General features: G+C 40.4%; 1 protein-coding gene and 1 pseudogene across 2 annotated transcripts; one reads left to right on the forward strand and one right to left on the reverse strand.

Annotated features, from left to right (window-relative positions):
- Positions 1–208: 208 nt before the first annotated feature.
- ZNF705A (zinc finger protein 705A) lies at positions 209–23,546 on the forward strand. 2 transcript variants are annotated; one of them, XM_063693799.1, is made up of 7 exons: positions 10,908–10,955; positions 11,982–12,026; positions 16,058–16,140; positions 17,831–17,957; positions 18,732–18,827; positions 19,364–19,446; positions 20,509–23,545. In XM_063693799.1, the coding sequence occupies exons 4-7, from the start codon at positions 17,885–17,887 to the stop codon at positions 21,091–21,093; spliced, it is 837 nt and encodes a 278-aa protein (XP_063549869.1). In that variant the 5' UTR covers positions 10,908–10,955; positions 11,982–12,026; positions 16,058–16,140; positions 17,831–17,884; the 3' UTR covers positions 21,094–23,545. The 2 variants fall into 2 exon arrangements, with proteins under 2 accessions (XP_063549870.1, XP_063549869.1); XM_063693800.1 differs by lacking the exons at positions 10,908–10,955; positions 11,982–12,026 and adding an exon at positions 209–286 and having other exon boundaries at positions 20,509–23,546.
- A 16,407-nt stretch (positions 23,547–39,953) lies between these two features.
- Positions 39,954–41,818, reverse strand: LOC101128615 (ubiquitin carboxyl-terminal hydrolase 17-like protein 11; annotated as a pseudogene).
- Positions 41,819–72,089: the final 30,271 nt, after the last annotated feature.

The following is a 72,089-nucleotide window of genomic DNA, read 5'->3' on the forward strand; positions in this document are numbered from 1 at the left end:
GGAGGATTGGAGAGAATTGACATTAAGTGAGTCAGAATCATGATGCCAGTTTTAATCTTAAAACACATGAGAGAGAATAAGGGTGACATAACGGTTAAGCTGCTCTGTGAGAGGGTTGTGTTCTGAAGGATTTTAAGAACATGAAACTCTTTAGCTTGACAGACATAATGTAGTCTAAGGGAACTAATCCACCTTCCTCTTTTCCAGTGACTCGTCAAAAATCTGCATAATGGAAAATTGCAAGGGGTTTTTCCTGATCTACTTTGAAATGCAATTCCGCTTAAAGGTATCACTTTGCCATGAGTAATCAGACTTCCTGTTCTAATGTCCAGATTCCTATTCAGCTTGTTCTCTGTTATGAATTCCATGTAAGTCCTGCTGCTTCAACTGGAGACCCTAAATAAGCATTTCAAACTTAGTAGGCTGAAATGACACTGTTGTCTGAATTCTAAGTAAATTATGAAATAGACAAAAGAATCAGGAAGCAATCTACACACTCACTTTATTACTGGTAAAGCTGTACTGAAACATGTGAATTGGATTTAAAGCCAAAAAGCATTTCCTACTATGCCCAAACCCAAGTCTAAAATAGAAACCCTTTTTGGGAGAATTGTATAGGCTGCCTGAGGGGGAAAAAAGAAGTCCTTCCTCTCACTTCCTTGAGAAAAGCACACTTGAATACTGGCCTTTGATTAATTAATTCTCTCCAGTGGAAATAATGAGAACATTTGACCCTATATAAAGTGTTTTGGATATTGTGAGAAATGAAGAAATAGGAAACATGTTGGACTTGTTAATGGAAGTTCCTTCTGGGTGAATTGAAGGAGTATAGGGAGAAGAGAAAATGGTTTCTATCATGCTCATTGCCTTCTTTTTGAATCAGTTGAAGTAAAATTTGTATACCACAAAATATATCCATTTAAGTAAACATTTCAATGAGTTTGACAAGTTTTTATACTTGTAAACTGTGAAATGTTGACCTAAAAGGAAGGGGCTGAGACACAAATTATAATTAGAGTTTTCTTGAGCCAAAGTGAGGGCAGAAGCCAGGAAGAACAGACCCAAATACTCTTGGCTGTTAGCTTCCTCTGGCCTTTGTTACAGGCAGGTTTTTATAGGAAAAAGAGGGAGACAGGGAGTGGGTTGGTACACAATTGTTTGTCAGGAATTCTCATTGGTTCACAGAAATAACACTGATTAGTGATTGGCTATAAATAATTAACTATAGATCATGGATTATAGTGTCCAGTGTGACATCATTAAGTTAATTTGTAATCACTCCTGGCAATAGCAAGCAGTTTTAAGACATGAATACATAGCTCAAAGAAAGGGAGTAGGATGTGATTGCTCTCATTTTAATGTTTCTCTAGGCCTGATAATTTAAAAGGACCCTCATTTCTCTGATAATTTTTCTTTCTTTTTTAAAATGCAATCAAGTTGAACATTTTTATTACCCGCAAAGTTCTCTAAACCCCTTCTTAGTCAATCCTGCTTCCACCCAACCCCAAACAACCATTGATCTGTTCTAAATGTGGATTATATTTTTCTTTTCTAGAGTTTCATCCAAACAAAACTATACAGTATGTTCTCCTTTGTGTCTGGCTTCTTTTGTTTAGCGTACTGTTTTTGAGATTTATCTATGTTATTTTTGCTGCCAGTAGTTAATTTCCTTCTACTAGTGAGTAGTATTTCATTGTATAAATGCAACATACATATAAATATCTATACATTTTCCTATTGATGGAAATTTGTTTTTTTCCTGGATTTGGCCTTTAAGAAAATCTGTTATAAATATTTATGTGGAAGTATTTTTGTAAATATTTTTTCCCTTCTCTTGAATACGTTTCTAGAAATAAAATTGATGCATCAAATGGTAATTGTAAGTGTATCTTTATAAATATGCCAAACATCTGATGAAATGTCTTGGGTTTTTCTTTACGTTTTTTTCTCTGGATATGATATATTTCCTTTCTCTGACTACTTTTAAGATTTTTCACTATTGATTTTTATTTTTTAAAATTTTCCATAGGTTACTGAGGTACAGGTAGTATTTGGGTACATAAGTAAGTTCTTTTGTGGTGATTTGCGAGATTTTGGTGCACCCATCTCCCGAGCAGTGTACACTGCAACCTATTTGTAGCCTTTTATCCTTTGTCCCCCCACCCTTTCCTCCAAGTCCCCAAAGTCCATTGTATCATTCTTATGCCTTGTGTCCTCCTGGCTTAGCTCCTGCATATCAGTGATATGATGTTTAGTTTTCCATTCCTGAGTTACTTCACTTAGAATAATAGTCTCCAGTCTCATCCACATCCCTGCAAATGCCATTACTTCATTTATTTTTATGGCTGAGTAGTATTCCATGGTATAAATATATACACCACATTTTCTTTATCCACTTGTTGATTGACAGGCATTTGGGCTGGTTCCATGACTTTGCAATTATGAATTGTGCTGCTATTAACATGCATGTGCAAGTATCTTTTTTGTATAATGACTTCTTTTTCTGTGGGTGGATACCCAGTAGTGAGATTGCTGGATCAAATTATAGTTCTACTTTTAGTTCTTTAAGGAATCTTCACACTTTTCTCCATAGTGACTGTGCATTCCCACCAGCAGTGTAGAAGTGTTCCCTGATTACCGCATCCATGTCAACATCTATTGTTTTTTGACTTTTTCTTTATGGCCATTCTTTCAGGAGTAAGGTCGTATCACATAGTGGTTTTGATTTGCATTTCCCTGATCATTAGTGATGCTGAGGATTTTTTTTCATATGTTTGTTGGCCATTTGTATATCTTCTTTTGAGAATTTTCTATTCATGTCTTTAGCCCACTTTTTGATGGGATTGTTTGTTCTTTTCTTACTGATTTGTTTGAGTTCGTTGTAGATTCTGGATATTAGTCCTTTGTTGGATGTATAGATTGTGAAGATTTTCTCCCAGTCTCCGGGCTGTTTACTCTACTGACTGTTCCTTTTGCCATGCAAAAGTTCTTTGGTTTAATTAAGTCCCAGCTCTTTATCTTTGTTTTTATTGCACTTGCTTTTGGGTTCTTGGTCATGAAATCCTTGCCTAAGCCAATGTCTAGAAGGGTTTTTTCAATGCTATTTTCTAGAATTTTTATGGTTTCAGGTCTTAGGTTTAAGTCTGTAATCCATCTTGAGTTGATTTTTGTATAAAGTGAAAGATGGGGATCTAGTTTCATTCTCCTACATGTGGCTAGCCAATTATCCCAGCACCATTTGTTGAAAAGGGTGTTCTTTCCCCACTTTATGTTTTTGTTTGCTTTGTTGAAGATCAGTTGACTGTAAGTATTTGGCTTTATTTCTGGGTTCTGTACTCTGTTCCATTGGTCTATGTGCCTGTTTTTACACCAGTACCCTGCTGTTTTGGTAACTATGACCTTATAATATATTTTGAAATCAGGTAGTGTGATGCCTCCAGATTTGTTCTTTTTGCTTAGTCTTGCTTTAACTATGCAGGCTCCTTTTTGGTTTCATATGAATTTTAGAATTGTTTTTCTAATTCTGTGGAGAATGATGATGGTATTTGATGGGTGTTGGGTTGAATTTGTAGATTGCTTTTGGCACTATGGTCATTTTGACAATATTGATTCTACCCATCCATGAGTATGGGATGTGTTTCCATTTGTTTGTATCATCTATAATTTCTTTCAGCAGTGTTTTATAGTTTTTCTTGCAGGGGCCTTTTGCCTCCTTGGTTAGGTATATTTCTAAATTTTTTTTTTTTTTTGCAGCTGTTGTAAAAGAGGTTAAGTTCTTGATTTGGTTCTCCACTTGGTTGCTGTTGGTGTATAGAAGAGCTACTGATTTTTGTACCTTAATCTTATATCTAGAAGCTTTGCCAAATTCTTCTATCAGTTCTAGGAGCTTTCTGGAGGAGTTGTCAGGGTTTTCGAGATAAATGACCATATTATCAGCAAACAGTGACAGCTGACTTCCTCTTTACTGATTTGGATGCCCTTTATTTCTTTCTCTTTTCTGATTGCTCTGGCTAGGACTTCCAGTACCATGTTGAAGAGGAGTACTGAGAGTGTGCGTCCTTGTCTTGTTCCAGTTCTCAGAGGGAATGCTTTCAAGTTTTCCTCATTCGGTATTTTGTTGGCTGTGGGTTTGTCATAGATGGCTTTTATTACATTGAGGTATGTCCCCTGTATGCGGATTTTGCTGAGAGTTTTAATCATAAATCGATGCTGGATTTTGTCAAATGCTTTTTCTGCATCTATTGAGATGATCATGTGATTTTTGTTTCTAATTCTGTTTATGTGGTGTATCACATTTATTGAATGGCATATGTTAAACCATCCCTGCATCTCTGGTATGAAACCCATTTGATCATGGTTGGATTCAGTTAGCTAGTATGTTGTTAAGGATTTTAGCATCTATGTTCTTCAGGGATACAGGTCTGTAGTTTTCTTTTTTGGTTAAGTTCTTTCTTGGTATTGGTATTAGGGTGGTGCTGGCTTCATAGAATAAACTAGGAAGGGTTCCCTCTTTCTTTATCCTGTGGAATAGTGTCAAAAGGATTGGTACCAGTTCTTTTTTGAATGTCTGGTAGAATTCTCCTGTGAATTCATCTGGACTCTTTTTTTGTTGGTAATTTTTTAAATTATCATTTCAATCTTGCTGCTTGTTACTGGTCTTTCAGGGTATCTAATTCTTCCTGATTTAAGCTAGGAGGGTTGTATTTTTCTAGGAGTTTATCCATCTCTTCTAGGTTTTCTAGTTTATGTGCATAAAGGTGTTCATAGTAGCCTTGAATGATCAGTGGTGTCAGTTGTAATATCTCCTGTTCCAATTACCAGAAATGCAACAGGTGGAAAGGTTAAAACATCTATTAGTAACTGCCCCTGTCCTAGCTTTACCCTCCTTAGGCAGCCATTCCATCTTTTCGTCAAAGTAAACAAGGAAGTAGCCTTAGGAGTACTTACCCAAAAGCACGGAGGCCGCCGGCAACCCACAGCCTTCCTATAAAAAATCCTTGACCCAGTAACCTGTGGATGGCCCAAATGCATTCATTCTGTAGCGGCAACTGCTTTGCTTACAGAAGAAAGTAGAAAAATAACTTTTGGAGGAAACTCCATTGTGAGCACACCTCACCAGGTCGGAACTATCCTAAGTCAGAAGGCAGAAAGGTAGATTACTGAATCAAGAATTTTAAAATACGAGGCTATCTTGTTAGAAAAAGTTGATTTAGCCCTAACCACTGATGATTCACTTAACCCTGCTGCCTTCTTAACAGGAAATTCAAACCCAGAAAAGAACCTATGCCCCCAGACCAGAAGAACTTGGGCATAAATGTTTAGATAAACTCCCTTTCAAACCAGAAAACACCTTTTTGTAGATGGTTGTTCTCAAGTAATAAAAGAGAAAAGGCATAACAGGTACTCAGTAGTAGATGGAGACACCCTACCTAATGACTGGTCTGGGCAAACATGTGAGTTGTTTGCACTAAATCAAGTCTTAAAATTTCTGCAAAACCAGAAAGGGACTATTTATACTGACTCCAAGTATGCCTTTGGAGTAGTCCACACCTTTCAGAAAATTTGGGCAGAGCGAGGCCTCATTAACAGTAAAGGCCGAAACTTAGTCTATAGAGACTTGATAATCCAAGTACTAGAGAACTTACAGCTGCCAGAAGAGATAGCAGTTGTTCATGTTCCAGGTCACTAGAAGAATCTTTCCTTCGAGAGCTGAGGGAATAATCTAGCTGACCAAGTAGCCAAACAAGCTGCCTCTTCTCAAGCAGCAACCATTTTCCACCTAACCCCTTATCTTCCCCCTCCAGCTGCAGTCCCTATCTTCTCCCACAGAGAGCAAGAAAAGTTAAAAGAAGTAGGAGTCAAAGAAAGCCACAAGGGAAAATGGGTGCTATCAGACAAGAGAGAAATGCTGTCTAAGCCCATCACGTGAGATACTGTCACAGTTGGTTTCATTAATGACCAGACATTTTGTTAGTGAACACTTCCCAGACTTTACTAGCACTGCTAAGAATTAATCACCCCACTTGCTCCTGGTCTGAAACTCCGAAGTGCTTTGTTTATGTTACAGTACTTACTGCCTTGTATGTTAGATTAGTGAATGTATATTTGCCTCATCCACTACTGTATGAGCTTCTTGCTTGCTAGGACAAGGCTATATTCCTTAGAACTGAGGAGGGAGTTGAATCATGTGGCTATTTATTCTCAAATCCTCTTCACCAAGTGGAACAAAACAACAGTGAAAGACCACCGCACATGGAGGCAGGAGGTCTGGATTTGGGTTCTAGATCTCTAGATCTGTTACTAATGGGAGGTATGGATATAGTCAGGAAAATTGTCTTCCTTAGAGGCTTCCTTGATAGCACCTATAAAGATCGAGATCTGTCGGACCTAGATGAGGGGATTCTCAATCATTACTATGCAGAAAATCAACTGGGAGAGTTACTTTGCAATGCAGATGCTTAGTTCCATCTCATGATATTTTTATTTTTTTTAAAAAATTGGTCAAGTATTTTTCATTAAATAATGTAAACTTTCTTAGTCTACATCTAACAAAACTCCCACCAGCATACAAATACATTGAATGATATTAGCAGCAGAATCTTTAAATGAAGTAACCATACACAACTATTAGGCCACCTTTTTTTCATTGCTTATTATTTCATGCTATTTGTCACCATTGTCATCATAATCAGCCTCATCCTACATTGTTGAACAGCCATCATGGACCATATGGCATAAACATTTTTCCTACTCATGAAGGAGCATATGTTCTCTATATGTATATAAAATTAATGTCTGAACAAAGTGGCTTAAACAAGGCAGAAGTTTGTTTCACCCTCACTTAAATCTATAGTTCTACCTACCATGGCTAGTACAGATACCTGCCAAATTCATTAGGGACACAGGCCCCTTCTAGCTCTCTGTTCTGCTGTACTGTAGAAGAGGCTCTAGTTTGGCTGCTAAATCCCCACTTATCATTCTTGAATTCCAGGCAGCAAGGAAGGAAAAAAGCCAAGAGAGAAAAACAAGGGAACATCTACCCCTCCTTTTAAGTTTTTTAACCAACCCCCTCTTGTTTTTTTTAACCGACTTTGTTGAGCTATGATGACATTTAAAAAGCTGTACATATTTAAGGTGTACATCTCAGGAGCTTGGGGATAAGTATACACCATGAACACATCACTACCATCAAGATTATAAACATAGCCTTCATCTCCCTAAGTCCCCCCCCTTTATTATAATTATTTTTTTTGGAAAGAAATATTGGTAAGAATACAAAACCTGCCCTTTTAGCAAATTTTACGTATGCAATACAGTATTCTTAGCTGTAAGCACTATGCTGTAAATGAGACCTCCAGAACTTACTTACGTGGTATATCTGAAACTTTGTGCTCTAACCACATCTACCCATTTCTCCAGCACCACGGCCCCTGGCAACCACCATTCTACTCTCTGCTTTTGTGAGTTTGTCTATTTTAGATTTCAAATACAAGTGAAATCATATAGTAATTGTCATTCTGTGGTTGGCCTATTTCATATAACGTAATGCCCTCCAAGTCCATCCGTGTTGTCACAAATGACAGGTTTCATTATTGTGTAACACTGAATAATATTCCATTGCATATATGTATTAGCCATTTATCCTGATACTCTCCCTCCACCTGCCTTCCAACAGGCCCCAGTGTGTGTTGTTCCCCTCCTAATATCCATGTGTTCTCACCGTTCTGCTCCCACTTGTAAGTTAGAACGTGCAGTGTTTGGTTTTCTGTTCGTGGGTTAGTTTGCTGAGGATAATGGCTTCCAGCTCCATTCACCTTCCTCCAAAGAACATGATCTCATTCCTTTTTATGGCTGCATAGTATTCCATGGTGTATACGTACCACATTTTCTTTATCCAGTCTGTCACTGATGGACATTTGGGTTGATTCCATGTCTTTGCTATTGTGAATAGTGCTGCAATGAACATATGTGTGCATGTATCTTTATAATAGAATGATTTATATTCCTTTGGGTACATACCCAGTAATGGGATTGCTGGGTCAAGTGGTATTTCTGGTTGTAGGTCTTTGAGGAATCACCATACTCTCTTCCACAATAGTTGAACTAATTTACATTCCCACCAACAGTGTAACAGTGTTCTTATATCTCAACAGCCTCATCAGCAGGTAGTTTTATTTAAAAAAATTTTGAGAAACCTTCATACTATTATCTGAAATGGACATAGTAATTTGTATATCCACCACAAGTATACAAGGGTTATCTTTTCTCCACATCCTCACTAATACTTGTTATACATCTTTTTGATAATAGCTATTCTAAGAGGTATCAGGTGATATTTCATGGTGGTTTTTATTTGCATCCCCCTGATGATTAGATATGGTAAGAATTTTTTCATATATTTGTTGGCCATTTGTATCTGTTCTTCTGGGAAATGTCTATTCAGATCTTTGCCCTTTTTTTTTTTGAGATGGAGTCTCGCTCTGTCACCCAGGCTGGAGTGCAGTGGCGGGATCTCGGCTCACTGCAAGCTCCACCTCCCAGGTTCACACCATTCTCCTGCCTCAGCCTCCCAAGTAGCTGGGACTACAGGCACCCGCCACCATGCCCAGCTACATTTTTTTTTTAGTGGAGACAGGGTTTCATCGTGTTAGCCAGATCTTTGCCCATTTAAAAAAAAATTCATCTTTTATTTTAGATTCAGGAGATGCATGTGCAGGTTTTTACATTGGCACATTGTGTGATGCTGAGGAGTATGAATGATCTTGTAACCCAGATAGAAAACATGATACCCAATAGATAGTTTTTCAGGCCTTTGTCCCCACCTTCCCTTCCCCCTCTAGTAGTCCCCAGTATCTGTTGTTCCGATCTTTACGTCCATGTGTAACCAATGCTTTGTTCTCACTTATAACTAAGAACATATGGTATTTGGTTTTCTCTTCCTGCATTATTTTAGAATAATGGCCTCCAGCTTCATCTATGTTGGTGCAAAGGACATAATTTTTTTACGGTTGCGTAGTATTCCATGGTGTACATATACTGTATTTTCTCTATCCACTCTAACATTGATGGGCATCTAGGTTGATTCCATGTCTTTGCTATTGCAAATAATGCTATAATAAATATATAAGTGCACACATCTTTATGGTAGAACAATTTATTTTCTTTTGGATACAAGGGTGAGTCCCCATGGCTGCTGACAAGGGCCAGTGTTGAGTGCCTGCAGCTTTTCCAGGCTCAGGGTGCAAGCTGTCAGTGGATCTACCATTCTCGGGTCTGGAGGATGGTGGCTGTCTTCTCAGAGCTCCACTAGGCAGTGCCCCAGTGTGGACTCTGTGGGGGCTCCAACCCCACATTTTCCATCTGCACTGCTGTAGTAGACATTCGCCATGAAGTCTCCACCCCAGCAGACTTCTACTGGACATACAGGCTTTTTCCATACATCTTTAGAGATCCAGGTGAAGGCTTCTGATATGGTTTGGCTCTGTGTCCCTGCCCAAATCTCACCTCAAATTGTACTCCCATAATTCCCACATGTTGTGGGGGGACCCAGTGGCGATAACTGAATCATGGGGGCAGTTTCTCCCATGCTGTTCTCGTGGTAGTGAATAAGTCTCACGAGTTCTGATGGTTTGATAAGGGGAAACCAGTTTTGCTTGGCTGTCATTCTCTCACTTGCCTGCTGTGATGTAAGACATGCCTTTTGCCTTCTGCCTCCCCCCAACCATGTGGAACTGTAAGTCCAATTAAACCTCTTTCTTTTGTAAATTGGCCAGTCTCAGGTATATCTTTATCAGCAGTGCACTCTTGTACTTTGTGCACCTGCAGGTTTAATACCCCATGGAAATTGCCAAGGCTTATGGCTTGCACCCTCTAAAGCGGTGGCCCAAACTGTGTCTGGGGCCCTTTTAGCCATGGCTGGAGCTGGAGTGGCTGAGACCTAGAATGCTGTGAGCACTGTCCTGCGCTTGCGCTGGGCCCAGCCCACAAAACCATTCTTCCCTCCTAGGCCTCCAGGCCTTTGAGGGGAGGGGCTGCCACCAGCCAAGGTCTCTGAAATGTCTTTGAGGCCCTTTCTTCATTGTCTTCTATTAGCATTTGCTTTCCTTTTAGTTACCCAAATTTCTGCAGCCTGCTTGAATTTCAGACAATACCAGTGGTCTTACAAGTGCTACATGACCCCTATAACACTTCCTGACTTCATTTCTGCAATATATTTTATTTTTTTACATCATCATGAACATTGAAACTTTTTATATCTATTCACCTTCCATTTGTTTTCAAGTCCGGTTTACCTCCAAAGAATTTTAGAATATAGAGTCTCCATAAGACTCTAGTTTGTCTGGTTTCTTGCTGTATCCCTTGACTGGGAATGCTTTCTAGGACATATAATACACTCAAAAGTACTTACGAATAAAAAAAAGGAATTAATCTTCACATTTTTCCTTCAAAATAGCCTTAACTCTTTGGTTTCCAACTTTATGTGAGGGTTTTTAGTAGTAGTCTCAAAAATCCAATCAAATTGAACAGGGAGTGTCTCCAGAATGAAGTTTTTGATTAGATTCAGTGTCTGTGCAATCAGGGCATGTCTCTTGGAATGTAGTGGTGATTAGGTTTATTAATTTTTTTTTCATATATAAGGGGAAGCCAATCAGAGGATGCATTTTCCCAGAGAAAGAGCATCTGAAGAGTTTAAGACCTTGGGGAAAGAGAGTCTTGCTGCTTGCTTGTGGGACTTGCCTTGGAAGGTAGATAAGTTCACTGCATCCTCCAATTTTTATTTCTGGTGAGTTCTCCAAGCACTGAGATGTGAACTGGCCTCATTCCCTTGCAATGATACTGTTACCAGTAGAAGAGATTCCAGTTACTGGCAGCATATCTGCGTGTAACTTCAGTCCTTGCCTCCTCAGAAGAAAGAACTCAACTGAAGGGCATACAGCGGAAAAAGAGACTGAGCGGTAAGTTTCAGAGCAGGAGTGGAAGTTTATTTAAAAAGGCTTTAGAACAGGAAGGAGAGGAAAATTCTCTTGGAAGAGACCCAAGCAGATGCCTGAAGGTCCAAGAAAGAAAAGAGAAGAGCCTTTAACCTTGATCCTGCGATGGGTTTGCCACTTTCCCATGATTCTTCCTTTAGGGAGAGTTTCCGGCATGCACAGTGGTTTCCTTACCCTTTGAAATTGAGCATGCACGGTGTGTTTAGGGAGTTATATGCATGTCCATCTGAAGCTTTCTTTCCTTTTCCGGTGGAGTGCGCCCCCGGAAGATTATGCTTTGCCATTTTTGTCTCTTAACATGCATGCCCAAGAAGTTGCTTCTTCCTGGGGTCTGCATTTAATTAACATTTTTGATGTTAACAGGTGTAGACCATCAGGAAATGGCCTCTCTCTGGTGCTGCCTAATTATCATTTTTAGAGAGGCAATGTGATAACTGACAGGCCATCACCTGACATTTCTAGTGGGTAGGGGAAGAGCCCTCTCCTGCCCTGCTCATGGTCTTCTACCTGTAACAAGACAAGCCTTGTATATCATTAGACATTTGTCCCATCAAGGCAGCATCTCATTATTACATTTTATTGTGTGAATTGTTACTTCACATTCTCATATTCTGTGTTCACTATTTGTGTGCCTTTTCCATTTTTGTTTTGACCATATCTCATTATTTGAACTGCCTCCTCCAAGATTCTAGATCTGCATTGGCCAATATAGTAACTACTAGTCAAATGTGACTATAAACTGTAAATTAATTATAATTAAATAACTAAATGGCATATCCTTAGTAGTAATAGCCAAATTCGTGGCCAAACTAGAAATTCTGTAACTACTTATGTGTGGTAGTTACTGCATTGGACAATGCAGATATAGAGAATTTCTTTCATCACAGAAAATCGTGTTGGGCATGTTGGCTACCACTTATTTTTAAATTCTATTTGTGTGGTTTATAGTTAAATTATATTCTGCTTCTCTATATTCATTTCCTTTCACAGATTTTCTCAAGCAATTTTTAAATTTCATTCATTTACCTTATTGAGGTAAGTACTTAGATTATTTTTTTAAAATAATGTACGGCAAATAATTTTTCCATGGATACTGTTTTAGCTTTATTGTATTGGTACTTTTACGTACTATATTCAGGTATTATTATTTTTCATAACTTACTTTAAAAATTGTGCCAAGTTTATTTAAAATAGATTTCTCCCTTGATTTTCAGATGTTAGATTCTGTCTTCTATTGCTGTATTTTAATTTAATTTAATTTTATTGTATGTAAATAAATTGCATATTCCTTTTTTTAAAATGTGAGATTTTTCCTCTCTCCTGTTACACAAACTTTGTATGCAGTGTTCATTATGCACTTTAAACATAAATATTTTGTTTCAGGGCACGGTGCTTTCACACATAAAACCTTAGAATAATTTTAAATTCCATTCCACTTTCACCATTCCTGAACTGCTTTGAATATATTGGATGTTGGAAGCCATGAGAGGCTTGCAATCCTGTCAAGATAATAGGATTTTCCATTTATAGTGTAATCTGACTTGCAATCCCGTCAAGATAACAGGATTTTCCATTTATAGTGTAATCTGATATATATTCGTTCTGGTTTCATAGTTTAAAAAAATCTATTCTCTTTTACTCTGTGGTGATCTTTGCTTTTCTATGTGTTCATTGCTAGAATGTCAGCTGCTGTTTCCCTAACACCTGAGATGTCTTTTTGGTTTTTTTTTGTTCGTTTGTTTTTTTGTTTTTTTTTTTTTTGAGACGGAGTCTCGCTTTGTCACCCAGGCTGGAGTGCAGTGGCGCAATCTCGGCTCACTGCAAGCTCCGCCTCCCAGGTTCACGCCATTCTCCTGCCTCAGCCTCCCGAGTAGCTGGGACTATAGGCGCCCGCCACCACGCCCGGCTAATTTTTTTTTTGTATTTTTAGTAGAGACGGGGTTTCACCGTGTTAGCCAGGATGGTCTCGATCTCTTGACCTCGTGATCCGCCCGCCTCGGCCTCCCAAAGTGCTGGGATTACAGGCGTGAGCCACCGCGCCCGGCCGAGATGTCATTCAACATTGTATAGCACTGGTGTTGAGAACTGAGAGAATCTACTAAATAATAGCACTTTTCGAGACTGCAGTTCTGAATTAAAGGAAAGGAAAGGACAGGCAAAATAATATAGACATCAGCTATTTTTACTGAAGATCTGTTGGAGAACATGGTTTTGTTGTCCAGGAACTTGAGACCTAACACTGCATTCCTAATACTTCACTAAGGTGTGTCTAAATAGCCATGAAAGGGCTAGGAAGTCACAAGTCGGCCTCTTAATTTTTACAGTTGCCGTTAAAATATTAAGGTAATATTGAGGATGCAGAATGGCTCCTTCCTCATGACTTTTTAACAGATCTGGGCCGGGCACGGTGGCTCACGCCTGTAATCCCAGCACTTTGAGAGGCGGAGGCTAGCGGATCACCTGAGGTCAGGAGTTCTAGACCAGCCCTACCAAAATGCAGAAACCCCGTCTCGACTAAAAATACAAAATTAGCCGAGCACGATGGCGCATGCCTGTCATCCCAGCTACTCAGGAGGCTGAGGCTGGAGGATTGCTTGAACCCGGGAGGTGGAGGTTGCGGTGAGCCGAGATCGCGCCACTGCACTCCAGCCTGGGCAACAAGAGCGAAATTCTCCCGAAAAAAAAAAAAAAAAAAAAAAAAAAGAGAGAGGGAGACATCTGGAGGGAGATACTAAGCTGTGCAGGCTCTCATCTTGAAGTCACCAAATACATAAGTGGTTATTCCTGCTCTGGTGAAAAGTTTGTCAATACATTTTTTTCCATGAATTAATGAAAATTTTAGAGCCATAACATAAGCTTTTAAAAGTTTCTCCTAAAGATTGCTTGTGTATGTGTGTGTTTAAAATATATTGAATCTCTACATCTTGAAATAGTTTTTATAGATTCCACACAAGAGTCCTTTATGAAATAAGTATACTTTAACTTTCTTATAATCTTTGTCCTTTTTTGTCCCTGGCACAGTCTGTATATGACCAGTTAAATTACTTTTCGTTCATGTTTGGGTTATAATTACACACAAATATTCTCTAAAGCCCAAATCTTATTTTGATATTCGAGGAAGAGCTTACATGGTAATAATATTAAGAGTTACAGCTGGTTTCACTGAAGCTTTGTAGGCATTCTCTAATATCTTGTTTTTTTGAAGGAATATCTGTTCTGCTTGAATTATAGACTACATAATACATGTACTGTCAGGTACACTCATGGAAGGGACAGGCAGATGGAGTCATATGTTACTGGAGTCCTGATGAACAGATGTAGAAAATAGTCCAAGGAATAAGAAAAAAGTTGATATTCAAAAGTGCTTGTTGAAGTCTGTAAATGTGCATTAAATGTGGCAGTAAAAATAGACACAATGATGTTTGGGAACTGGGGTCTGAATTCTGGAGTCCCCAGAATCATAGAGAACCTTGGTTAGGGGAGTAGTTTTGTCAAAAAGCAAGAAGAGGCAGCGACAGGCAGAATATAATTAAAAGTACTGCTGGGTCATTTTCTAATTTTGTAATTTTGTCATATTTTTCAAACTCTGTTGATCATTTATTAAATTGGTAAATAAATTATAATCAGCAGGGTTATTATGAGGGTTAAATAAGGAAATATATGTACATCTGTAAGCACAATGTCACAATTAATACAAAGTTACCCTTTTTATTTTTCCTGGACTTCATGTACAAATGGGTCAGTAAATTTTTTGTTTATGACACATAATTATCACTTGTACATAAAATGTATTTAATTATTTTTATATTTTTAGCAGGGAAGTAATACATGCATGTTTCCCCCTGTCTCAAACACATACATTCATATAAACATATGCACCTATATACCTACATATCTATGTACGAATATATACATGGACATCGGTATTTCTCAGCAAATATGTATCATGATAATCAGAGATATTGCAACTAACAAAGACTAATATAAACCATCATTGCAAGAATTTTAGATACCACGTTAGTAAAATATCAGATTGAGCTGCTAAATTTCTCCCACCCCTATGTCATTTTGTATTTTCTGAGCATCCTAGAGGATTGTGACTGTATACACAGGACAGAAACATCATGACTCAGGGTACTCCTGCTAATTTCTGATGCAGGAGATTTTAAGGGCTAGATTAGCAGGATGGGAGTGTTGACCCTCTAAGTGAAATAAATCCCTGGATTGATTACCCCCATCCTAAAACAGATTTTTTTTTTTTTGAGACAGAGTCTCGCTCTGTCACCCTTGCTGGAGTGCAGTGGTGGGATCTCGGCTCACTGTAATCTCTGCCTCCCGGGTTCAAGAGATTCTCCTTGCTTCAGCCTCCTGAGTAGCTGGGATTACAGGCAAGCACCACCATACCCAGTTAATTTTTGTATTTTCAGTATAGACGGGGTTTCACCATGTTGGCCAGGCTAGTCTCGAACCCTTGACCTCAGGTGATCCACCTGCCTTGGCCTCCCATAGTGCTGGGATTACAGGCGTGAGCCATCACACTCGACCCTAAAACAGATTCTTACTTGATTATTTCCACGTTCCAAGGGGAAATACAAAAGTCAGAGTTGAGTGAAAATAAAAGTGGAGTAAGGCTTCAGCAGGCTGTGGTGGGTGTTGGAGAAACATTGCTAGGGCATAAAGCTGGGATAATAAAATCTGAGAAATCCCAGTGTTTATCTATAGGTGGAAATCATATTCCACATGTGGATGGAGTCATGGATCCCTGTGTTTTAAAATCAGTGAGGGAACTGAATATCTGGACTTGTGCCAATTAACATACAAAACTCCGTGCTTTTGATGTTCTCATTCACAAGATATCTGTGTTCCTTCTTGGTTAGCAACCATAGTCATAGGCTTCCTAATTTTGACCACAGGAAAAGAGGAGAGGCCTCTGCGTGTTTGTGTCTGTTGGTTAGGCTGTGGTGCAGCTGGTGTCACACTTCAGTGAAAGTCTGGCTTTTCATCACAGGTTGATCTGAAAATTGTGCACAAGACTGGTGTCTCACATGTTCTTTCTCCAACCTCAGCTTTTCTTAGTGCCTAAAGTGTCTGCAAGTGGAAATCCAGAGGTAGACAGAGAGAAACTGAGTTCCGGACAGTGCATTCACTAGTGAGTAGGGGATGCCTCTTTCTACTGAAATTATACCCATATTGCTGGCAAATGGGCAGTTTTCTCCAATTTGCATGGGTGTTTCCGTTTTATTCTTTTTTTTTGTTTGTTTTTACGATGTAAAATCCACCCAGCCTGGGTGTTCCAAATGCAATCAGGAGGCTTTCAGGTATCTGGCCTCCAATTAAGTTTTCTCAGGACTCTAGGTTGGGTATCGTGTGTCAAAGACTCCTAAATTATCAATATAATTTCTAATATTACACTACTTTATTCCAGCCCCTATTAAGGCTATTTACAAAAAAAGACATGAGAGGTTTCATTTATATATTTCTTTTTCTTCTATCCATCCTATAATCTCATAGGGAAATAATTGACCCATTAACTGTACTGTTGGCTGAAATAGATTTAGGATTGTGATGAATGCAGGCGATAGAGATGAGTGAAGAGCAGAGCATCACAGCCCAACAATGAGTCTGATGTTCTAGCAGCTGAGTTCAATAAATCCAGTGTGATAGGACTTGGGCAAGAGCTGTGCAGTGTTGAGGGAAAAGAAGAGTTTGATAAAATATATTTGAGCTTTTAAAAACTTTGTGAAAGGACAACTAAAGAAGTCATTATTATTCTTATCCCCATTCATTTTACCTTTTGGTAATTAAACTTTTTGCCTTCTGGTAAGTGAAAGTAACATATAAGAAATATAATTATTTAATTATGGTTGCACACTCGGAAGAAGGAATATAGTAGATAGAGTACAATTTAGGGTTCTGTGGAAATGCTTTATAAGGGCTGGTTAGGAAAAAAACAATGAAGAGGCTTTTTTAATCTTTGAACAAGTGAAGTGAGAAGGTAAATTTAAAAGAGAAACAGTGATAACTGATGTTTGGATTGCCGAGAGAAAGTTGAGAACAGGAGGCTTCATATCACAGGAATCATCGGACTAAGATTTCCTCAGTATAGCAGCCTCAGCGGTCTTGTCTTGTGCTGCTAGACTGTCTTTAAGCCTTGTCATGAACACCTGAATTATATAACATTAGAGAGACTATATGTATGAATTGAATCCTATATTCTGCATAAAGCTTTTTCAGTTCTGAAGAATGCTGGAGTCTGGTTCATTACTTTCTAACTTTTTAATGAATAAGGGACCAATGACTTATATTTAATAAATATTTGCTAGATAGGAAACACGTTTTCTATTAGTTCATTAGATTATTCAAAACACATCATAGGTCTCTTAACCATTTGATTGGTGAGAAACCTGTGGTTCATCTAGAGAAAGAATTTATTTCATCACAGTCATGTTTAAAAAGTAGTAAATCATGGGCCTTGTGACAAATCTGTAATTTACTTGAAATTCATGGTAAATTTCATTTTATTTATGAACGTTCAAGTGAAAATTTTATAATCAGTTATGTAGAGGTGATTAACACATTACTGAAAAATATCTGGGTTATATTATGCCATACCTCATGCGATATTTCTTTATAGTAAAGTTTAACGGATTCAGAGTGGGTATATCTCTATGAGTGAATCTGAAAGGCAGATACCAGCTTAGTACTGAGGATGAACTGGCTGGAACCCAAAACACTGAGTATTCTGCATACCCAGCTTCTAGCTATGTCATCTCAGCCTTCCTCTTCCGGACATTGAAAGGGATTTCTCTGTCTAAACTAAAATGTCTGTGATGTTTTAGAAGAAAGTGACTTTTGAAGATGTAGCTATTGACTTCACCCAGGAAGAGTGGGCCATGATGGACACATCCAAGAGAAAGCTGTACAGAGATGTGATGCTGGAAAATATCAGTCACCTGGTGTCCCTCGGTGAGTCCCTCAACATTCACGTACATATGTAGACACACATTCGCTCATTCATTCAGTAAGTGTTAGAACAGCTTCCCCATATCTCACTCTAATCTCTTCTCTGCTTCTCTCACAGATCTCATCTGAAAAAAGTTTGAACTTTCTAAATCTATCTGAAATGAATATCTTTCTTTTTATTTTATTTTATTTAGTTTGTCACTCAATTAGAATGTAGTCTTGACAAGGATTTCATGGTTTCTTTGGTACTCAGTCTCTAATACTCATAACAGACCTGGGAACTTAACGAATATTTTCATTGTATTAAATTAAATATTTTCTAATTAACTCTTCTGCTTTAGTCTATGCTTAGGCTGAGACCAATTAGTGAAAACAATAGCAATATCTTTTCCATATAGAACACCAATTATTTTTGTAAATCAAATTTGTTTTGTTCTGTGTGAGAATAATAATAAACACACTGTGCAGAGATTTAATTACTCTCTTTCTGAAAAGATTGTGTATTATGCATTGTGTCTTGGAACTTAGGCATGGACTCAGCATTCATAGGTCCTGACTGTTTTGAATTTCCTTTTCCTGATGGCCCTTTTGTTTGGATTTATTTTCTAGTCTCATGTTGGGTCAGAAAAATCCTGGGGAGTTTTCTGTGTTGTAGGTCTTGTGGCCTGAGCTGACCTTCACTGTTTTTATTCTTCCTTGATAGCCTGCCTTACACTTGGTGATTATGCACATTTATTGACAGTGAACTCAAAACACATTTATTCTTTCCACTAACAGGGTACCAGATAAGCAAATCCTATGTAATTTTGCAGCTGGAGCAAGGAAAAGAGCTGTGGCGGGAAGGAAGAGAATTTCTTCAAGACCAGAATCCAGGTAAGCAACAGGGTCCTGTGCTCTAATAGGAGGAGGTGGTTTGTCAATGAATAATATCAGTTGAATATTAATTAGTGGTTTTATTAAATGAGTGATAATTTCTAAAATGTAGGTTAGGCTACTGGAGCAGAATTCCTTAGATGTTATTATCATTTTGTTCATGTGTCAGATGCTACTCTTGTGTCCTCTTTTTTTACTTTTCTTTTACTTTTGGGAAAAGGATAATTCATGTACTTGGCTGGGGTTAAACTTTCATATGCTGACTCTTTTCCTGATACCCCTGTGAAGACTATCCCTCTATTTACCTGCCTGATATCTCATCTCCATTTTAACTCTTTCCACATTTTAATTTTAAAAATCTTTTCTAATTGCCGACACTGTACAATCTATTTCTTCTATTCAAGTAGTTTCTTCATTTGACACACTTGCCACATCTAAGTGTCAATTTTTGAAAAAAAGTAAATGGGCCTTGGGGCTTTTCAAACAATTTTATTACCATAATACCAATGTAACAATTTATTTTTCAATTATTTCAGACAGGGAAAGTGCCCTTAAGAAAAAACACATGATATCCATGCATCCTATCACCAGAAAAGACGCATCCACCAGTATGACAATGGTAAGTTTTATAGCTATGTACACCAGTCATCTAAGTTAAAGACATGGTAATGGGTTAAGTTAGTAATGAAACACAATCACCTGAGTGTAATTAGGCTGGCATTAAGTGCTTTCTAAGCAAAAAAAAAAAAAAATGGAATACTTTGAATTTAGTGAATACATTGACCTGTGTTCTAAACCATAACATGAGATCTCTAAAATAGAACAAGTGCATATACATTGCTCATGCCCAGACATTGAAAGATATTGATATCATCACAATTATGCAATAACTCTGCAGTTGAGATGTTACAGAAGAGAACATATCTGTGTCTGCAGGAGATAATGTGTATGCAAATGTCAATCGAGAAAAATGACAAGACAAGTCTCAATCATTTTAGGAGATTTATTTGCCAAAGTTAAGGACATGCACCCAGGGGACAGGTATATGCCTTTCTCCAAAGACAATTTTGAAGGCTCCAAATTTAAAGGGGAAAGGGTGGGATATTGAGAAGTACACAATTTTCATGTAAAAGGTAGGTAGAAAAAATAGTCATTGATGCATTTTTCTGGCTCAGTGAATCTGGATTTTTTTACATAAGATGACATAAACAAATGAGGCAGAGGAATAATGCAGGAAAGCTGCATTTTACATAAGACAACATAGGCAAAATGGGGCAGGGAAACAATCAGATATGCATTTGTGTCTGGTGAACTGGGGATGACTGCACCTGTAAAGACAAGTTATCAGTTTGCATTGCCATGGTGTAATTTTAACAGCTCATGAGGAATTTCCTTGTGGGCAAAATATGGGGGAGGCGTGTAGCTTTTCATCTTGTAGCCATATTATTTAGGAACCAGAAGGGGGAGGCAGGTTTGTGTGACCCAGTTCCCAGCTTGATTTTTCCCTTTGGTTAAATGAGTTTGGGGTCCCAAAATTTAATTTCCTTTCACACAAGAAACATTGGAAAGATTTCAACTGGGGTCTACCACTCAATGATTGGTCTAGGATTCAAAGGTAGTGAAATGAATGTATAGATATATGTGGGTAAACCATTAAGAGCTTTTAATCTTTGTCCCAAAGGAGAACTCTCTCATTCTGGAGGATCCTTTTGAATGTAATGATTCGGGAGAAGATCCCACTCACAGTTCCACAATAACTCAGTGTTTGTTAACTCATAGTAGAAAGAAACCCTATGTCAGCAAACAGTGTAGAAAATCTCTTCGTAATCTTTTCTCCCCTAAACCACATAAACAAATTCATACTAAAGGTAAATCATATCAATGTAATCTATGTGAAAAGGCCTATACTAATTGCTTTCACCTTAGACGGCACAAGATGACTCACACTGGAGAGAGGCCAAATGCATGTCATCTATGTAGAAAAGTCTTCACTCAGTGTTCTCACCTTAGAAGACATGAGAAAACTCACATGGGAGAGAGACCATATAAGTGTCATCAATGTGGGAAAGCCTTTATTCTATCCTTTAACCTTCGAAGACATGAGAGAACTCACCTTGGAAAAAAGTGTTATGAATGTGATAAAAGTGGGAAAGCCTTTAGTCAAAGCTCTGGCTTTAGAGGAAACAAAATAATTCACACTGGAGAGAAACCACATGCTTGTCTTCTATGTGGGAAGGCCTTCAGTCTGTCTTCTGACCTTAGATGACATGAGAGAACACGCACTGGAGAAAAGCCATATGAATGCCATTTATGTGGGAAAGCCTTCAGTCAATACTAGTCTTAAATAGCATCAGAAAATTCACCCTGGAGAGAAAATTATAAACTTCTTCAGAACATATTCTGACTTTAGATGACACTGTGTTAGGAATGACGAAGGTAACGAATGTGGAAGAGACTTCAGCTGTAGTTGTAGCTCTAAACATGCCAAAGGACTCACATTTTGAAGAAATACTGGAATCAACATGGAAGATACTTCAGTTACCTTTATTCTTCAGTCCACATCAATAAATTCATATGGAAGAGAAATTGTATGACATGTATGTACCAAAGACTTGTTAGTGATCTGAGCATAAATGACATGAGAGAGCTGAAACTGTCAACATAATCAATTAAAAGTCTTCAGCAACAGCTTTAACTTAAAATATGTGGGACTTTCAGGTAGAGAATCTCTAACTCTGCATTCAGTGTGAAAATATTTTTATTTGCAATTTATTGTCAAATAACATGAGAAAACTTTACTTGGATGAACCCTTTATTTGTATTTTCTGTGAATAAACATTCAGCCAAGCACCAGGCTTGATGTCCACAAGAAAACACAGTGATAAAATGCTGCTAAAATGGAAAATAAGAGAGGAAAGCCTTCATAAGCTAAATAAGAAGGGAAAGTCTTTCCAAGGGCAATGAATTCTCTTGGAATACCAAATACTTCTTACTGGAGAAGTTATGCAGTGAAAAATCATGAGAAATCCTTTCTTCATAGAGCAACACTTGTGGCACATGTGAGATTTCACACTGGACAAAACATGGTTAGCATCTTGAAAGGAGAAAATTCTTTAGTGGTAATTCATTTCTTAGTTGACATTAAGTTTCTCACATTGAGGAGCTATCAAACTTGAAAATCACTGTGGAGAAACCTGATAGATTTCTCATCAGAAAAGTGAGTCAAGAAGGTGGACCTCCAGAAAAAACTCTTAACACATACTTTAGCAAAATAATTCAGAAATTTGAGAAAATATCTATTCATAAAAATGTGGCATGTAAATGCATAATAGCAAAGTGACCAGGGAATAAATTGAATGCAGAATTATATAAGAAATCTCATTAAACTTTTCCAAAAGATCAATACTTACAAATATTGAAAGAATACAATCTGTTGTTGAAAAAACTTAGTATGTTGGCAAAGCCCTTGTTTCATTTATGCAGCCCTAACGAATCGATTTGCATCTGCACTCCTTGGGTGAGATTCTTGGTCAAGATTCTACTCCAACTTCTGAGTCTCCCCAGTCTTTAACAGCTCTTTCCTCACAGCTCACCTCCCTTTATTTCAACGTCCACTAAAACCACTTGTTTCCATCCAACCCTCGAGTTGACACACCAGGGATCTTCAGCCCCACTTGCTAGATTTCTCAGTGTGTCATTGCATAGATTTAGCAGGGAAATGGAGGCTGTATCAAAGACCCCTAGTATATGCATTTGGGTGTCCCCAGCCCTTGCCTCTGTCTCTGAGCAGTTACCTGGGATCAGAGAATAAGGCAGCTCTTCTCTTCTATCCCTCAGAAGGCTCTTGAAATTTTGTCCCTGGAGCCTCTCTAACTGGAAGTAGCAGTTCATCTCATGACACCCCACATTTTATTCAGGTGAGTCCTGAGTTATTACACAGAGACAGACACAGCTGTGCTCCTTTTACTGCAGTCCAGAAGATAAAACACCAGCATGATAAAACAGCCGAACCCGTCAGCCACCTTGCAAGCCTTTCCTATATTTGGTTCAATGTACTTTTCCCGAAGCAAAATGAAAGTTCTCACAGAGGGGCCCTCCTCTGCCTTGTCCTCAGAATTGGAAAATGTATTGTCCGTGAAGGAGCCTCAGTACTGAACCTAAAACTCAAGAGAAAATGTTTCCTGAATATCAAGTGGGATGACTTGAAATTTTGCCAAACAGGCACAATCTTAATACGATCGGCCTTACTAAGGCTAAATGGCCTTATCCATGGTTGAAATTGACACATCAATATATTAAAAAATCTCCACAAGTGATTGATTTTACTCTGCAGCCAGGGTTTATGTCAAGTGTGAGGATAATGAGCAAGAAATTCAAGCTCTTGGCAAACTGGTTGGAGAGGCAAGGACTGTGTCCAGGCAGAGCTCATATCATTATTTATTGTTTAATCTATTTAAATATGTAATTTACCCACAAACTGTGGCTGACATATGTACTCCTGAGCCACATTGAGATGTACTATTTGTGCTGTGAAATTCTATGGGATTTGACCAATGCATGGTGGCAGATCTCCAGCCACTATTAAAGCGTAACACAGAATGCTTCTCTTATTCAAGCTCGTCTTCCCTCCACATAGAGGGAATCAATCGACTTTTGTATACTGATTTTTGAATTTGCTTCTTTATTTCCATCTTATTCAATTAAAGCACAAGATATCGTACTCAATTTCCATTTGATCTTCCAAAAGAAAAGTACTGAATAATCTACACCTGAATTTCAGTGATTCAGACTCAGGTCCACCGCTAAGGCCAAACGTCCTGTGCTGCCACCTCATGGCCGGCAGAGGGCAATGAAACCCATCTTTCCGGCCATGCAGGGCGCATGCGCGGTCTGCCTCCCGCGGCGGGCCGGGTCTCCAGGGAGGACCTGAGTTTTCTTCACCCATGGTCAGGGAGGTGCCATCGCCCTGGCTTTGGGGCTGGGGCCTCCGGGGAGGTTCCGGTAGGGGCGTTGGAGAGGCCGCTCTTTTCGCGAGGCCCGAGACGGCGGGCCCTGCGCAGGCCGCCCTATTCCGCGCCCTCAGGGCGTCAGTATCCGCCTGAGGCCGGATACCCCCTCTGGGCTCGGATGCCCCCGCTGGGCCCGGAGCATCCTCGGTGCTGCCCTCCCAGAGCCCCGCAGAGGCTGAGGTGGCGCGGGGGCGGCCCCGGCTCCGCGAGAAGCGGCGGCAGCGAGGGCTGGAGGACCCGGGCTACGGGGCTCCGTGGCGTCTGGCCTGGGTGGGACTGAGCCCATCCAGGGACTGGGACTCCGGGGTTGTGGTGTAGGTGGATCCGGGGCAGGCTCAGGACCAAGTCCTTCTCCTTCCACCAAGGAGCGCCCAGAGGCCGGCGGGAGCTCCAGGTTCACCTCCTCCTCCTCCAGGTGTTTACTTTTCCTTTATTTCTGTGAGGCCAGAAATTGTCGCCATCCTTCACATCGGTGAATCGGGACCCTAACACTCATTACCTCAGGTTTATTGTTATTGCCATTAACAGTGTTGGTGGCATTATCACTAAGATCATCATTGTTATTATTGTCGTTTATGATTATTAGCAGGTGTGTTCATTTTGTCTCACTATGCATTTTTTTGGGGGGGGGGGATTGGTTTTGTATGACGTTGAATTGAGCTTCTTTAATCTTGACCAGTGTTGTCAGATTTCTGAAGAGCATTCCGGAGGACAACTCCTGCCTTTCAGCACAGCCACAGAATTTCGTGGGCACAGGAGAGCACCTAGAATATTCCCCTTTCATTGCACAGCAGCTTTGGGAAATAGTGGCTGCCTGGCTCTGAGATGAGGCAGAAAAGACTGGATACTGGGGCAAGTGTTAGCACCTCCACTGGTGTTTTTATGAAGCTAAGTGCGCTGTCTCCCACGTAGACTTAGAATACAATCTGATGGCTCTAAAGGGCCATGGCTGCCCTTCCTGGGACTTCCTGGGAACCTTTAAACCTTCTGTGGTTCCTGGAGTAGGTAGGTTGCCAAGTCTGTGCCTCATATGGTAGCACCAGTCTTTTCTGGGCCAACAAGGACACTTAGAATGTTTCCAGAAGCTCAGGCATGCTGTCTCTGTTCCTCCCTTCTGTTCAGTGGCAATTCACTGGGTCCCTGGCTGACACAGAACATCCTGCAGAAGGTTGGGCTTGGGTGACTTCCTGGCCAGCCTTCCCAGGCAGTCATCTTTGAAAAACTTGAAGAGACTCACAGAGGCCATTCACTGGTATTTCATGACTGCAAGTGGGGTTTCTGGATTCTTGAGTTTACTTAGAATATTTGAATGGCTCTGGATGGCCAAGAAACCCTCCCTGGTCTTAGAAGCTGCCAAAAGCTATTACTGGGCCTCTGAAGAGACTTTTAAATTTTTCCAAGTACATTTGGGCATAGGAAACTTTTCCAGGTCTAGCTGAGCCAGCTCAGGTCGAGTCCTGAAAAACTGGTGGGTATTGGGGGATCTCATCTTATGAAAGAGCAATTGGTGGCAAAGCTGGATCTCCAGGACAGCTGTGTATGTATACGTCTGTAGAACATGCCTTGTAGTCATCTTTGGTAACTGAACACCATTTGTGAATGGATAAACTATATTCATTGCTGTACAATAATGAAAAATCCATATTAACAATGGCAGTAATAAAAATATTGATGGCTATTAACAGGAATAATGATCATCATGATACTAGTACTAATGGTTTTAATACTGATAATAATACTAACCCTATGGACTTGGGACATATAAGTTTTCCATAAGTGGATAATAGGCATAAATATTTGGCTGTGTAGGGTTATTTCAAGTCCCAAAAAGCAAGGATGAACATCTAGAACGAGAAGAAGAACAATCTGGAGGTGAGTATGTGCACACCTGGGGACTCCTGTGTTAACTTCTGGTGTTTCAGCCTAAGAGGGAATGTTAATATAACCCTGGTCCTGGAACACCATGCTGACCAACACCTACCAGCTTTCAGGAGATAAGACAGCTGGCTGATGCGGCAGGGATCCAGAGAAGGCACGGGTCCACACCTGCACATGTTGCCCAGTGGCAGAGTTCATGACAAGCAATAAGCCCCAGGACAATGTCATTCCCAGCCACCTGGCTGTCATCTGCTCTTTCATGGCCCCTCTCTACTGGTACCTCTAGGCACTGGCATGTCCTCCAGAGGCTGCAGGAGGGCATGATACTCAGTACTCTCCCACCTGCAGGAGGCAAGAAAGATGGAAACAGCTAAATACCATGGCTTCTGGATTTTTTTTGGTGGGCATGGCATATTTTGCATTTGCTTTAATAATGCTGGAACCCAGTCAGTGGCTTGCAATACAGATCTAGATGACTCTGGACACCTGTAGAGATTTTGACAATTTCCAGAAGGTCACAAGTTCTTGGAGGACTTTTTCATGAGTTCTTTGACTGAAAAGGTGGTTCAAAGAGCTTCTATACTGACTTAGAATGTTGCAGAGGCCAGGTGCGGTGGCTTATGCCTGTAATCCCAGCACTTTGGGAGGCCAAGTCAGGCGGATCATGAGGTCAGGAGTTTGAGACCAGTCTGACTAACATGGTGAAACCCCCTCTCTACTAAAAATACAAAAATTACCCAGGTGTGGTGACACACACCTGTAATCCCAGCTACTCAGGAGGCTGAGGCAGGAGAATCGCTTGAACCTGGGAGTCGGAGGTTGCAGTGAGCCAAGATCGCGACACTGGACTCCAGCCTGAGCGATGGAGCGAGACTCTATCTCAAAAAATAAATAAATAAATAAATAAATTAATTAATTAATAAATTAAATAAAAAGGAAGAAAAAAGAAAAGTTACAGACACTCTGGTGAACAGATAGGCCCTCTCCTGCCACTCCAGGTAAAAGTTTCTTGGCCACAAACCTGATTTAGCAATATCCCTTCATCTTAGGTGGGTAACAGAAAGCCATTCATGACCTATCCAAGCATGGAGAGGGGATTTGACTTAGAAAAGTTAGGTGGACTAGTTGGTGAAAGAAAGTGCATTCTAGGGCTCACAGGCCTACACATAGAGTCTATCACATAAAGCATATGTATGAATTCTTTCTGAGCCCATGGCAAGATGAAGGTGCACTTCATCAGTCTCCTATGCTGGTATGAATAGGTACTTGCCTGAAAAATAAAAGAATAATTCAGGAAGCCCATTCTTCTACAGGGCACCAGGCAGTACAGTAGGAGTCCTGGGGTTGCTGTGGTATTTATGTTTTAAGGTTGTCTTTTAATCATCTTCAGCAAATTCAACAGTCTTCAGGAGCATAAAAAATTATTCGACATTGCATAAAAACTACCACAAATATATCCATGATAAAGAACTGAACCAGTATAATAATAACATTAATAACAATCACAATGGTGATGATATAAATGTCAATTTAATGAAGAGAGTAATAAAAAAGCAGATATTTAAGAACATATTCCTGTAAGCCTATGGCAATATTCCCATACGAGCCCTCATGTTATTGATTAGATGGAGAAGCTTAGGGCTACATCTTGAAATATATTCTGTGATGGCAAAGAAGAGTGGCAGTAGGGAGAATAATTCTGAGACACATGAGAACATGGGCAAAAGTGGAGATACCTGTGCCATGTGGAAATACATTACAAATGGACTATGGCAAAGGGTCTGGCCAGAGTCTTGCCTGACACAGGTCGTACAAAAGCCTTCAGTAGTTCACCCCAAGAAATAGCTGGTCCAGTCTGTAGATGAGAGGCACTGGGCAGACAGATCCACACCCGCCTCCTGAGTCTCAGAAGTCTGGTGTGCATCGAACATTAAGCCCCTAGCCTACTGAGACTTCACCTCCCAGCTGGTCTTCTACCATCTGATTCTTGAGCCCCATCACGTTAGTGTCATCTCCATAGTGGAATTGCCAACAATGTCTGATGGAGGGTTTCACCCTGGGTACTTGGTACCAGCAATGTATGAAATACCAGAAGGGAGGCTCCAGGGCTTCCATAGAAGACACATTCTAAAGTTACTCAGGTGATCAAATGGTCATCTCAGAGATTTTCAGTAGAACTGCAGCATTTTGTCAATACCTGAGTGAATGCAGAAAATATCCAGAGGCACGGGCATTCTAGGAAGCTCCCTGTGTAAATCAAATACAAGGAATATCTACTTCTGGGCTCAAAAGCTAACTTACAGAGAAAAGAAAAGTGAGATGCTGGCAGAAGGCAAATAACTCCACTTCAGTTCCCAAGAGAAAAATGGTTCTGTAACCTCTGAGTTTATTTAGAAAAATTTTGGAGCCTCAGGAAGACCGAGTATATCATTCCTGATGTTTCCAGGACCGATTGGACTGCTTAGGCCTTTGGGAATATTCTAAGTCCTCTCAGGTTTCCGTGGGAGACTGTAACTCTACTCCTAGAGCTCACACCACCCCCGAGCAAGCTCATTGTTTTCTAAATATTCCAAGGAAGTTCATCCAGGGTATGCCTGTATTGGTAAGTTTCACTTTGGACTGGCAGGAGAAGACTGAGAATGATACATCCTGAGTTCACTTGGTAAAGGTAGGGGAGCCAAGAAGTCCAGATCTGGGGAGCACCTGCAACACCAAATGGCAGAAGGACAGTAAGGAGGTAAAGTCAGCTATGGAGTTGGAGCTTCATGTTTACTGCATGTAGGATTCTGAGTTCCAGGACTGATGGGCTGGTGGGGATCAGAGACGTGTCTTCCTTGCAGGGAGCCAGGCCAAACCAGCCATCTGGTTGCACTACTGAAAGCTTTTGTGTACCCAGTGGTGGGCAGGACACAAATCACGGTCCCTTCACCTCTGGCTGGTAGTTCTTGATGAGAGAGGTTTGCACACAAATGTTCATATTAGCCCATGGTCTCCTGTGGCTTGCTTTTCTTTCACCTCCTGTTTTTGATGTTTGCCATCATGGAACACATTTCATAGAGAAATTCTTTGACTCTGACTCCAAATTACACAAGGAGGACACAATTTGTGAAGTCTTCGTATATTTAGGGGAAGCTCCACATTAATTCTTGTATCCTTATGTTCATATTGTCACCAGTATTAAAATTCGTACTATTTAGGTCATTGCGTTCATTATCATGATTATTATTTTTCATTTATCATTTCTTTTTATTGGTTAATTTTTGTGGCAGCTGTTAGATAACAATCACTAGAGTTTCTCTATTCATGAAAGATGTCCAAGTTAATGGAGATAACTAGGAGTGTTACTTTACAGGTATGTAAATACAGATAATCTTGGCTGAACTGTGGCTATATTGTCTGGTGTCCCTTTGAGGGTGAAGCCTCTTGTATTATTCTAAGTGACCTCTGGAGAAAGCAACTGTCTCATAATTGCAGGGACGACTTGAGAAGGCATCCTGACCCTATGCAGAAATGCAGAAACACTTCCATGATCTAAACAACCTATGTGAAGGCCTGAAAGCCAAAGCAAGATCCTCTTATTACAAAGCTGTCCAACAAAAAGTTTTCCAAGTAACACTGGAGGTCCATCAGTCACTCTTCCTGGTCTGGAAATGCCAGAAATGTCCTCCTTGGTCCTTCTGAGAGTCAAGATCTTTTCAGAATCACCTCAGGAGCCACAGAACCACTCCATCCTACCTGAAATTGCAGGATGACTCTTCTTTTGACCAGAGTCTCAAAAATATATTCGTTGATAATTTTGATTGCTGGGAGCCGCCATTGCTTGCAAAAGATGTGCCAGAGACTAGACATTTTTTGTCTCCTCACTTGTCCGGGGAAGACTGAAGTTTTACTGAAACACAGAGATGGGAATCTGACCCTCTGAGCAGCCTCAGGATTTTCTAAGTCTTCCAAGCAGAGTGGAAATACTGGTGAGGACCCATTGCACCCCCTGATGGTCTGGAATCACATAGAATGATGCTTTCAAACAACTCTAGGTGGAGATACATTTTCTGAGATATTCCAAGGAGGAGGGACACAATTGGATCAGATGTTAGAAGGACAGCTGAGCATTAAGTGCCTATGTAGTGTTTGCAGCTTAGTGTCCCATGCAGAAGGGGAATCTGGGCCCTGGTGTTAGAATTCAGTGTAATTCTGGGTTCCTGCTTTCCTTCCAGGAATTCCCACTGCCAGCTGGATGTCTGGATGAACTACTGAGAGCTGCTGAGTGTCTTGCAGCAGGTGAGCTGTGGAGGGGTGAGAATCCATCTCCTGAGTAAAAACTTCACATGGGGTGAGGAGGGGAGAAGTGAACAGAGAGGAAGCAGGGAAGGCCAAGACAGCGACCAGCCTTACAGCAATTTTAACCAGAAATGGACACAGACCCTGGACCCCATCACAGGAGTGCAGGCCTAGGACTGTCTCCAGGTGATGCATAGCTCCCTTGTCAGGTTAGTGGGTGCAGGGATTGTGACGTCTGCAGGGGTGTGGAAGGCTGGGCAAGGGGAGCAGCTTACTGGGCTGGACCAGAAATACTGAACATCTTTTCCATCAGTGAAATCCGCTTCTGGGTCAGAAAAAACTGCGAGTTCTAGAGGGGCAGGGCCTAGGAGGAGGTCAGGTCCTGAGCCTTCCTGGTTTGACCCCCTCCCACCCCCTGTGTTTCTGGGTCTGTCCTCACTTCCACCCAGCAGATCCTGAGTCTCTTCCTTTGAGTCCCTGTGAGTGTGTTGTGTGCAGTGGGGCCGGGCTGCTTCATCCACTGCACGTTAAATGTTTCCAATACTTTCCGGCCAAAGCTTAGAGTTGTCAGACCACTGACTTTGAATGTTGACCTGGTTCCTTGTGGAACAGAGTAATAGCTATTGAAGTTTAAAGTCACTTTCCTGCGCGGATGGTGAAGAGGCAGGCTGTTCAGGCATAACTGCCCTCAGGCCTGGAGGGCCGTGGAGGTCACCGTGGGCGGTGGGTGGATCCAGAACCTCTGTGGCTCTAGACTTTCAACTATTTCATTTTTTCTTTTGTAGTTTTTGTTTGTTGCTTGCTTTTTTACAATGGGAACTAGAATGTAAGATGCCAAACTCAGCCTGTGGGGAACATGGATTTTCACAACAGCAACCACAGAGCGTGGTTTCCATTTCTATTCCCTGTTCATGTGGGAGGCAGAGAAGGAAATCAGGTGCTCAGTTCCAGGGACATCACAGGACTAGGACATGTGCAGTGAGGGTGGAAGGCAGAGGCATTGCTTTAGGAGAATAAAATTACTGCATGCACACACATATGTATGTATATGGATGTATGTACACAAACATGCATATTTATAGATTCTGTTCTCCCTCTCTCTATATAATTTTCTTTATTTCACACTTGATATGATTTCTAAATTTAAATACCTTTGAGACAAACGTGAATTGTGAAGGGATTTAAAAATGTCAGTGAAAAATGGAATTAACAATAAAAATATAAATATAAACTTTATTTCTCAATATAAGCTCTACTGAGGTCCAGACACTCCATTAAGGGATGATCCCAGCCATTCAGTCCATTGCTAAAGAACTGAGGGTAATGGGAATTTAACCGTGTCAATGCAGTCTTCTATTAGTAACTAAAGAAAAATGGGTGCCCTTTACAGTTATTTTAAGATTAGGGAAAAAAAGGTCGGAAGAAACCAAATCAGGACTGTAATGTTGATGCCTAATAATTTCCCATGAAAACTCTTGCAAAATTACCCATGTTTGATGAGAGGAAGGAACAGAAGTGTTGTTGTGGTGCAGAGGGACTCTCTAGTGAAGCTTTACAGGGTGCTTTTCTGCAAAAGTATTTGCTAATTTTCTCTAAGAACTCTCCTAGTAAGCAGATGTTATGGTGCTTTGATCTTACAGAAAGTCAACCAGCAAAATGCCTTGAGCATCCCCAAAACCTCCATGGCTTTTGCTTTTGAGAAGTTTGCTTTTGCTTTGACTGGACCACTTCTACCTCTTGGTAGCCACTGCTTGAATTGTGCTTTGTCTTCAGGATCTTATTGATAAAGCCAGTTTCACTCCCTGTTATAATTCTTCAAAATAATGCTTCAGGATCTTGATTCTGCTTGCTCAAAATAGTCACTAATAGCTCTGCTTTTGTCCACTGCTGATCTAGGCACAAGGGTATTTGGGACTCATCAAATGTAACGTTTCTCAACTTTCACGTTATAGTCAGTATTGTGTAAGCTGAACCAATTGAGATGTCTGTGGTGTTGGCTATAATATATCTTGTTAATTGTCAATCCTCCTCAATTACGGCATAGAAACAATTTTTTTTTTCTCAAAAATTGGTATGGATGTCTCTCCTCTGTTGACTTCATCTTCAACATTGTATTATCTCTTCTTAGAATAAGGTATCCATTTGTAAATGACTGATTCTTCAGGCCATTTTTCCCATAGACTTTTCATAAAGAATAATTTATTTCACCATTTTTTGTACCCCAGCTTCACCGTAAATTTGATGTTTGTTCTTGCTTCAGGTTTGACAGAATTCATGTTGCTGCCATAGAGGGTCTCTTTTCAAACTGATGTCTTAAATCTTGTTCAGATATGTTAAAACAGGGCCAGGCACGGTAGCTCACGCCTGTAATCCCTGCATTTTGGAAGGTTAGAAAAAATAAAGTTTTTAAAAACTTTATTTTATTTCATTTTAAGTTCTGGGATACATGTGCAGGATGTGCAGGTTTGTTACATAGGTAAATGTGTGCCATGGTGGTTTGCTGTACCTATCAACCCATCACCTAGGTATTCAGCCCACATGCATTAGCTATTTATCCTGATGCACTCCCTCCCCACTCACCCCCAGACAGACTCCAGTGTGTGTTGTTCCCCTCCCTGTGTCTATGTTCTCTCATTGTTCATCTCCCACTTGTAAGTGAGAACATGTGTATTTGGTTTTCTGTTCCTGCATTAGTTTGCTGAGAATAATGACTTCCAGCTTCATCCATGTCCCTGCAAAGGACATGATCTCATTCCTTTTTATGGCTGCATAGTATTCCATGGTGTATATGTATCACAGTTTCTGTATCCAGTCTATCATTGATGGGCATTTGGGTTGATTCTATGTCTTTGCTATTGTGAATAGTGCTGCAATGAACATACGCATGCATGTATCTTTATAATACAAGAATTTATATTGCTTTGGGTATATACCCAGTAATGGGATTGCTGGGTCAAATGGTATTTCTGATTCTAGATCTTTGAAAAATCACCACAGTCTTCCACAGTGGTTGAACTAACTTACATTCGCACCAACAGTGTAGAAGTGTTCCTATTTCCCCACAGTCTCACCAGCATCTGTTGTTTTTTGACTTTTTAATAATCACCATTCTGACTGGCATGAGATGGTATCTCACTGTGGTTTTGATTTGTATTTCTCTAATGATCAGTAATGTTGTGCTTTTTTTTCATGTTTGTTGGCTGCATAAATGTCTTCTTTTGAGAAGTGTCTGTTCATGTCCTTTGCCCACTTTTGAAATTTTTAAATTTTTATTTTTTAAGACAGAGTCTTGCTCTGTCACTCAGGGTGGAGTTCAGTGGCACAATCTCGGGTCACTGCAACCTCTGCCTCCCAGATTCAGGTGATTCTTCTCTCTCAGGCTCCTGAGTAGTTGGGATTACAGACCCTCACCACTACATCCGGCTAATTTATTGTATTTTCAGTAGAGACGTGGTTTCACCAGCATGGCCAGGCTGATCTTGAACTCCTGGCCTCAAGTTATCTGCCCACTTCACCCTCCCAAACTTCTGGGATTACAGGCACGAGCCACCGTACCCAGCTTTTGCCCACTTTTATATGGGGTTGGATTTTTTACAGTTTTGGGTTTTACATTTAAGTCTTTAATCCATTTTCAGTTCATTTTTGTATAAGGTATAAGGAAGGGGTACAGTTTCAGTTTTCTGCATATGTCTAGCCAGTTTTTCAAGCACCATTTATTATTAAATAGGGAATCCTTTCCCCATTGCTTGTTTTCATCAAAAATAAAATGGTTGTAGATGTGCAATCTTATTTCTGATATATCTATTCCATTCCATTGGTCTATGTGTCTGTTTTGTACCACTACCATGCTGTTGGGTTACTATAGCCTTGTAATATAGTTTGAAGTCAGGTAGCATGATGCCTCTAACTTTGTTATTTTAGCTTAGGATTGTCCTGGGTATATGGGCTCTTTTTTCATTCCACATGAATTTTGAAGTAGTTTTTTCTAATTTTGTAAAGAATGTCCATGGTAGTTTATGGGAATAGCATTGAATCTATGAATTACTTTGGGAAGTATGGCATTTTCATGATATTGATTCTTCTTACCCATGAGCATGGAATGTTTTTCCATTTGTTTGCGTCCTCTCTTATTTCCTTGAGTAGTGGTTTGCAGTTCTCCCTGAAGAGGTCCTTCACTTGCCTTGTTAGCTGTATTCCTAGCTATTTTATACTCTTTGCAGCAATTGTAAATGGGAACTCATTTGTGATTTGGCTCTCTTCTTGCCTATTGTTGCTGTATAAGAATGCTTGTGATTTTTGCACACTGATTTTGCATCTTGAGACTTTACTGAAGTTGCTTATAAGCTTAAGAATCTTTTGGGCTGAGATGATGGGATTTTATAGATATAGGATCATGTCATCTGCAAACAAAGACAGTTCAACTTCCTCTTTTACTATTTGAATATGCTTTATTTCTTTCTCTTGCCTGATTGCCTTGGCCAGAACTTCCAGTACTATATTGAGTATGAATGGTGAGAGAGGGCATCTTTGCCTTGTGCCGAATTTCAAACGGAATGCTTCCAGCTTTTGAATATTCAATATGATATTGGCTGTGGGTTTGTCATAAATGGCTGTTATTATTTTGAGATATGTTCCATCAATACCTAGTTTCATGAGGTTTTTAACATAAAGGAATGTTGAATTTTATCAAAGATCTTTTCTGAGTCTACTGAAATAATCATGGGGTTTTTGTCTTTAGTTCTGTTTACATGGTGAATTACATTTATTGATTTGTGTATGTTGAAGCAGCCTTGCATCAAAGGGATGAAGGTGACTTGATCTCGGTGGATAAGCTTTTTGATATGTTGCTGGATTTGGTTTGCCACTATTATATTGAGAATTTTTGCATCAAAGTTTATCAGAAATATTAAACTAAAGTCTAGTAAATACATTGAAAATAATAACAGACTGATTAAAAGACTAAATAATATGAATCCTAAGTGTTCTCACAGCTGATTTATAGAGTAAAAGCATTGTCAAACCAAATGAGCTTGGCCAGAAACTGTATAGAGTCTGAGATGTTGTCTGAACTTCCAGTTACTCATTGTAAGGTGGAACTGCAGTAACTATATTTGGTGCAAAATTTCATGTTGATGGAAGCTGAGATGTCCTGCAGTCTCAGAGGGACAGAATTCTGGTGTCTCTCCCTTTGGCCTATGAGGAATGAAGATTTAGGCTCTGAGGGTTTTGACAAAATTTATAAGATGTAAGAAATGGGGACGTCTTTAGGCCATGAGGCAAGGCCTAGAGGTGTAAAGAAACAGCTTCTGACCCAGGGCTCATGAAGTCAGCATAGTGTCAGAGGCGATAGTGGAGTGAGCATAGTATGGTCTTTGGAACCATTCCTTCCCCCTATTTCTTCACAGGCCAGCTATGCGAAACCAGGGGGCATCTCGGGCCTGATAAGCAGAGTCCTGAAGAGACAAAGGGGCAATCCTGAGGAAGAGACTTGACAGGGAGGAAGGAGCGACCATTTTCACTCCTGAGAAAATTCCTCCTCCCCAGTAAACCATAGGATTTTCCTTTGTCTCAGTGAGAGTTTTCCTGAGAGAAGAGGAAAGAGAGAGAAAGGGACTGATATGTTATCTGTTTCCACCGCCTGAAGTGATTCTGAAACGTTGGGGGACAGGAGAATTATCTTCAGAATCATGAGCAATCCAGATGCCATGGTTACACATAAGAGACTGGAAGTTCTTATCTCTGGGGGGTAGGCACTAGGCATTGATATTGGTTAAAAAGCTCATTCACTGATTACAAAGTGAGACAAATAAATACTCCGCTGCAAGATTTATTCATGACATTTTATTTCACACACAATTCACTTGTCTTCAGCGCAAAGAGCTCTTAGTTCCCTGCCTATGGACACACTGTAACTGGGTCTTCCAAATTCATTCTTCTGGATGTAAAAGAGGACATAGGCCTTTTGACTCAGGGGAGAAGTGATGCCAGAGGCAGTGACCTCGGCATCATCCATTTTATACCACTGGCCTTCTTGAGCTTTGACATAAGAGAAATAATATCCGTTGTGACAACTCCACCCAGCGTGGACCAGCACAGCATAGAGGACATAGACAAGAGGTCCTGTGTTCTGCTGAGACATGTATGGCTGCATGTCAAGGCACTCAGGATATTGCACATTCTTGGCAAGTTTGTTGCCTGTGACATCAGAGAATCTCTTCAATACAAGGATGAGGACATTGGCAGAAGTGTGTAAAGTTAACATCTTGGAGGCAGGCGCCTTCTGGAGAAAAAGACCACAATGATAGGCATTCTCTCCATTGAGTTCTTTGGGCTTCACCAAATGTTCCAAAGCTTGCTTGACACTCAGCTGCCTGGATATCCAGGGCGATGTCCAGGTAAGGGTCAAAGGTGTCTGAAATCCCGTGGCAGTGGAGACACTTGATTTGAGATCTCCAGTACCCTCCAAATATTTGGGGGATGAGGGTAGTGTTCTTAGAGTGATGATCTACCTGCTTGTGCCTGGGAAGGCATGCCTTTTTCATGGCATCCACAGTGAACATGAGAAATTCATGGGCGTCTTCCTGCTTGCCTCTATGGAAGCCAGCAGCCAATGGCTGTGAGGGCTGGATGACATGGCCAGGACAGTGGAGGGCCCGTGTGATGTGAGCTTGCATAGTACAGAGCATGCAGCACTTGTGACGATGACATGTTTGAGAGTGCTCCCGGGACAGCATGTAGTTGGCAAGGGGCAGTGTGTATGTCAGGCACTGCAGGGAAGCGTTCACGTAGCAGGTATTTCCCATATTCTGGAGCCCAGCCCCCACCGCAGCAGGTCTCCTGCTACTCAGAGGAAGCTTCTCCCTGGGAGCAAGCTGTCTTGCCACAGGAGCCACATCATCACAGAGGTCGACACGGGTCTCAGATGAGAGTGGTGACTTCTCAGGGAGAGAAGTCCGCTGGATTTCAGCAAAAGCTGCATCTGGCCGAGAAGATGTGAGTTTTGAAAAGTGGTTGAACTGCCACTCACCTCCCAAGTAGAGTGAGTTGTCCTCCATGTCGCCTGGAACAAGGATCACAAGGTTTTTCTGCTGTGACCGCAGGTTGCAGAAAGACGCTATCCCTTACGAGAGAGTCTACAAATGACGAGCTCTCTGGCCTCATCAGCCCTTATATAACTCACCCCCACCAACCGCGAACACCCTACCCACCCATCAGGTGCGCGATAAACCAATCAAATATCAGCACTCAATTAAGGAATGAGTCACAGGGTGTGTCCCCTTGCATCACTGGGAATTCAACAGACACAGCCCACATCATGACTTCTAGAACACCTGAACCAAATTACTCCTCAGGCTGATAGGCACATATAATATGAGTGTAACTGGGTTGGGACAGTGGCCACAGAGTTGCCTTATTTTAGGTAAAACAATGTCAGGGAAGAAATCTTTACCTATGAAACCGTGGGGGTGTGTGTGTGTGTGTTTGTGTGTGTTTGTGTGCTGGGATGTACTTCCAAGTATGTGCTTTTGGCAGCTACCATCACCCTCTCAGCAATGGAAGGACAAGAAGTCGGAAGTGCGCTTTCTGACCTGAGAATAGTCAATGAAGTAAAGTAATTAGCACAGCGTAGTTTTTTCCATAATAAGAAAGGAGAGATCCCTGAAATCAAACAGACCTTCCAGCAATAACCTTTCCACGTTCAGCCTATCGATTCTCTATCCGAGTGAAATTACCTGCCAGTGGAGAACAAGACAAGTCTTTGCATGAAATGCTCTTGTGGAAGCTAGATTGCCAAATAATAAAGCATCAAATGGTAGAACCATGCACTGAAGTTTGAAGAGATACTCAGTGCACAAAGTAGACTGTGAAAGACTTTGGGGAAATCATGCAATCACCGAGAGACTAATTGATGACATTCCCCAAATTTATGTGTGCCAGAAAAGAGAGATGGTCATGACATTGTATAGTGAGTAGTTTCGGACGCGCGATGGCAGTTTAAGAAAACATGAAACAAAAAACTTGAGAAATCAGAAGGTATCCCAACTGTAACGTTTTGTTTATTAAAGAATTGGTGAAAATAAAACAACATATCTCACAGCATGGGTGATAATATTTCCATACGTATGTGATAATGGATCAACGTTTCATAGAGATGAAATAAAAAGTTCTAAATTTGACAAAAGCAAACAACGAAAATTACACCGTAGAAAAGCCCGGCTGACGAGAGTGAGGCCCTGTCTCAAGAAGAAACTATCGGAGAGATTTAAAAGCAGGGAGTGAAACAGAGGATAGCATAACATTGTTAATACCTGCCCTTGTTTCAGTGGAAAAAGGCAAAAATAAGCCGTGTATCTCCTGGATTCTCGCATGGATTGTTCATGATCTGAGATGTTGCCTCCATTTCCAGTTACGCATTGTATGATGGAATTGCAGTTAGCACATTTGGTGCAAAAATTTTAATGCTGATGAAAGTGGACATGTTCCCTGAACTAAGAGGGACAGAAATTGGGTGTGTCTTCAGGCTCTCTGGCTTACCAGGAATGAAGATCGTGGCTCTAGGGATTTTCCCAAAATGTCTTAGACAGTAAGCAACAGGGCAGAATTGAGGCCTGGTGCCAAGGCCTACAGGTATAAAGAAACAGCCCTGGCCTCAAGGCCCATGAAATCAGGATGAATTTAAGGAGGATGGTGGAATGAGAGAACTGTGACCTTTGGCCCCGTTTCTTTCCCTTGTGTTTTCATGGGCCAGGTGTGCTCCATCGGAAGGCTTCCTGTGCCTGATGTAAAGTGTCCTGGGGGAAGAAAGGAGTACTGCTTAGAAAGATGCTCCGCAGGGAGAAAGGAGCCACCATTTTCAGGAGAATGATCCCCAGAAGTATGAGCAATCCAGATGCCGTGGCTTCATACAAGACGCTGGAGGGTCTTATTCCTGGAGCCGGGACCTGGGCATCGGTGTCCTTTCATGCTCATAAGTGATTTTGAGGGGAGCCCAATCGATAACCTGTCTGGGAGTCATGCTCATCACACTGTAGTTTTCACACACGTCACACAGAGACCCTGTTCGTATGCACATTTGGGTGCTTGAGCAGGGTTGCGCCCAAGATTCTGTGGTTCTACGGAGCCCTGAGTTGTGCCCTGGACAGCTTTTCTCAGGGGTTGGTCAACTTTGATCACTGCACCTAACGAGAAAGGGATCATGAAATCTAATCAGCAAATACAGACAAGGAAGGGGCCATTTCCCACAATCATTTCCACGGAAACACCACTTCGGATAAATAAGTCTGATTGCCAGGACAGGGACTGTGCTTCAGAGATGCAGCTTTCGCAGCTGGATGAATGACCCGGAATCTCCAAAAATGCCATTTATAAACACAGCAAATGAGATTTATTTCAGGGCTTTCTGAATTTATTTCAGTTGAATACACACACTCCTGTGTTTGATTTCCTTTATGATCAATACGACTTACTTCCAAATGACTTACATGTCAGTGGGAAAATTTTCCGTTTCGACCCATTGGAAGTGGACAACCTGAAACAGGCAAGTCGGTCTGTCTGTTTCCGGCGTTCTGTGGGTTCCAGCAAGAGCACAAGTCCCAGGGCGCCTGAGGTCCATTCAGAAACCAATGTAAAAACGGCGAGCCAGGGTAAGAAAGAAGAGCACCGTTTCTGTCTTCCAAATGCATTCCAATTTCCACTATTCAAGTTGGCGAGAATGATCCACGGATGTCCCACATGAGAAAAATTTCACCTTCTCATGCCGACCAATATCTGAGGAATGAAACACACCCCAAGAGAAAATAGTAAACCGAGTCCCCTGCAATAACCTCACATGCAAAGCTACACGTCAGTAGGTCATATTCAGAAATACACACTGAATGTCATCTATCATGAACACAAACACACAGACAGTCCCTCCAGAGGTTCGGAAGACTCACGACCCCAAAACTTGATGTTTCCCATGTGTGGGCTCATCCTGAGATGCAGCCATCACTATCCAGTTGTCCCTGTTGTAGAGACAGAAACCTGGGCTCCTCATTACTTTATGTAGGATTGACGGTGTTCGTGTTTGTGTGTGTGTGAGTGTGTTTGCGTGCGCGCTTGTGGGTGTATTTGTGTTTGTGGGTGTGTGTGTGTGTGTGTGCACCCCTCCGTGTGGGTCGGCACTTCCACTGAGATCACTGGCACACAAGCAGAGCCCTCTTGCTGTGTTTGTTCTTCCCTTTGGATCTCCTGGTCCTCCCTTGCAGGGAAGCGAGTGTGCCAGTGTTCATGGACTCCTGATCTGTCGGGGTCGTCGAAGAGAGGTTTAGCAGGGAGCTTTGCTGTTCAGGATGATGGTTTTTCATCCCACACTTGTATTTTGATTGATGAATGACAAGTACGTTGGGAGGCAGGGTACCTTCGACTTTCCTGACGTTGAACTCAGGCTTCGTTTTGTTTTGCTCTTGAAGGAATTTCCAGTGGTCTAAGGTGCTTTCCTGAGTGGCTCTTTCCACCAAGTGCTCGTCCAACTCGGGTGCCTGGAGGCAGGGGTGGTCTCTCTTGAGCTCTCCTTGCGTTGCTCGCCTGTCTGTGTCTTCAGCGCCAAGGGCTCTTGGTTCTCTGCCTCTTGACACACTCTCACGGTGTCTTTCCCATTCACTCTTCTGGATGTAAAAGAGGACATAGGCCTGTTGACTCAGGACAGAAGTGATGCTAGAGGCAGTGACATCGGCATCATCCATTTTATACCACTGGCCTTCTTGAGCTTTGACATAAGAGAAGTAATGTCCGTTGTGACAACTCCACCCAGCGTGGACCAGCACAGCATAGAGGACATAGACAAGAGGTCCTGTGTTCTACTGAGACATGTATGGCTGCATGTCAAGGCACTCAGGATATTGCACATTCTTGGCAAGTTTGTTGCCTTTGACATCGGAGAATCTCTTCAATACAAGGATGAGGACCTTGGCAGAAGTGTGTAGAGTTAACGTCTTGGAGGCCGGCGCCCTCTGGAGACAAGGACCACAATGATAGGCATTCTCTCCATTGAGTTCTTCGGGCTTCACCAAATGTTCCAAAGTTTGCTTGACACTCTGAGCTGCCTGAATATCCAGGGCGATGTCCAGGTAAGGGTAAAAGGTGTCTGAAGTCCCGTGGCAGTGGAGACACTTAATTTGAGATCTCCAGTACCCTCCAAATATTTGGTGGATGAGGGTGGCGTCCTTTGAGAGATGATCTACCTGCTTGTGCCCAGAATGCATGACTTTTCATGGCATCCACAGTGAACATGAGAAATTCATGGGCGTCTTCCTGCTTGCCTCTATGGAAGCCAGCAGCCAATGCCTGTGAGGGCTGGATGACATGGCCAGGATTGTGGAGGGCCCATGTGATGTGAGCTTGCATGGAACAGAGCATGCAGCACTTGTGACGATGACATGTTTGAGAGTGCTCCCGGGACAGCATGTAGTTGGCAAGGGGCAGTGTGTATGTCAGGCACTGCAGGGAAGCGTTCACGTAGCAGGTATTTCCCATATTCTGGAGCCCAGCCCCCACCGCAGCAGGTCTCCTGCTACTCAGGGGAAGCTTCTCCCTGGGAGCAAGCTGTCTTGCCACAGGAGCCACATCATCACAGAGGTCGACACGGGTCTCAGATGAGAGTGGTGACTTCTCAGGGAGAGAAGTCCGCTGGATTTCAGCAAAAGCTGCATCTGGCCGAGAAGATGTGAGTTTTGAAAAGTGGTTGAACTGCCACTCACCTCCCAAGTAGAGTGAGTTGTCCTCCATGTCGACTGGAACAAGGATCACAGGTTTTTCTGCTGTGACCGCAGGTTGCAGAAAGACGCTATCCCTTACGAGAGAGTCTTCAAATGACGAGCTCTCTGGCCCCATCAGCCCTTATATAACTCACCCCCACCAACCGCGAACACCCTACCCACCCATCAGGTGCGCGATAAACCAATCAAATATCAGCACTCAATTAAGGAATGAGTCACAGGGTGTGTCCCCTTGCATCACTGGGAATTCAACAGACACAGCCCACATCATGACTTCTAGAACACCTGAACCAAATTACTCCTCAGGCTGATAGGCACATATAATATGAGTGTAACCGGGTTGGGACAGTGGCCACAGAGTTGCCTTATTTTAGGTAAAACAATGTCAGGGAAGAAATCTTTACCTATTAAACCGTGTGTGTGTGTGTCTGTGTGTTTGTGTGTGTGTGTGTGTTTGTGCTGGGATGAACTTCCAAGTATGTAGTTTTGGCAGCTACCATCATCCTCTCAGCGACGGAAGGACAAGAAGTCGGAAGTGCGCTTTCTGACCTGAGAATAGTCAATGAAGTATGGTATTTAGCACAGCGTATTTTTTTCTTTAATAAGAAAGGAGAGATCCGTGGAATCAAACAGACCTTCCAGCGATAACCTTTCCACGTTCAGCCTATTGATTCTCTATCCAAGTGAAATTACCTGCCAGTGGAGAACAAGACAAGTCTTTGCATGAAATGCTCTTGTGGAAGCTAGATTGCCAAATAATAAAGCATCAAATGGTAGAACCATGCACTGAAGTTTGAAGAGATACTCAGTGCACAAAGTAGACTGTGAAAGACTTTGGGGAAATCATGCAATCACCGAGAGACTAATTGATGACATTCCCCAAATTTATGTGTGCCAGAAAAGAGAGATGGTCATGACATTGTATAGTGAGTGGTTTCGGACGTGCGACGGCAGTTCAAGAAAACATGAAACAAAAAACTTGAGAAATCAGAAGGTATCCCAACTATAACCTTTTGTTTATTAAAGAATTGATGAAAATAAAACAACATATCTCACAGCATGGGTGATAATATTTCCATACGTATGTGATAATGGATCAACATTTCATAGAGATGAAATAAAAAGTTCTAATTTTGACAAAAGCAAACAACGAAAATTATACCGTAGAAAAGCCCGGGTGACGGGAGTGAGGCCCTGTCTCAAGAAGAAAACATCGGAGAGATTTAAAAGCAGGGAGTGAAACAGAGGATAGCATAACATTTTTAATACTGGCCCTTGTTTCAGTGGGAAAAGGCAAAAATAAGCCGTGTATCTCCTGGATTCTCGCATGGATTGTTCATGATCTGAGATGTTGCCTCCATTTCCAGTTATGCATTGTATGGTAGAATTGCAGTTACACATTTGGTGCAAAAATTTTAATGCTGACGAAAGTGGACATGTTCCCTGAACTAAGAGGGACAGAATTTGGGTGTGTCTTCAGGCTCTCTGGCTTACCAGGAATGAAGATCCTGGCTCTAGAGATTTTCCCAAAATGTCTTAGACAGTAAAGCACAGGGTAGAATTGAGGCCCGGCGCCAAGGCCTCTAGGTGTAAAGAAACAGCCCTGGCTTCAGGGCCCATGAAATTAGGATGATTTTAAGGAGGACGATGGAATGAGAGAACTGTGACCTTTGGCCCCGTTTCTTTCCCTTGTCTTTTCATGGGCTAAGTGTGCTCCATCAGAAGGCTTTCTGTGCCTGATGTAAAGTGTCCTTGGGGAAGAAAGGAGCACTGCTTAGAAAGTTGCTCCACAGGGAGAAAGGAGCCACCATTTTCAGGAGAATGATCCCCAGAAGCATGAGCAATCCAGATGCCGTGGCTTCACACAGGGTGTTGGAGGGTCTTATCTCTTTAACCGGTACCTAGGCATTGGTGTCCTTTAATGCTCATAACTGCTTTTGAGGTGAGCCAAATTGATATCCTGCCTGCGTGTCATGCTCATTGCACTGTAGTTCACACACATGTCACGCAGAAACCCTCTGAATAAGCACATTTTTGTTCTTGAACAATGTTGCACCCAAGATTCTGTGATTCTACGGAGCCTTGAGTTCTGTCCTGGACATCTCTACTCTTGGGTGGGTCGACTTTGATCTCTGTACCTAATGAGAAATGGACTATGAAATCTAATCAGCAAATATACAAAAGTAAGAGGCCATTCTCCACAATTGTTTCTCTCCGGTATGTCATCTTTGATAACTGTACCTAACAAGAAATGAATATATAATGATTCCAAATCAAAGAATCTCTTGGTTTTTCACCATTTTAATTAATTCTGTTAACGTTTAAATGGAGTGTAAAACCCGAGATTTGGCATGAAATCTAATCGTCAAATACAGAAAAGGAAGGGGCCATTCTTCAAAATCTTTTCCACTGAAAGACCACCACTGATAAACAAGTCTCTTTGCATTACAGGGATCCTGCTTCCAAGATGCAGCTTTCACAGCTGTATGATTGACCCAGAATCTCCTCTAATGCCATTTTTTTACACCCAAAATGAGATTTATTTCAGGGCTTTCTGATTTTATTTTAGTTGAGTACACCCACTCTTGTGTTTCAATTTGTTTCAAACATCTTTAAATAATTAAGTATCTTGCTGCATCAGCCTTTATATAACTACTGTCCACCCACAGAGACCATTACATTTATCCATCAATTACCCTTTTTACTAATGAAATATCAGGATTCAATTAAGTTTTTTGTCTTAGGTTGTATCCTCTTGCATTCCTCAGAGAATTTAATGGACACAGCTTACATTGTGATTATGGAAGTGTTGAAGCAGATTTACTTGTCAGTATTATGGGCAAATATGATAGTAGTGGAACCAGGTTAGGATAGTGGCTAAACATTTGCCTTATTTCATGTAAAACAATGCTAGTTAACAATTGTGTACATTTTAAACAGTTTGTGTGTATGTGTGTATTTGTGTGTTTGTTTCTGGATGTGTGTGTATACATTGAGAAGTACTTCCAAGCATGTGCATCTGTGAGATAAGATCATTCTTTCAGTGACTAAATGACAAGAAGTTATAACTACACTTTCTGACTTGAGAATTTGCAGCAATGTTATGTAATTAACACAGCATATTCTTTGTCTTAATTAAGATGGAGAGATCACTGGAGTCAAATAGACATTCCAGAGATAACCTTCCCATTTTTGGCCAGTTGATTCCATATCATGTTGTAATGATCTGGCATTGGGGAGAAGACAAGTCTTTGCATGAAGTCGTCTTGTGGAAGCAAGATGTGCAAACAATAAAGCATCAAATGGGACTATTCCCTTCAATAGTGAATGTAGAAACATTCACTTAAGTTTGATGAAATTCTCAATGCCCAAAATAGATTGTGAAACACTTTCAAGAAAATATGCTATAACCCAGAGACTAATTGATGACATACACCGAAGTTATGACTGCAAGAAAAGAGAAATATTCATGGCATTTTTAATCCAAGGGTTTCTTGTATATGACAGCATTTTTAAAGAAGTCAAAATCAGAAAAGCTTCACAAATTGGAAGATGTCTAAGCTAACACGTTTTGTTTCTTAAAGGAACGATGAAGATAATTGCAATGTAACACACGGCATGTGAGATAATGTTTCAATACATATCTAAAAATGCCTTAAAATTCAATAGAAATAAAATAACAACTTCTAAAACTTGACAAAAGGAAACTACAAAAATTACACACTGGAAAACCTGGCTGACTGGAGTGACATCCTGTCTCAAGAAGGAACAGACAAACACACAAACAAGCAAAGGATTCTAAAAGCAGGGAATCAAACAGATACTTGTACACCATTCTTCCTACTAGCACTCTTCATGGTAGGAAAAGGCAAAAACAACCCAAATGTGTGGTGAATTACTTCATCAGTTTTTAAGGATCTGAAATACTGCCTCAATTTTCAATTACTCATTGTGGGGAGAACCCGCAGTTACCACATTTGTTCCAAAATTTTATGCTGATGAAGGTAAACCTGTCCCACATTCTCAGAGGGACAGAATTCTGGTGTTTCTCCAGGTTCCTTTGCTTACCAGGAATGAAGATCCAAGCTCTATAGACATTTTTCAAAAGTATGTACATACGTATGTATGTATGTATGCATGTATGTATGTATGTATTTCCTCTTTTTAAATTTAAAAAATACAGGATACATGTGCAGAACGAGCAGCTTTGTTATATAGGTATCCTTTGCTATGGTGGTTCGTTGCACCTATGGACTTATCCTGTAAGATTCCTTCCCTCACCCCCAGCCCCCAACGGGCCGTGTTGTGTGTCGTTCCTCTCACTGTGTCCTTCTTTCCTCAATGTTCAACTTTCACTTATTAGTGAGAACATGCGGTATTTGTGTTTTTTTTCTTTGTTCCTGTGTTAGTTTGCTCAGTATGACGGCTTCCAGCTTCATCCATGTGCCTGCAGAAGACATGATCTCATTCCTTTTTATGACTGCATAGTATTTTTTGGTGTATATGTACCACATTTTCTTTATCCAGTCTAGCACTGAAGGGCATTTGGGTTGGTTTCATGTCTTTCCTATTGTATATAGTGCTGCAATAAACATACGTGTGCATGTGTCTTTATAGTGGAATGATTTATATTCCTTTGGGTACATAGCCAGTAATGGGATTGCTGGGTCAAATGGTATTTCTTGTTCTAGATCCTTGAGGAATCGCCATACTGTCTTCCACAATGGTTGAACTAATTTACAGTTTCACCAACAGTGTAAAAGCGTTCCTCTTTCTTCTCAGCCTCACCAGCATCTATTGTGTCTTAATTTTTTAATAATCACCATTCTGACGGGTGTGAGATGGTATCTCACTGTAGTTTTGATTTTCATTTCTCTGATGATCAGTGTTGTTGAGCTTTTTAAAAATATATTTGTTGGTTGCATAAATGTCTTCTTTTGATAAGTTTCTGTTCATATCTTTTGCTCACTTTTGAAGGGGTTGTTTGTTTTTTTTGCTTGTAAATATGTTTAAGTTCCTTGTCAACTTTGGTTATTAGACCTTTGTCAGATGGGCAGATTGCAACAATTTTCTCCCATTCTGTAGGTTGCTTTTTCATGCTGATGATAGTTTCTTTGCTGTGCAGAAGGTCTTTAGTTTAATTAGATCCAATTTGCCAATTCTGGCTTTTGTTGCAATTGCTTTTGGCATTTTTGTCATGAAGTCTTTGCCCATGCCTATGTCCTGAATGGTATTGCTTAAGTTTTCTTCTAGGGTTTTTATGGTTTTGGATTTCACATTTAAGTCTTTAATCTATCTTGAGTTAATTTTTGTATAAGGTGTAAGGAAGGGGTCCAGTTTTGGTTTTCTGCCTATGGCAAGCCAGTTTTCCCAGAAGCATTTACTGAATAGGAGATCCTTTCTCCCTTGCCTGTTTTTGTCAGGTTTGTCAAAGATCAGATGTTCGTAGATGTGTGGTGTTATTTCTGAGGTCTTTGTTCTGCTCCATTGGTCTATATGTCTGTTTTGGCAGCAGTAGCATGCTGTTTTGGTTACTGTAGCCTTCTAGTATGGTTTGAGGTTAGGTAGCGTAATGCCTCCAGCTTTGTTATTTTTGCTTACAATTGTCTTGGCTATACGGGGTATTCTTTGATTTCATATGAAATTTAAAATAGTTCTTTCTAATTCTGTGAAAAATGTTAATGGTAGCTGGATGGGTGTAGCATTGAATCTATAAATTAGTTTGGGCAGTATGGCCATTTTCACAATATTGATTCTTCCTATTCATGAGGATGGAATGTTTTTCCGTTCGTTTGTGTCCTCTCTTATTTCCTTGAGCAGTGGTTTGCAGTTGTCCTTGAAGAGGTCATTCACATCCCTTGTACTCCTAGCTGTATCCCTAGGTATTTTATTCTCTTTGTAGCAATTGTGAATGGGAATTCATTCTTGATTTGGCTCTCTGCTTGACTATTGTTGATGTAAAGGAATGCTTGTGATTTTTGCACAATGATTTAATATCTTGAGACCTTGGTGAAGTTGCTTATCAGTTCAAGAAGGTTTTGAATTGAGATGATGGGGTTTTCTAAATATAAAGTCATGTCATCTGCAAACAGAGACAACTTCACTTTCTCTCTTCCTATTTGAATACCGTTTATTTCTTTCTCTTGCCTGATAGCCCTGGTGAGAACTTCCAATACTATGTTGAATAGAAGTGGTTACAGAGGACATCCTTGTCTTGTACCAGTTTTCAAAGGGAATGCTTCCAGCTTTTGCCTATTCAATATGATGTTGGCTGTGGGTTTGTTATAAATAGCTCTTATTATTTTGCAATATGTTCCATCAGTACCTAGTTTATTGAGAGTTTTTAACATGAAGGGATGCTGAATTTTGTCAAAGGCATTTTTGCATCTATTGAAATAATTGTCTGGTTTTTGTCTTTGGTTCTGTTTATGTGATCAATTACATTTATTCATTTGTGTATGTTGAACCAGCCTTTCATCCCAAAGATGCAGTCGACTTGATTGTGGTGGATAAGCTTTTTGATGTGCTGCTGGATTCTGTTTGCTAGTATTCTGTTAAGAATTTTTGCATTGATGTTCATCAGGGATATTGGCCTGGATTGAGCAGGTATGTGTGTGTGTGTGTTTCTACCTTGGTTTGCCAGTAGGTTGATGTGTGAGTGTGTGTGACTTTGTGTGTTTGTGTGTGTGTGTGTGTGTGTGTGTGAATGTGCGATAGGCAAACTAGAGCAGAGGAGGTTCCCTGGCCTGCCATGACATTAAATGTTCTGAATTCAAGATACCAAGAGAGGCATGAGACCCACAGTTGAAACTTCATGATGTGGCCAGGTTTCAGGGGTTTCTGGGAGCTGCCAGTGGGCATGTTTCAGCCTTGCTCCCACTGACAATCCATGTCTTCTCTCTAAATGGGAGATGGCTCTGTATGGAGAACAGGCAACTGAGAGCATGATGTAAGGGTTCCATCTCATACTCACTAGGAAAGAAAACAGTTTTCATCATCTCTCACTCCATTCCCATTGTAAATCTATAGACACAGGGGTCAGTTACCTGAAATGTTAGCATAACTAAAGTCCTCAGACTAAATTAGATGTCCTACCTTCTCATGTGGATCAGATCCTAAAAATACAACTGCTTCCTGGGGTCATTATCTTTTATCACAGGCCATTTCCAATCCAGAGGAAGACCTTCTAGAAGAGGTGATGGGTGGGAGAGTGCTGACATACTATGTGAAGCTACTATTTGGAGTTGGACACGAGTGCATGTGACCTTGTGCCACAGCGGGAATGTGAGCTGGATGACAAATGGAGATTTGGACTTGTGATAATTGGCCTCTGTGTCATTGTGTGGAAGACTGACTGGTCCCTTTATTTCCTGTAGCTTGACTACCACACAAATTAATCCACTCAAATGTTGGCAAGTGGAGCAGAGTCCCAGGACAGGTAAGGCACTTTCCCTGCTTTTTCTTAAGATCAATCCCCATGCCTAGAAATTAAAGTCACATCCCACACAATCATTAAAGTAGAGAATGCATTCTGCAGGAGAGTGAAAAGGCATTTATGATTCTTGGGGGCAGATGTTCTACAGTTGCCTGTACTAGTTCATGTCTTTCTGCAGATCACATTCTTAACCTCTAGAGAGTCTTGCAGGACCAGAGCCTTACCTTTCCCAGTCTGCAATCTCTACAGGTACAGAAACACCCCCAGTTCAAGGATCTTCACACCTGGATTTAGGCCTACACCTGCAACTACCCCAGGTAAGTTTCCTTGTTCTTCAATGGCAAAGTTTGGACAATGCTGTTCAAACTCCAGGCAACAAGCAACATCTAGGGAATGTGCTTTTAGGTAGGGTCAGCATAATATCCCACTCTGGGAGACATTTTTATTTTAAAGTTGTAGAGGGTGATGCTGCTGGCGGCTCCCTCCCAATCAGCACCATTTGCAGCCTCTTTTGAAGACAGAGAACTGAGGGCTGTCCTTCGAATGGAACAGTGTGATTCCAAAAAAAGAGATGCTCCTTGTGGTCCTGGGACCAGGGATAGGACTCCAGTTGAGCCTGGTGGAAGAGGTCCTCATCCTAGCCCAACGGAGAGCCATGCAGCTGAGCTTGGGCGATGTGTTCCACGTGGTTGTTTCTGAGTGTGTCCTGAGGTTGCTGGATGGCTTGCAGTTTCCTATGCAGATCCAATGCATCTTTTGCTTTTTTGCTTCTACAACCTGGAATTTATATGTTCAAGATGGAGCCATCTCAGCCATTACAACAGAGAATGTACCACTCTCACGTGAGGAAGAGGGGTAGGCAGTGCTCCTGTATCACCAGCCCTTAATGAGACCCTGAGGAAACCACATCATGGAGATCAGCCCTTCTATCCTGTAAGGAACTCATCCTATGAAAGAGCAATTGGTGGCTGCAAGAGCTGTCTCTGGGACAGCTGTTCATGTCTATACCTGCAGGGTAACCCTCACAGTCATATGCAGTCCTTTCCATAGTCATATCTGGAGTCAGTCTCCAGTTTGACTGAGTGAATGGAGAAACTAAACATTTATTACTGAATAATAACATTAATAAACCATCTTAGTGATAGTAATAATAAACATATTGATGAGTATTAACAGGAATGATGATGATTATTATGATACTAATATCCATAATTAATAATTTTAATATTGATAATACTACTAACCCTGTGGACTTGGGACCTAAAGAGCAGTTTCCCCTGACAATTATCCCGTATTTGGCCACATGGGGTAATATTGAGCTCCAGAAGGCAAAGATTAACATTCAGAAAAATAGGAAAAACAACCTGCAGGTAGGCATGTGCACACATGGGGACTCTATGGATAAATACTAAAGTGACTCTTGTTCTGGATCTCCATGCTAACAAACATGCACCAGCTTTCAGGAGGTAGGACAGCTGGCTGATGGGGCAAGGCTTCTTGAAGACATGGCAGGAGTCAGAAATCACACATGCTGCCCAGCAGCAGAGCTCATGACAAGCAGTAAACCCCAGCGAAAGGACCTGGCTGCCCTTCTGCCATCTGCTCTCCCATGGCCTCTCTTGACTGGTACATCTAGGCACTGGAGCAACCTGCACTGGCTATAGGAGGGCATAATCCTCAGTATTCTCCCACCTGCAAGAAAGACAAAAATTAACTGAATACCATGGCTTCTGGGTATCCTTAGTGGGCTTAGCGTATTTTGCGTTTGCTTTAACAGGCCAGTTATCCAGGCAGTGACTTTCTGTACAGCTACAGTCACCTCTGGACACCTGCGGAGACTTTAAAAATTTCCAGAAGGTCAGGAATTTTTGGAGACCTTTCTTATGGCTACGTTGCCTGCAAAGGTGAATCAATAAGCTTCTGAACTGACTTAGAAAATGTTGCAGAGACTCTTGTGAACAGATAGACCCTCTCCTGCCACTCCAGATAGATGTATCTGGGTCACACACACCTGATTTAACAACATCTCATTATCTCAGGTGGGCAACAGACAGCAATTTAGGACCTATCCCAGTGTGGATGAGAGATATTGAGTTGGCTTAGAAAAATGTTAGATAGACTAGATGGGGCAAGAAAGCCCATTCTGGGGCTCAAAAGCCTGATAGACTAGATGGGGCAAGAAAGCCCATTCTGGGGCTCAAAAGCCTGCACATAGAGTTGCTGGCACATAAAGGGTATGTATAAATTCTTTCTCAGCCCATGAGATCAGGATGTACTTCATCAGTATACCATGCTGGTATGAAGAGATTATTGCCTCCAAAGGGACTCAGAATATTTCAGGGAACCTGTATTAGTCCATTTTTACACTGTTGTAAAGACACTACCCCACACTGGGTAATTTACAAAGGGAAGATGTTTAATTAATTCACAGTTCTGCATCGCTGGGGAGGCCTCAGGAAACTTACAGTCACGGTGGAAGGCAAGACAGAAGCAGGCACCTTTTTTCACAAGGTGGCAGGAGAGAGAAGTGAGTGCACAGATAAAAAAACCTCCTACTTTTAAAACCATCAGATTTTTAAGAATTCACTCACTATCATGAGGATAGCATGAAGTAAACTTCTTCAACACATGGCGATTACAGGTCCGTCTGTCGATGTGCGGGGATAATAATTTGAGATGAGGTTTGGGTGGGGAAACAGAGCCAAACCATATTATTCTGCTCCTGGCACCTCCCAAATCTCATGTCTTTTATATATATTTCAAAACCAATCATGCTTTCCCAACAGTCCCCCAAAGTCTTAACTGATTCCAGCATAACTCAAAACTCCAAGTCCAAAGTCTTATTTGAGACAAGTCCCTTCTGCCTATCAGCCTATAAAATTAAAAAAAAAAGTTAGTTACATCCACAATAGGGACCTCATGACCCTGACCAGTGCCCTATCCTACTGTGGCTCAACTGATATCCAAGATGCAAGACAAAGTCCTTTTTACTCTTTCCTGTAATCTCCTCTAGCAGAAGGAAGCGGTCTTTTTTGGAGCTGCAAGCTGTGCTGCCTGGGGTTGGGGGAGTGGTAATGCAAGTACTCCTTTAGCTGTCCTGGCTGGTGTCTCAGTAGGTTTTATGGCCACTCACCTCAGTACACTGGCTCTGAGTACAGTACTATTGTGTCTGCAGTGGTGTTTGAGATGGAAAATAAATCTCCATTCTCCAAGACTCTTCTTGAGCATCAAGGCTGCCTGATTGTTGAGATATAGCTACAGACTTTCCTCGCTGAGCCTAGCATGCACATGTTCCTCTGCTGGAAAAAAAAAAAAAAACCAAACAAGCCACCAAACAACTTCCCACAAGTGGAATGTTCTGGGACTCAAGGCCATCTAGATTATTTTGTCCCCAGGGTGCTCCCTTGATGTGGTGCACTTCCTCTTTCCTCAGAGTAGGAGTCCCTGAAATTCTGATTACTGTGTATGCTGCTGCTGCTTCTCTGGGTCTAGCTACCCAGTGGGGCTGCTGCACACCAGGCTGGTGCTCAAGAATGTCTGCAATGGACCCAGTGATGTAATCTGTCCTCAAGTCTCACAGCAGTGTGTATCAGCAGCTGATCAGATGGGGATGGCAGGGGAGTGATGTAGACTCTGAAAGATTCCTTGGTTATAAATAGTCCTAGTGTGTTGTGTATTGGATTTCTCAAATGCCAGTTGTAGTAGTAATGAACTCATCACATGGACAGACTCAGGGCCTCCTGCTTAGCCAGAGTGATGCAAGCAATGGTAACAGTTGTGGTCACTCACAACTTTTCTCCTTCCTGGGTGCTATGTTATTCTACCTGTAGATGCTGTAAAGGACTGTCAGTAGGCCTTCAGCCAGGAGGTGGTGCTTCCAAAAGACTGCCAGCTGTGGTGGTAGTGGTGAGATATGGACTTGCCTTATGTTACCCATGGGAGGCACTCTGGTGTCTCAGGAAATAGGTGGAGCCATAGAGCTTCTAAAAGTTTCTTATGTTATTTGTGTTAATCTACCAGGGTAGGTGGCTGAGCAAAGCCAGGTGGGAACTAGGTCAGGTAAGGTGATGCTCTGGCTCTCTATGTGTTTGACAAGCAGTGGCTCCAGTGGGAATTGGAAGGCAGTTCTTGGGCCACTGGAGTAATTTTCCAGAGAGAAGTGAAGCTGTCTCTGCGTCTGTACAAGGAGAGTCCATATGAAGAATGGGGAGTAGCAGCTTGGTAGTAAGCCCTATCCAGCTCCCACACACTTGGCAAGGCAGGTCTCACACCCACAGTGTTCCACTGGGAGTAGCTAGCTAAGTTTCAAGAAGTCTGAGCTCAGAACTCAAAACTGACCCATACCATAAGCCTCTCCTATGGAGACAGCAACTGCAACCTTCAGGCCACACCCTTCCTGATCCACCTACAGAAGAGGGGCCCCCAGCTCCTGTGCTTGCTGCTGCAGCACACTTCCCACTCACCTCTCAGTTCTGGCCTGGGGAGTTTGTCCCCAGTCAAGATTATATCACACATTTCAGTTGGGAGGTTGTCTCAACCTGTGACCACCATCTGAGTTAGCTGGCAGACTTCTAGGAGGTCCTGTCTGAGGTAGAATCAGAAATGGCTTCCCTCCATTCTACCAGAAACTGGGAATGTGCTGGAGATTCAAAGCACATCCCAATGCCACTCCTCATATACTCACCACTCTTCCCTAAATCAGCTCCAGTGCTGAGTAGGGTTAAGGCCTTCCCTCATGGCCTGGATTGATAGGTTTCCCAGTGGAAGTGTATATCTTAGAGTCAGTTTACCCTCCTGTCACACCCTGGAAACTTACAATTTTCTGCCTAGCTTATGGTGTAAGCTGCATCCTGCTGTTTCTTTCAAATGGTCTGTGCCTTATTTCAATTTTCCTGTTAAATTCCTGTGTTGCTTCTTGAAAGAAAGTTCACAGTGTGAGTCTCTACACACCATTTTGTCTTTCCAAGTGCAAGAGGCAGACTAACAATGCCTTCAGTCCACCATCTTGGAAAACAAAAGTAACAGTTTTCTCATTTTTAAAAGTTTTGTTAAGATCTGTTAATGATTCACAAAGAAATAGTATTTGGGTATATTTGAAATTAGTATTTATTCATTTATGTTGATAAGTGAAAATGCAAGATGGTTATCAAGATGGAAGTACCTAATATGTATATTTTAATATTCTTAGATGCAGATAACTTCACTTTTGATGTATTTTCATTTTGTCTCAGTTTCATTTCAACTTACGTTTAAGGGGTTCTTGATAATCTGACATGATAAGTGGTGTTGGAATTGGCATTAAAATCCACCATGCTCCACAGCACTTCATCCTTCTTTGGCGGGCACCAATTTGATCTTCTGCTACTTTGCAGACACCTCTTCTGCAAACACCAGACAAATTGAGACAATGACCTTCCGCAGGACCCAAACCACCTCTTACTGCAGGAAAGAAGATCCAGTGAGATAGTTAGTCCACAAATGGAATGTAAATCCATAAACACTCTTAAGTAACAGAATAAATTTAGTATGAGCGTTTTTATGTGGGAGCTCTTGAAATGGTTGCTGCTCATATGTCAGAGACATATGCAGTTTAAGAAAGGTAGCAGTTCCAATCCTGGTTTGGCCCAACAGTCACTGCATTTTTGGTGGGGAAAAGGGATGTGGGAGGAGATGGTACATCTTCATCTTTTTCTCTGGGTTTTCTGTCAGAAAGGGATGTTGCTTACTCCAGTGGCAAAAAATGCCAGTGTCTTCTGCCAGAGTGGGTTACTGAGGACCATGGTGGTTCCACCTTGTGGCTGATACAGATAGTCCCTTTCTGCTTTTGTTTCTAGCCAAAAAAGATGTTTCTCGCATCTCAGGTATGCTGATTTCAGCAGCTGTTTTTTCTATATGGCTATTTTTTTTCTTTCACTCTCTCTTTCTCTCTCTCTTTTTTTGTTTTTTTTTTGGCTTCACTGTGTTGCCATAGTTTCTTGAATGGTCCCTTGAACCCTCCCAGGGCTATTTTGGTTTGTACATAACTATCTATATATTTTTTTCTTGGGGGGAGTGTGTAGAGCTAAAGGCTGGTATATCCTGCTCCTGCTCCCTGAAAGTGACGTTATTCCCCCAAGCTAATATTTCAGGCTTTCAATTTATTCATGCTTTCATCTGTTTAAACATAAGTAGAAATTACTTTTTCTCTCCACATTTAGATTTGATCTATCTACTTTAATTGCTAATAGTGTCTTAGTCATAGAATAGGTTAGAAAAAAGTGTTTTTGACATTATAAATGATTCTTTCAATTTGTGTCTAAAAGTGGAAAATACTAGAAAGCTTAACATTTATTATCGTATTCAGACCAGTATTTCCTCCAGATGACCTTTATTACAACAAAGATAATTTAATGAGGATCTCTCTAATGGTAAAGCTGATGGCTTTGTGCTATTACAATATCCTTCAAATAAAGTGACGATCTGGTGGAAAGAACAACTAAAGCAAGGATTAGGAAGAAAACAGTTAATACCTTCATTTTGGTCTCACTCTGCATTAAGAGTTTTCATTGTGTTAAGGATTTATTATACATTAAGTAATTTAATGTTCATTTAATAATAAATGGATCCTATTAAATATGATTTTTAAAATTATAATCACATTATTTTATTCACCTCTGTCTACTGATGTCATTCCTAGATGAGAATGGTATCACATTATTTTATTATTTTTCATTTTGCCACATCTTTACTTACTTAGGTTTATGCTGTATCAAACAACGTATGTGTGGGAGTAATGGATGATTCAGGAATGCATGAGGAGGAGGTTTAAGCTCTTTAACCTTGAACAATTAAAATTAGCAACATAATATTGAAATACGTACATAATACTCAAGTGGTACTTTCAAAATAGTGTATATTTCCTCTGTTTATTTGTAGCTTTTAAACCCAGCTAGAAGCATTCTATTTCCTTTAAGCACCATAAGTCTGAAAGTCTGTAGTGAAAACTACAAGTAGTAAATGATACTAATTCATGTGCTCCCACCTGTGGAAGAATTGAATGTCTTAGATAAAAAAAGATGGTGCAATTGGTGTACAAAGTATCTAGAATACAATTTGGTGGTGGTTTTTCTGTTTCCATAGCAGAGTAACATATATAATATTCCCCTTTCATCAAGTTATTTAAATATGCCTTTGAACGGGGAGAATTGAAAATAATACTGTGAATCCTGGTAAACATTTTAAAATAATGAGAAGAATATTGCCTTTACAAAGTCAAAATTTGTCTGATTACAACCCATATAGCAATTTCATAGCAAAACACTTCCTTCAATCTTATTAAAATCAGAAGAAAAAGAAGAATACCCACTGTCAATGTTGTATTAATATAGTTCTAAAAGTTTTGGACAATGAAATATGTTGTAAGAAGAGAAGTCAGGGGAGACTTGAGCCCATTGTTTTCCCTCTACTTCTATACCTCCCAAAATACCATTGGAATGTTGTAACATTTTGAAGAATCTATAGCAGTGTCCCAAATCATAGAACAGTATGAATACATCTGAATCTGAGATATCTCTGTAAGATACAATATAGGTGTGATTAGAATGAAAGAAAGATTTAGGCTTTTGGCCATGACTGCAAGTTAGCTGCTCTCAAATGACTGCTGCTATCGAACAAATACATTTTAGAGGATCTCTTTGAAACATTTCTATTCTTGAAAACGGTTAGGCAAGTTCTTAAAATATCTCCTCTTTCAAACACAGAAATAGTCTGTGAACTGGAGCTTGAGCACTGGGCACTTTGTATTGGCTAGCTGATGGAGGGGTGTGAGGGTTTCCCAGATCTTCTGGGAAGATCTGCTATTATCAGCAATGCTAACGGTGGTACTACTGACTCTTGGGCCATCAGAAATTCCAGTTCGTTAATCCTGGAACTTCTATATTGAGATAAAGCATTGAGTCAGTTTCACAGAGGAAGTTTGGATAATAACATTCTCATTTCAGACCGTAGAATGATGGCAGATTAAGGATGAGCAATGAGTTCAGTATTAAAAATGATCAGGTAAGCAAGACACCATGAATAAAAGTTAATGAAATGAATAGCACATTTAAATCCTTGAAAACTAAATGTATTGAAATTGTCAATGTGGAGAAATAATTAAGCAGCTGTGTATCGATTGTTTAAAGAAACAATCTACTATTACAAAGATGTAAAAACAATAGTAAAACAATATAGATGATAGAAAAAATGGGCAGGTCTGGCTGGGCGTGGTGGCTCATGCCTGTAATCGCAGCACTTTGGGAGGCCGAGGCGGGTGGATCACGAGGTCAGGAGTTCAAGAACAGCATGCCCAAGATGGTGAAAACTTGTCTCTACTAAAAAAAAAGTGTATATATATATATAAATTAGCTGAACATGGTGGTGGGCACCTGTAGTCCCAGCTACTCAGGAGGCTGAGGCAGGAGAATCACTTGAACCCGGGAGGTGGAGGTTGCAGTGAGCCGAGATTGCACCACTGCATTCCAGCCTGGGCAACAGAGGGAGACTCTGTCTCCAAAAAAACAAAACAAAACAAAAAGGCAGGTCTGAATAAAAAAAAATTTAAAAATAAATGCAAGTTATTAATGATATATTGGATATAGGTAACAGGATAATTAGTAAAGAAAAAAATGCTTAAATGATATACCCAGAATGTAGCATGGAAACACAAGGTCTAACATTTATTTAATTCAGATATGGGGGGAGAGAAGTGTAAGAGGATTCACCATTTCAAGAGATTCTCAAAAAGTAATTAGGAAAAAGTATAAATCCATGGATTCAAAGAATGTATTTCTAACAGATGATATAAAAATAAATTCACATTAGTTAAATTATAAATTATAAAACATTAAAACCAAAGACCAGACCATACAAACATTGAAAAAAGGACAATTTATAATGAAATAATATTTATCTGATTATTATAATAAAGCAAAAACTAAAAATAAGTAAACTAGTATCAACAAATGTTGAGAGAAAATAACTGTTAGTATAGAATTGGGTACTCAGTAATGCTGTCTTTCAAGAACAAAAATAACAATATGAAATTGACTAAAAACTAAAATTGTTCACTATCAAGAGATCTGCAGCAAATAAAATTTCAAAGGCTATATATCAGGAAGAAAGAATTTAACCCAAAAGCTGATCTCAGAGTCAACTTGGAATTCCATAAATATCACTAAACTGATGATAATAGTAATACTTTCTGACATGGGGGGATTCTGAAAAGAAGTGAACTTTTACTTTTGTTTAGAGTTTAGAAAGCTATAGAAAAATGCTCTTGCCCTGACAAACAGAATAAGCTGGATAATCTATAGATCATAGATTTCATTTTAAAAGACAGAGCTGAGGTCTCAAAAAAAGCTAATTAACTTAAATTCAGAGTAATGAAGCCCTACTGAAAAAAGAACGGATCCACAGATGATTTGTGTGTACCTGAGTTGCAGCAGCAGAAGCAGGAGGAAGCTGCCCTTGATGGAGATAAGAAGGAAACAAGTGAACCTCAAGCAAATGTTGAAAGGCTGAATGTGGGCTTGTGATAGTTTAGCATCTGTAGGGGCCCAAACACACTCACTCACTCACTAATGCTTTAATGCTTTTCTTCTTTCTCTTTCTCTTTCTCTCTCTTTCTTTCTTTCTTTCTTTCTTTCTTTCTTTCTTTCTTTCTTTCTTTCTTTCTCTCTTTTCTTCCTTTTTTTTTTTTTTTTTGACGGAGTCTCACTCTGTCACCCAGGCTAGAGTGCAATGGCATGATCTCGGCTCACTACAACCTCCACCTCCAGGGTTCAAGCGATTGTCCTGCCTCAGCCTCCCGAGTAGCTGGAACTACAGGCACGTGCCACCACACCCTGCTAATTTTTTGTATTAGTAGAGACAGGGTTTCACCGTGTTGGCCACTGACCTTGTGATCCCAAAGTGCTGGGATTACAGTGCCTCGGCCTCCCAAAGTGCTGGGATTACAGGCGTGAGCCACCGCGCCCGACCCCACTAATGGTTTTTTCATGACCTATCTTGTGTGCTCCTAGGTAAGATCAGATGGAGAGCAGGAGAACTACCTGAGACACTTTTGAGGGACTGGCATATAGGAACTGCTGTAATTTGAGGTCAGAGAAAGGTAAAGGTCGCTCTGTGAGAATCGGGGAAAATCCTCTGTTACTGGGGAGTGGGCTGGGGAGCTGAGAGAATCCCCCCTTCACTATCTTTTCTCACAGGTGCATAAGAAGAGAGGCCTGATGAGGTCTGAAGGCAGGGGAGGGCAGGTAGCTGAGAGTAGATTCTCTGGTCTTTCACTGAGTGTGAGGCAGCTACTGCCCGTGATTGGGCAAGGGATGGGAGCCCTGAGAGATTCTTGAGGTGCAGAGATAGAGGCTTACTGAAGATGAAAGTGGACAGGAAAGCTAAGAGAAGCTCCAATGCTGACCATGGCACTCTGCAAGAAGAGAAAATCTGTATGTAGAGGTTTCTGAGGGAAAATCGTGAGTTCAGTTTTGGATATATATTACTTTTGAAATCAAGTGTCCAAGTAGATATATCAGTTATGCAGTTGGATAATTTATTATAAGCCTGGAGTTCAAAAGGAAGTCCAAAAGGAGAATTTAAAGGGATGAGACTTGCTCAGCCCCTCCAAAGAGTGTGTGGTGAGGGAAAAGAGAAGAGGACCAGGAACAGAGCTCTGGAGCTCTCCAATAGGAGGTGTGATGCAAAAAGATGAGGAAGAAACAAAGGAAGCCAAAGTGGTACCTCCGGTGAGATAGGCTGAGAATCAAGTGAGTGTGCTGTCCTGGAAGCCAAGTGAAGAAATTATACTGTGAAGAAGGAAGTGATTATTTGTGTCAAATGCTGCTAATAGACCAATTAAAGTTGTAGTGAAAAATGATCATTGGATCTAGCAATGTGGAGATTATTCGTAACTTTGACAAAAGTGGTGTCAATATCATGATCGAAAAAGGGGGAGAGAGCCTGATTGGGATATATTTAAGAAACAATGAGAGGAGAGGAATTGAAGACAGAGAGTATGGACAACTATTTTAAGATGTTTTGCTGAAAAGTAGAGCAAAAAATGGGATGACAGCTGGCATCAGAAGAAAAGCAAGGACATTCTTTTTCTTAGATCAGAAAAACAACAGCATATTTGTATGCTCATGGTAATAATTTACTAGCATCAAAATTGATGACACAGTCATGATATAGTGAACTGCAACAGGAAAATCCCCAAGTACACAGCGAAGAGGGAATATAATACACAAATTTAAAAATTATTTGAATCTCTGAAACATCTGTTTTGATATTAACCTTTCATTCCTGCAATAGTTATTTTAAGCATGTTCTCATTTTCTCCTGTTCAGTGTTGCCAGGTTATTATAAAGTGTATTAGACTTTTTGAAAAACATTTTTTAAAATACTAGTTTTTTCTCATTTGTTTCATTAGTTTATATTTTGTATTTATAATTTTCCCTTTATCTTCTTTAGGGTTATTATGCTGTTTTTTTTCCAAAAGCCCCCAAAATGCGTGCTTAGCCATTAAATTTTAGCCATTTTTGTATTGAAAGTTATGTTACCCATTTCTGTGTGGTTACCTGTAATATAACATGAGCAGCACTTCTTGGTGTCTTTGCTCCTTATTAACTCACTTGTCTGAAGTTCCTTTAACTCTCCTTTCTGGTCCTCAGTTTCACTTTGCAAATCATTTTTTATTCATAACCACATAAAACATAATTTATTTTGAAAAGTCTCTCATATAATTTTCACTTATTCTAGGATTATAATTTTTCTGTTTGTCTCTTAGAATGAAACTTTCAGATTTGTCAACACTCATTTAGCAGTAGCTCCTATTGATAGGATTCCATCCATCTCTTTTGACCTAGTAAGTGAATATAACAATAGATGCCATAGAAATTCAATCCTGTCAGATCTAACTGCCTGCATATAAATTTCCATGTCCCGCAAAGGCATCTCATTGAGGTCATGTTCTGTTGTATCCTTACTTTGTATCTTGAGATGCTTGGTGGGGCATGGAAATTTATATGCAGGCAGTTTCATCTGACAGGATTGAATTTCAGCAGCATCTATTATTATATCCACTCACTAGGTCAAAAGACATGGATGGAATCTTATCAACAGGAGCTACTGCTAAATGAGTCTCTTTTCTATTTTTCCCTATTATAATCCTAGTGAAGCTGTAAATATTAGGTTCTTGAACCCACAGGACTGATTCTAGGATCTTGTCTGGCCAGGGATATAGCCTTCTCATCTGCAGAACCTTATAGTAATCAGCTACCAACTTACCTGGGGATAAGAGAATTGAAAAAAGAAGGAGAATAAGGAGAAGCAAATGGAGTCTCATGGCTGAAGGGCCAGCATCAATATGGGTTGAGCCTGGATTCTCTGGGCATCGTGGGTCTGGGCCTTTTTATGATGCTCTCTGAGTCTGTGATTTGTTCTTGGTCAGTAGAGCCTAACGAAAAGAGAATAACTAAATCTCCCACAGGAAACTTCCAGGGACACACAAGTACATAAATGTGGTGATATCTCAATGGATGAGAAAGCAGGTGAATGTTATTTATTTCCCAAAGATTCAGGATGTCTTTATTGTCACCTGCTTTCTTTATTATTTTTGACATGCACATGCAATAATCATTGATCTCACTTTATACATCTATTGTTTGCCAGGCAATATAGCAGGAACTGAAGTAAAACTGTTATACACAAACAGTACATAATTAATGGATATAGTTTGGCAAGTTTGCACATATATATTATCTTGTTACCACACCAATATCTAGGTAATAATATATCTATCACCTCCAAATGTTTCCTACGTCCCTTTGTTGTTGTTGTTGTTGTCAGAACCCCTAAGATCGACCCTCTTAACAAATTGTTAAATACAAAATACCTCATTGTTAACTATAGGTACTATGTTTTGGAGCCTATCTCTGTAATTGACTCATTTTGTATAGCTTTAACCCTTGAACAATAACTCCCCATATTGCTCTTTCCCCACTCAATAAAACACCAAACTCTTTTAAAGCACATTCTATATAATCCACTTTATGAAGCTTTTCCTAACACTTTTTTATCTGTTCCCCCCCAGTAAAGGGAACTACTAATATAACAATTACCTATTTTGGATTATTGCGTCTTTTACAAACATTCTTTTATGAACCCGTTTAACACTTATCTCCCATTATCTTATTATGAAGTAAAATAAAACTTGACGTGATTTTAAAAACGAAATCACAAAAGGGCTTTGTAAAATTATGATGTACCATTGCTTATTTGTAAGAATTCAAGTTACACTAGGGGTTTTAAAAAATCTTTTGTTTTTATTTGTTGCATATTGTAAGCACAGTGTCTTTTCCGGCTATTTGCTTTGGGAAGAAAAGTTAGAGTTACAATGAACATCATAGGCTATCTTGTCTAGTCACTTACATTACAGATGAGGAAATGAGCTGAGGGAAAGGAAGAAACTTGCCCAGGATCACCCAGTGATCTAGCGAGGAAGGCGATAGGGACAGCACTAAGGCTTGGTATTCTGAGCCTCATTCTATTTTCTCCTCTTGCCCCTTCTCTGTTTCCTCCTCTCTTCCCCAGCCTTCCAGAAAAACTTTACAGTTCTGCTGCAATGTCTACCTAAGGACATCCAGAGGAGACCTCACTTTTCATTAGACTGCTTTTTTAAGCACTGTCTTGCATTTTCTTCTTCAGTCTTGTTGTATCCCATTTTTGGCTGTAAGTAATGCTTCTGCTGTGCTGTTCTATCCAATTAGTTTCTTCTATTTTCATTGAGAGAAAATTAAAACAAAAAAGCTGTTAGTTTATCTAAATTTGGAAGTTTTAAAACTTGATTAGAATTTCCTGGGATATGGATGTAAGACATATATTTTAAAATATTTTTCATTTTCAAAAGTAAAAATCAAACCCATATATTTAGCCAGGATGACTACTTGATAACTACTAATCAGATGGGTCTTCAGCAATGCCACAAGGATAAACATCTTATAAATCAATTCCCTGGTGTTGTGTGCTACTGAGTTAATACAATTTGATATGGTATCACCTTTAAGCAGGCTTTACGGAATCACACAAAGGAACAGCACAACAGAAACATAGGGTGGAATGTATAGGGAAAGCTGGGATGTAAAACCCAGCCTTGACTCTGACATTTACTCCACTGTTGGGAAAAACACTTCAGTTCCCAGAGCCTTAATATTTTCCTCTATAAAACAGGAAAAATAGAGCCATATTTAAGGTTTTGTCAAATCTTGTTGCTGAGTGATTTTACAGTGTCTGCAGCTATCCTCTCTGCTAATCATAACAAGGCTAACGAACTGTTCTTTTGTTTAGTTAAAGATATTTTTGCATTTGTTTACAAATTCTTATTCTTCCCTTCACAGAAAAGGAAACATTTTAAAGGTAATTTATAAAAGATTAAGAGTCTCTTACATATCAACTCTTCACAATGTGATAGAGTAGCTTAACCCCATCCCTAAGAGTATAGTTTCAGATCAGCCCCAAACCTGTGTGGAGTGTGGGATACAGAATATATTTCAAACACATGCAAAGGCACACACACGCACACACACACACACACACACACACACACAGTATTACCTAAGGCAGAGGTGCAGATGACAATCTTGGATAGACAGCTCAAAACTCTTAGTACTAAAATAATCCTAATAATAATTTTCCTTCCAAAGTCACCACCAACAATCAGATCTCTTAAGGGTTGGTGCCTTCGGTTTTCGAGCCTTGTGTATCTTTTGGCTTTCTTTTTTGGTTGTGTGCTATTTATCTCATAGAAAGAAACCTCTTCTTCATCCTATGCCAGTGCTGTATTGTAGGGGCTTGTTGACGTCTTCCTGGTATGTAGCAATCCAGGTGACTGGCCTCCGGCTTATTAAGAGCAAGGCCATCACACGCTTTTGTTCTTTGTCTGCTTGTTTCCTTGTAAGGGCCCCACCTACAGTGGGCGCTTAACAAAAATTTGATCAACTGAACTCATTTTCCATCTCCGTTCTCTCCACTTCAATCTCTCCCTTTTACTTCTTCCAGATTAGTTTTCCTACAGCAAAATGGGAATTGCCCAAAAACTGCCCTTCATCTTTATAACTTGAAGGATTCATTTACCCTAAGCTGTCCTTTTAAATTTACTATCACAGACTAGATAGAAAAGTCTGGGTTCACCAAGAATAGGCATGTGTGCCACCATATTTTCTGTTGAAAACTTTGGAAATTGTCTTTTAGCAAACAACATAAAGCATAGAATTTGACCATCCCTGACAATGTACAAGGATCATCCACATTCTCACATGTCCATGGCTACTTTCCCATTCCTTCCCCAACCTTGAAATCCTGAATTCAAAAGAAAATATGAGAAGATAGTTTGCCTCATATAAGGCAACAGGTTGCTTAATCTTTCTTGCCTATACACAGTCAAGAGCTCCAGAAAATTTTCTGATCTACTTAGGATGCCTGATCATCTTCTTGGGTAAAAGCAATAAGTCCTACACAGAATCACCAAAACCGTGTCTGTTCAAGGGGTCTTATACCTGTGATTCATGATTGCATGCTTAATGCAGAAGGGCATGCTCTGTTGCAGGGTCATATCTGGTCATTGTGTTTAAGTTCTAATTTAGAAGACTAGTTGCTGAGGAGGAAGAGGGAAGGATAATGTTAGGAAATGGAATCAAACTTAAGGGGAAAAGTCCAGTACAGGGGACCAACAGTACTGAGGGGCAATAGGTTGAAGATTTGTTAGATTATTGCAATATTTCCAAGGAGACCCCCACGAATCCTTCCTGGCTGACCCCACCAAAGCTTTGGCATAGCCTTTATGCCAAATGTCTTAGACTAACTAACTTTTCCAAAAGAAAATAGAGGAGTTATGGAGACCAATATTTAGTAGGATAATGCCAGATTATTTTGCTTTTGAGGTCTAGTAACTGCTAGTAAACTTGCCTAATTAATTCACATTTAGAAGTAGAGTAAAGAGGGTTTCAAGCACTTGAAACACCACTGACTTCATTTCATGTGAGCGTTGCTATGGAGAGCTAATGAACGATGAGGCTGCAGGTCTCTCAGCCAATAGGCCTTCTAGATTTCCTATGTGACTCCCTTTTCTGGTCCTAGGCGATTTTGCTTTTGCTTTGAGTGTTATAGCACCATAAGGTGTCAGACACTCTACTCTTACCAAGTCTTACACAAAGTTTATCTTGTTATTTGGTGGAGCTTGGCTCATAAAAAAAAAAAAAGAGAATGATAAAGAGGAGGACAGCAGTCCTCATGGCTGAGGAAAGAAGAAAGCTTGGCTTTATTTCCAGTAGGCAGAGAAAACTTCCGTCTGTGACTCTCTAGCACCAGTGGAATGTCTCTGTTTGGATAATAAGTGTCCTTCCATACCTCATTAGGCATATTCACAGAGATGTACTATGCACACAAAATAACCTTCATGGGACGACTGAGAGTCCACGTTTTATTGGACACTAAGTTCATTAGAATGATGTGGGTGCACAGTTTTGACCAGAAAACCTTGTTAAATGGGAACATAAGCTACAAATATTTTGGCAAAAGATTAAGGTTTATGAACAAACAACCATTTATATTAAGTTACAATTAATTAGGCCATGTTGAGAAAACTTCTGATTTAGTTAATGATTAGACATTTTGTTAGTGAACACTTCCCAGAGTTTACTAGCCCTATTAATCCCCACTTTGCCCCTGGTCTGAACCCCCACAGTGCCTTGTTTATGGTCCAGTGCCTACTGCCTTGTATGTTAGATTAGTGAACGTATATTTGCCTCCTCTACTACTGCAGGAGCTTCTTGTTTGCCAGGACAGGGCTATATTCCTCAGAGCTGAGGAGGAGTTGAATCATATGGTCATTTATTCTCAAATCCTCTTCATCAAGTGAAGCAAAACAGGACAGTGAAATGTCACTGCACATGGAAGCAGGAGGTCTGGATTTCAGTTCTAAATCTCTAGATCTATTACTAACTGGAGGTATGGATAGAGTCAGGCAAATTGTCTTCCTTAAGTCTTGATAGCACCTATGTAGGTCCAGATCCACTGGATCTAGATAAGGGGATTCTCAATAATTACTGTGCATAAAATCAACTGAGTTAGTTTGCAATGCAGATTCTTAGCCCCATTCGATGAAATTTTTACTGTTTTATAAATTGATAAATAATTTTTATTAGACAATGTAAATTTCCTAACTTGCACCAGCATACAAAAATATTGAAAAATATTAGCAGCAGAATCTTTCAACAAAATTACTATGTATAGCTATTAAACCACTTTGTTTCACTGCTTTTTATTTTCTTTTTTTATCACTATTGCCTTCATTATTATCATCACACATTATTGAACACCCATCATGGACCATATGGCATAAACATTGTTTCTGCTCATAAGGAGTATGTATTCTCTACATGTTTATAAAATTAATGCCTGAATAAGTTTGATTAAACAAGGCAGAAGTTGATTTCTTTTTCACTTAAAGTTAACCTGTAGTTATACCATTCAGGGCTAGTACAGATACTTTCTAATATCATTAGGGATGCAGGTCCCTTCCAGCTCTCTGCTCTGCTATACTTTAGAAAAGGTCCTAGTTTGGCTGATAAATTCCCACCCATTATTTCTGAATTCTAGACAGCAGGGAGAAAAAAGGCATGAGAGAAGGGCAAAGGAACATCTACCCTTCCTTTTTACATTTTTTAACCAACCCCCCTTAAAAACACTTTGTTGAGACATGATTACATTCAAAAAGCTGTACCTATTTAATGCGTATATCTCAGTGAGTTTGAGAATAAGGATACATTGTGAAAGCATCACTGCCATCAAGATTATAAACATATTCAGCACCTCCCAAAGTTCTCCCTCCCATTCTAATTATTATTTTTATTGGTAAGAATAATTAACACAAAATTCACCCTCCTATTATATTTTAAGTATGCAATACAGTATTCATAGCTATAAGCACTATGCTGTAAATTAGACTTCCTGAACTTATTTATGTGGTATATCTAAAACTTTGTACTGTAATCACACCTACACACTTACCTGCACCACAGCTCCTGGCCAGTCTACCCTCTGCTTCTGAGTTTGTTTTTTTGAGATTTCAAATACAAGTGAAATCATACAGTATTTGTCATTCTGTGTTTGGTTTATTTCACATGACTTCATGCCCTTCAGATCCATCAATGTTGTCACAAATGACAGGGTTTCTTTATTATATAATACTGAATAATATTCCATTGTGCATATATATATATATAAAACATTAATTCAGCCATCCATGAATGAATGATAACATGTATGTCTTCTTCATAGATCTTGACTATTGTGAACAGTGCTGAAAGGAACATAGGAGCGCAGATATCTCTTTCACATACTGATTTCAATGACTTCATATATATATATTTATATGTATATATGGATATTTATATTATATATAAAATAAGTGGGATTGCTGGAACAAAATGGTATTTTTATTGTTAATTTTTTGAGAAACCTCCATACTATTTTCCAAGGTGGCCATACTAATTTACATTCCCACCACCAGTATACAAATGTTCCCTTTTCTCCACATCCTTACCAACACTTGTTATCATCCATCTTTTTGATAATAGCTATTCTAACAGGTGTGAGGTGATATTTCTTGGTAGTTTTCATTTGCATTCCCGTGATGACTAGAGAGGGTAAGAATTGTTTATATATATGTTGTCCATTTGTATCTCCTTTTTCGAGAAATGCCTGCTCATATATCTTTGTTCATTTTTTACATTTTTAATTTTTATTTTAGACACAGAGGATACATGTGCAGGTTTGTTACATGGATGTATTGTGTGCTGCTGAGGTTTAGAGTATGAATGATCTCATCACACATGTAGTGAACATAATACCCAATAGGTAGTTTTTCAGGCCTTGCACCCAACCCTCCCTCCTCCCTCTAAGAATCTCCAGTGTCTGTTGTTTCCATATAAGTGAGAGCTAAACAGTGTATAACCCAATGTTTAGCTCTCACTTATACATGAGAATATGTAGTATTTGGTTTTCTGTTCCTGCGTACCACACCACACTGGGCTAATTTTTGTATTTTTGGTAAAGATGGGGTAGCTTCAGCATGTTGGCCAGGCTGGTCTTGAACTCCTGAGTTCATGCGATCCACCCACCTCACAAAGTGCTGACATAACAGGCATGAGCCACCGCACCTGGCTTTTCTGAACTTTTTTAGCTTATATTAGGTTTGTCTATTCTAGAATTTTGTATACATTTATTTATATGATAGGACACTTTTTAGCTTAGCTTTCCCCCCTCGGGGTTAGAAAGATTAAATTGATCCATGATCATGATGTCAATTCATAGAGTTGATTATTCCCATTTATTGATAAATATTACTCTATAATATGCATATAATTTATCAATTTCCTCTCAATAGACATTTGAGCTGTTCCCAGGCTTCAGCTATTTTTAATAGAACTCAAGGACACATTTTTAAAAGAAAAAATTTCAACCCAAAATGTCCTTTCCTTTTGGCTCTCCAATATTGTGTCAGAGTTATATTTTTGTTGTCTTGAAAATCCAATTACATTGAACAGGAGGTGTCTCTAGAATCAAGGTTCAGTATATGTGTGGTCTGGCTGTGTCCTGGAATGTAGCCCTTATTAGTTTTATTGAGCATTTTCCTATATAAATTGAAATCAAGTTGAAGACTCATTTTTCCACAGTAGGACAAATAGAACAGTTTAGGACTTTGGAGAGATAGCAACTTGCTGCTTGCCTGTGCAACCCACCTCAAAAGATACAACTCCTCTAACTTTTGATTTCTGGTGACTTGTCCAAACAATTAGATGTGAATTGACCTTATTCCCTTACATTACTACAAGTCGATCTTCTGCACCTGGCCAAATACAGTATAAAATTGTTGAGCATACGTTTCTTTTAGTTTCATATTTTCTATTTAAAGCTACTCTCTTTGGCTGGGCACTATGGCTCATGACTGTAATCCCAGCAGTTTGGAAGGCCAAGATAGGTGGATCACTTGAGGCCAGGGGTTTGAGACCTGCCTGACCAACATGATGAAAGCTGTCTTTCAGAAAAATACAAAAATTTTCTGGGTGTGGTGGCACATGCCTGTAATCCCAGCTACTCAGGAGGCTGAGGCAGGAGAATCACTTGAACCCAGCAGGCAGAAGGTGCAGTGAGCCAAGATCCCGCCTCTGCATTCCATCCTGGGTGACAGAATTAACCTCCATCTCAAAAAAATAAAAAGCTAAACTATACTTTTCTTTTGGTGCATTATTAGAACATAGAAGGCAATAAGGCAAAACGATTGTGGGTGTATTAGTGCGTATCTGTAGCACCTAGCACAGTGCCTAGCCCATAACTTGTGTTGAAAATTAAGAGAACCTTCTTCATATCACTTTTCCCCACTCTAGTTCTGAATTTAAAGAAAGAAAAAGGTAGGTTAGCAAATATAGGTATCGGTTATTTCTATTGACAGATCATTTGGAGAATATGTTTTTGGGTGTGGGAGAAAAAAGATCCCTAACTCTCCACCCCAGAAATAATTTTGCTGATACAAAAATCAGCCAGACATGGTGGCACAGGCCTATAATCCCAGCTACTTGGGATGAGTTTGAGGATAAGGATACATTGTGAAAAAGGTGGGAAAATCACTTGAACACAGGAGGCAGAGATTGCAGTGAGCCAAGAGTGCCCCACTGCACTCCAGCCTAGGCAACAGAGAAAGACTCTGTCTGAAAGAAAAAAAGAGTTGTTGCTATATAGCACATAATTTTATTGTCATCTCATTTAAAATTGAATAGTACATTTGGGTTGAATTCTTATGCCTGCAGAGACATTTGCTTCTTGCTTAAAATCGCTGGCTATAGGAGGAAACTCCAGCAGAGGACATCATAAGGATTTCATAGTGTCTATGGTCATCTTGGTAATTCCTCAGATAATTCCTGGCAATTCTGTTAGGTCTTGAACTTCACTTACTTCTTACATGTTTAATAAAAAGAAGTTCAAAACATTGCCATGGCTGTTGAATTCCCACAGGCTTGTCTTCCCTTTAAAATTTATCACATGGTTTGTACTCCTTTGCAGATGTAATACGTAAGTTTGGAGGTGGATGCTTTCAGCCATTAAGTTCAAAAGTACTGCCACAAGGGCCAGGCATGGTGGCTCACACCTGTAATCCCAACCCTTTGGGAGGCCAAAGCAAGCAGATCACAAGATCAGGAAACTGAGACCATCCTAGCCAACATGGTGAAATCCCATCTGTACTAAAAGTCTTAAAATTAGCTGAGTGTGGTAGTGTGTGCCTGTAGTCCCAGCTACTTGGGAGGCTGAGGCAGGAGGATTGCTTGAACCCGGGAGGCAGAGGTTGCAGTGAGCCGAGATTGCGCCATTGCAGCGCAGCCTGGTTACAGAGTGAGACTCCGTCTCCCAGAAAAAAAAAAAAAAAAAAAAAAGTACTGCTACATGGACATCCATTGTCCCAGCATCTCCGCCATAATAGCTGAGGAATTATCGAGAATGTCTGTTAATTTCTTTAACTCCAAAATTGTGTTATGTCCCTTGGTCTCCTGTCATACCATAAATTGTATTATTCATAAAATGGACACTTTGTCTATAGTTATTTCTTCTCAGTATGCTACATCCCTTTAGAATTTAAACATACAGTGTTTCCCAACCTGAAATTTGAAGTTTTGAAAAACCAGAAAAATGTTTTCGGACACCTTTTATTTCCAGCTGTTTTTATGTCCTCTCCTGAATCCAAGTTGAGGGTAAAGTCCATTCATCAGCATTTCTCCTCAACCCACAACAACTTCATACCACTCCAATATGATGTTTGTCCCCATAAATTGATGCACATAATTCTTGCTGGCAGTGGTAATGTCCTAATAAAAAAAATCATGAGAGGCATCAGACTTTACTTTATTTTCTAGCTCAGCAGAATTTGATTCCTGTCTGATAAGGAAACCCTATTTTCCCTAGAAACTTTTCACTTTTATCACAGGTTTGGTTCCCAGGGAACTGGATATAGATGAAGTTTAGTGTGCACGATGTTTATTAGGAAGTGATGTCAGGATCCACATCTGTGGAAAGGATTGGAGGGAAGCCTTATGTGCAAAGGGACAAGTCTAATGGCAGTGCAGCCTGACATTGTCACCCGGCCACACGGACAGAGCTGTAGAGCTAAGAAGTCCTCCCCTATTTGTCCCAACTGAATCAAATGGCAAAGCCTATGTACCCCTTGCCTCCATTAATGATTGTGTGCTTGCCACTTGTGGAGGATGAGACTTTGAAGCAGGTGGCTTTCTGTGGCTGAAGAAAACCTTAAATGTGCTGACAAAGTTTTCCAAAGAGACAGAGAATGGCATCTGCCATGTATGTTGCCCCTTTCCAAAGAGGAAGCAACAAGGATAATGGCCTCCAATGGCTCTGTATGCAGATAGGTGGACACTAATGTCTGTCCCTCATGTGACCTAAGAAGAACAGATGGCAGACATGGAGCCAGGCAGTTAGAGGTGACACAGTGTTAGGAGATAAACATCTGTCAGAAGCAGTGCTTCTTTGAATCAGGTGTGACACGAGCCTTGCATCCCTTGCATGGACCCCTTCCCCATTATCCTGCTGTCCTACCTCATGAAGGTGGGTGGGGGCTGGCTGATGGGCTTTCCCAGTACCAGGTACACTTTGCCTGCAGTGTTTCCACATGAGTTCCAAGGTAGCCCATGTGGTCATCCATGAACTTTGTGTTTTCCTTATGCTGCTTGTCCTTTGCCTTTGAGGAACACGTTTCATTGGACTCTGAGTCCAAACAACTCATGTGTCCCTATATCTGTACATTGTCCTTCACTTAGGGGAATCTCTAATC

Source organism: Gorilla gorilla, chromosome 10 (assembly GCF_029281585.2).
Source record: "Gorilla gorilla gorilla isolate KB3781 chromosome 10, NHGRI_mGorGor1-v2.1_pri, whole genome shotgun sequence".
Lineage (NCBI taxonomy): Eukaryota > Metazoa > Chordata > Mammalia > Primates > Hominidae > Gorilla > Gorilla gorilla.

Bases quoted from the DNA above. Each gene is read 5' to 3' on its own strand.
- ZNF705A (XM_063693800.1), top strand. From the start codon at position 17,885: ATGATGGACACATCCAAGAGAAAGCTGTACAGAGATGTGATGCTGGAA. The intron at 18,828-19,363 runs GTAAGCAACAGG...CAATTATTTCAG, and splicing joins TCTTCAAGACCAGAATCCAG to ACAGGGAAAGTGCCCTTAAG. The intron at 19,447-20,508 runs GTAAGTTTTATA...TTTGTCCCAAAG, and splicing joins CATCCACCAGTATGACAATG to GAGAACTCTCTCATTCTGGA.